This window comes from Andrographis paniculata, unplaced genomic scaffold (assembly GCF_009805555.1).
Source record: "Andrographis paniculata isolate CXL003 unplaced genomic scaffold, ASM980555v1 Contig38END, whole genome shotgun sequence".
Taxonomy (NCBI): domain Eukaryota; kingdom Viridiplantae; phylum Streptophyta; class Magnoliopsida; order Lamiales; family Acanthaceae; genus Andrographis; species Andrographis paniculata.
This window is the reverse complement of record NW_026137571.1, coordinates 2,229,137-2,301,225: the sequence shown is the minus strand read 5'-3', so window position 1 is coordinate 2,301,225 and position 72,089 is coordinate 2,229,137. Positions and strand designations below refer to the sequence as shown.

Below are 72,089 nucleotides of genomic sequence, written 5' to 3'. Positions count from 1 at the left end.
AATGCAACAAAATAAAATGTATCATTTAAAATAGGACATAATGACTATTATAATATTCGCGCCGTTCCAATGCAATAAGGACATTTGGGATAGACACGAGAATTAAGAAATACTTAGTATTATATTGAAATTGTATAAAAATATTTCTAAAAAGATAAGACTATTATTTTACGACGGATAAAAATATCAAAATAAAATTATTATTTTAAGAGAAAGAGATTATAACAAATATAACTAAAAATTATAATAATTAAAAAGAAAAGTAAAATAGTTTAGTGCCCACTCATATTGAATTTAATGGGAGACAATAAAAAGTGGTATTATTTATTAATAGTATGACAAAATTAAATATGAGTTATTAAATTAATTAGGGATTTTAAGTTATGGAGACATATGTTAGAAGGCGCCGAGCCCTATATATTTCTGCTGAGGTACTACTACTCAACTTTCCAGCTCCCTGACTCCCAACTCCCAAGCGAATTGTGGCTAACATTATTAAGGGTACAAATCGAATCGGGATCTGTGATCCCGGGAACTCCCAATAACGACCTACTATTGAAAAATACTTCTATTTAGCTGTAATTCCAATACTCCCTCTCTCCATTTCAAATTAGACATTTAAAATATTGTAATATATTAAAAATAATAATATTTTATCAATTAATATAAATATATAAAAGATTTTGATATTTTTATCTTTTGTTTTTTATATATAAAATAATTGTATGTGTAATAGTATATTTGTAATTTAAGTAAAAATTAATGATATTTTAGTATTAATGTATTACTCCTTCCGTCCCATAACAAAGTATCCATTTTTCTATTTTAGTCCGTCCCATAACAAAGTATCCATTTCATTTTTTAATAACTGTACTATCTACATAACATTACAAATACCATTACAACTTACAATATATTACACAAATGTCATTACATTTATATCACACATACTAATAAGGTTATTTTAGTCATTTCTACTTTATTCCTACTATATTCCAATATAATACTAATATTTCTAAAACTACTTGCAAAAAGTAAATGAATATTTAGTTTCGGGACGAAGAAAGTATTACTTTTGCTAAAATGATATTTTGAATTAAGACGAATAAAATATTATTTATAGATATCTTTTTAAGTTGAAGTTATGGTGCCATTTGTTTTGTGAATTGGCTTGAAAAAATATTTTTTAGTAAAATATATGGCAATATGTATAGGATGTGTTTGTTCTGTGAGATAATTTGAAAGAATATTTTTTTAATGTGAAGCACGGGGAACTATGTAAAGAATATAAAAATAATAAATGTGTATGATATATTAATTTTTTTAAAAAAAAATATGTAAGAAAAAAATCAAAGCGAACAAACCTATAATATAAAAATAATGAATATATGTAATATATCAATATTTTTTAAAAACAATATGTATTTTTTCATAAAAAGAACACACTGGTAGTTTTATTATACAATTTTATCATTTTTTCTTAAAATAAAATACATATTTTTTTTATCAAATAAGTACTATATTTAATTTAAAACATAAAATCAAACTTCAAGTAAATAGATAATACTTCTTCCGACCTCAAACTAACGTTCTAGTTTCTTATTTGAAACGTTCAATAATTATTTTTTTTTATTTTTATATACATAACTTTATTAAAAATAAATTCGTTAAAAATAGTAATTTTATTTTAAGAAAAAATAAATCTATTATTTTTATAACAGACAATAAGAAAATTAAACTATTTTATTTCTATAATTGAGAGAGCTTAATTTATTAAAAACCATTCATAAAGATTTTACTGTTAAAAATAAGGGTTAGAATTGTAGAAATACCGACCCTAATACGTGTGTTTGTATGGGGTGCTTTAGAAGTTTTTATTATTTTTCTTTAAAAGAAACAATTTTTATAAAAATATCAAATCAAAATATTAAAAATTCGCTTACAAATATAAACGAACAATATTTGTTATTATTAAAAATAATATATAATGTGTTAAATTAAACTATCTTATTCGCTAATTTAGAGGGTGTACTCAATTTAAACTCTGTATGATTTTGTTCTATTTTTAAAATTTAGGTGTATTCAATTAAAAATTTTAAAAGTCTTTTAAAATTTTGAAATATTTAACCCTTCATAGACTTTGAAAGTTTATGAATTTTAATGAAAATTTGTGAAAATTTTGTATAAAATAAAATATCTTTTGATCATCAGATATTTTGATGAATTCTTAAAATTATTATTATTATTATTATTATTGTTGTTAGTTGTTGTATATGTGATTAATAATATTATAATATTTATTAATATTATTATAATTTTCAATTAAAATAATAATTTAAAACTAAAATATATTAGTAAATTATTATGAATTTTTTTTAAACATATGTTTTTATATTATAAATATAATTTTAAAAAATATTATTATCACAATAAATATGTATTACTGTCGTCTTTTCTTTTTAATTATTGAATATTATATATTGTCATTCCGGTGTAATTCTCATTTTTCAATTATCGAATACACTATATTATCATTCCGAAGACGATGAAATAGATATTTAAATATATTTTTTTTAACCATTAATTTATATTTATTCATTTATTTATGTTTAATATTTTTTTCGAAAATTGTAAATTATATTTTTTATTTTATTTATATACGTATTTATTTTTTATGTAAAAAAAAAGGTTATATAAAAAATAATATAATAACTAATAAAGAAATATAAAACTAATTTGATATATTGAATGATAATATAATATTAAATTTATAAAATTAAAATTAATAATTTACAATATAATAGTGTTACAGGTGTTACAATACTTCTACGTTATTAGTAATTATATATTATTTATTAATATTAAAATATTATTTTATTAATAATTATATATTGTATTTATAAATACTACAAAAAAATAGTATATTTGTAACGGAATTCCGTCCCTAAAGTTCATGTAGTTTACTTAATTTCATTCTTAATTTCGTCTCTAATATCATTAGTAACGGGAAAAGTAGATTTAGAGACAAATATTTTGTTACAAAAATTATTTTTTCTTGAAGTGAAAGTTTGTGTTTGATATAAATTTATATAATTGATATATATCCATAAAAAAATTATTTTAGAATCCTACAAAATCTATATAAATTTATAAAAGAATTCAATCAAATCTATAAAAATCCATCTAAATCAATTACTAAATTCATCAAAAATCCATGAACTTTTTAAAATTTTAAAAAAATCCATGGACTTTTTAAAATTCAAAAAAATCCATTAAAATCCTAATTGAATATCCATTAATTGAATCAAATCCGTTCAGTTCTAAGGGTTCTTTTTTTTTTTTGGCGTGTTAATATTTGAATATTAATTATTACATAAAAACCTAATATAAATTAAGAAAAAATTACAAATATACTTATATTAGTGTCTTATAATACTAATAGAAAAATATTGATACAAAAAAAAAATTATACAAATATAAAAATATTTTTAATGTTAATTCAATGATGCAAAAGATAAAGTGATCCTTGCATACGGACGAATAGACTGTTAAATAATTAAAAAGTACACAAACATGATTAATCTCGCAGCGAGCATCTTGACAAGACATATATTGATTTAAATACAAATCATATATATTGAATTTTTTAAAAGAATTGTAAAAAAATAAAAATAAAAAAAATAAAAAATAAAAAAAAAGTAATATTCCTAACTTAGTGAGTTTTTTCATGACAAGGTATCTGAAATTTCCATCTCGAGGAAGAGTTGAGCTCTAAATTAAAGTGCAGTTCAGTAATGATTCGGGGGAAATAATAACAATAATAATAATAATAATAATAATAATAATAATACTCCCTCCGTTCCAAAAAAAAAATATTCATTTACTTTTTGCAAGTAGTTTTAAAATATTAGTATTATATTGAGGTATAGTATGAATAAATTAGAAATAATTAAAATAACCTTATTAGTAAGTGTGATACAAAGGTAATGACATTTGTGTAATATATTGTAAATTGTAAGAGTATTTGTAATGTTAGGTAGATAGTACAATTATTAAAAAAGAAATGAATATTTTGTTATGGGACAGACTAAAATGGAAAAATTGATATTCTGTTATGGGACGGAGGGAGTAATAATAATAATAATAGTAAACAAAGCAATTCCATTATGCAATAACTATCGATCATATCTTCCAACTTATAAATTTTAATTTAAAAAATATAATTATTACAATATTTTTATTATAATCATAATTTTATGTTTTATTAATATTCTTTAAATATTCTATTTTAATATTATTTTAAATATATTTTTTTATATTTATAATTTATATTAATATTTAAAAAAAAAATTAAAAAAATAAAAGAATACGCCAATTTTTTGTGGTGCTATGCACTGTAGCACTATAGCAACGCCAAAATTAACATGTGATTTAAGGAGAAAACCGATGCCTAAGTATCATTTGTATAAATAAATAGAAAGATAGTAGACACAAATTTTTAATATATATATATATATATATATTTAAATACTCTCTCGGTCCCTTTAATAATTTTTTTATTTTTTTTATTTTTGTCTATCCCATAATAAAGTATTCATTTCATTTTTTAGTAACTGTACTATCTACCTAACATTACAAATATCATTCCAATTTACAATATATTACACAAATGTCATTACCTTTATATCATACACAATACTAATAAAGACAATTTAATCTTTTTATCTTTACTTCTACTACATTCCAATATAATATTAATATTCTTAAAATTTCGTGTAAAAAGTAAATGGATATATAGATACGGGACGGAGGGATTATATATTACAAAATATATAATGTAAAGATACATTTAAATTTCAATAGAACCAAAAAAAAAAAAAAAAAAAAAAAAATTGTATATATATAGGGCTAGAAAGGAAAGCTGTCGAAATCCATATATGGATAAAAATAAAATAAATAACAGTCGAGTCACAAATAAATTTTTCTACACTATTAAATACATGTAATTAAAGGGTGTGTTTGTTTGGGGGATTGGATTTTAAATCCACTATTCATTCCATTTTTTTCTCCAAAAAATATCAAATCAAACATCTATTTTTCATTTTTTATATTATACTAAAAATCAATTTTACATTTAAAATATCACATCAACAACTATTTATATCACATTATACAATTATTCAAATTCAAAATTTTTACTATTCAAATCTCAATTCAAAATTCAAACCCCCGAACAAACACGCAAAGAGTTCTTCACATATGGGCAGCACCCTCAAATTAGGGAAATTAATATAGTTGCTTGTTTTTTCTATCATATTTTCGTATTTTATGATTAAAATAAAAAATATTTCTTATGCATAAATAATATAGTATTTTATTTAAACATTATATATAAATTTTTTTAAAATATTATATTTAATCATTCAAAATGTAAAACTTTAAATTGAAAATATTCAATATATATATATTTAATAAAAATATTTATATAATTTACAAATAATACCACTAAACAGTAAATAAGTTTAAGGGCAAAATTGTCCATTTAATTTTCTATTGACTATTACTTATAAAATACTCTAATATACTATTCCCTCCGTCTCACATATCATATTCACGTTGCCGTTTTTGTCTGTTCCACATACCATGTCACTTTCTTTTTTTTAAAAATGATTGCACATTTTAATCTCATTTTAAATTTTTTAATTTTTTTTAAAAAAAATTAATTAAACTAATTAGTTATCTTAATTTTAATTTATAATGATTTATATTATAGGATAATTATTTTCATTAATACATTCTTAATTATCTACTAATTATATCCCCTAAAATACCGTATTTACGGTGTAGCAGACACTGTACGCGGACGAAGGTAGTATAATTTATGTGTAAAAAACAAATAAATATCTATGACTCAAAGAGATAGTATTAGTTTTTAATAATTTGTGGAGTGTTTTTTTTTCTTTTGTTTGTTGATTATTTTTATAATATTGTGTGAAAAAAATATACTTCCTCCGTCGTAATATATTATTTTTTATTTTTGTCTGTAAAAAGAAAATACTATTTTCTAATTTAGTGATTTATTATCTACCTAACATAATTAATACCTTACAATTTTTAATATATTACACAAATGTCATTACTTTTTAATCACACAATCTAATATGGGTATTTTTGTCTTTTTCACTCTAAATTAATATTAAAAAATTTATATAAAAAAACAAATGTTACTCTTTATATGAAAAGGAGTTAGTATATATTATTCATTTTTTAAAAAAAATTCAATATATTTTAAAGAGAGAGAAACATGTATGTATATATGTGTACGTGTATATAGTTTGGTCGTGATATTAAATATTTTCCTAGACAAATAATAATTATTCCCCAACTCCCAACCAAAACAAATATCAATTAATAGGACACATGCAAATATATATATATATATATATATACACTAGTAGTATTGGTGAGAGGGCGCTACACCGCGCCACTCGTTTATTTGTTTTATTTTTTTGTAAGGAAGAAGTTGTTATGTTATGTATTTTAATCAACGAAAGAAAAATGAGAGAAAGAAATATATATTTTTATATATGTGCAGCCAACCAATTTAAAAAATATATATATTTCTTTGGATAATTTTTTTTCTATTTTATTAAAAAAATTATTTTCTACATGATATATATACTGAATTGATCGGATGACAAAGAGGAGGAGAACCGTCCAGTAGATATTCGGTTGGGATAGAAAGAGGACAGAAAAAAATATAATAAATTATGTAAATATATATTTTTTATATCTATACAACCAACCAATTTAAAAATATATATATTTTTCTTTAAATAATTTTTTTTCTATTTTATTAAAAAATTATTTTCTATAAAATGATATATATATACTGAATTGGTCGGATGACAAATAGGAGGAGAACCGTCCAGTAAGTAGTCAGAAAGAAATATAATAAATTATATAAATATATATTTTTTATATCTGCGCAACCAACTAATTTAAAAATATATATATTTTTCTTTGGATTATTTTTTTTCTATTTTATCAAAAAATTATTCTCTACAAAATGATATATATACTGACTTGGTTGGATGACAAAGAAGAACTGTCCAGTAAGTAGTCGGTTGGGATAGAAATAGGAGAAAAAGAAATATAATAAATTATATAAATATATATTTTTTATATATGTGCAACCAACCAATTAAAAAAATATATATTTTTTTCTTTGGATAAAAAATATTTTAAATTGAGATTGATAGAGTATATTTTTGCTTTATAAATATTAATTAAAAAGTATTGTCTATAATTTTTGTGTGGACGAAGAAACCCAAAAATGCATGTCAGTAGTATTATATTTATACTGAATTGGTCGGATGACAAAGAGGAGGAGAACCATCCAATAAGTAGTCGAGGGGATAAAAAGAGGAGAAAAAGAAATATAATAAATTATATAAATATATATTTTTTATATCTCTGCAACCAACTAATTTAAAAAAATATCTATATTTTTTTGAATAATTTTTTTTCTATTTTATTAAAAAGTAATTTTCTACAAAATGTATATATATATATTTTCCTTCCACAATTCCAATGTCAATGTGAGTGTGACCCACCCCTCAATAATATTCATTCTTCTTGGTGTGTTTGTTTGGGATGAGATTTTCAATTCACTATTTATCTTATTTTTTTTCTCAAAAAATATCAAATCAAATAATTATTTTTCATTTTTTATATTATGTTAAAAATTAATTTTACATTTAAAATATCACATCAACACTTATTTATATCATATCATATAACTATTCAAATTCAAAATTTTTATTATTCAAATCCCAACTCAAAATCCAAACCCCCGTACAAACACACATCTTATAGTATTATTTTTGAAATGTTTTTTTATATATTATGATCTTGATGGTTTTTAAATGATTTGTAGTTATTTTATTGTTTAAATAATATTATAAATTATATTTAGAAATGTAAAATAGAAAGAAAAAAAATGTATGTAAAAAAAATTGAATCATTCTAAAATAAAAATAATAGTTAAAAAAATTGAGACTGAATTAGTATATTATATTTAGGGTTTGGTTGCGACTGAATTAGTATATTATATTTAGGGTTTGGTTGCTTTGTGTTTTTAGATGTATGTATTTTTAGTATTAGATATGGAGAATTATATTAATAATATAAAAAATAATATTTTAGAATTATTGATTTTTTTTTTTTTTTTAAGTGAGCAAAAAATATATATTTTAAATAGGGCATTAATATAGATATAGATTAAATGAAATGTTATATGACAGTTCCATTCTGTCAACATTATTTTTTAATTGCGATTTTTAAAAATAATAATATAAAATATAAAATATTTTTTTATAAAAGTAAAAATAAACTTTAAATATTTATTACAAAAAAATAAAAAAAATCAAATATTAATTAAAAAAGTCAAATATTCAATTTAAAATAATATATTTTATATTGTGCGAACGAGCCGAGTTTGTTTACTTGGGATTTGGTTTTGTATATTTATTTATTTATTTTTATTTTTGTAAATAGTATTTGGAAATAATAATGTTAGATAAGATTAAATAATACTATATTTTTATAAAGATCACAAGAATTGTATACTAAATAAACATTGATTATATTTGGCTTTGGTTAGTTAATCAATTCATAATTTTATTTTATACGCATTAATGTTACAGTTTTATTTATTTGAAGTTTAATTTGATTTTCAATTTCTTTATTATACAATACAATATTCATTAAAATAACATTAATTATTCTTCCGTTACAAAATTATATTCAGCTATTATTCAAACTAAAATTCAAAGAGGAAATACAAACTTAAAGTCCAAGTATTGTTTTAGAAAACTGAATTAGTTATACTAACACAACGTCAATTCAAAAATAAATATTTAATATAATAATTATAGGAAAAAAATTACCATAACTTATTTTTTTTTTGGAGTTTGTTTGAATTTTCTAGATTCGAAATTTTAAATTGATCAATCCCCACATGTTACAAGATTGTTATGGTCGAGTTTTCTTTTGTCTCATCAAATTTTTCAACTAGTTTTTTTTTTTTTTATTATTGAATTTTTCTACTTTTTCTGATGACATTCCACAAGATTATTTCTACACTTTAAACTTCAATCGTGATCACTTTTGAACGATGCAGTGTAATAGAATGCAAACACAGAAGGTTTGTTGTGTTCAGAGTGATGTTGTCTACTTGAGATTCGAATAACAAAAAAATCACAGAAAAGTCTGTATAGAATAAAATAAACAAACAACACACCAAAGTTTGTTTACCTAGTTTGGCCCTCAATCAGGTTACGTCTGGGGGTACCAATCCAAGGTAATTCCATTATGAGTAAGGTAGGAACAAGATATAAAAACTCCTCACACAAACTTCACAAATCTATATCCAAAAACAATCAACTAAAATGATTGATTTTCCTACCACATGAAAGTGCACATATTTTCACAAAGGCAAACATGCAAGGGCCTTGCATGTTTGTCAACGTATCAGATTGATAGAACACTTTCAGAATGTCATCTCCAACTCTAAAAACTAGCAACTTTGAGCAGGTTTTTCACCCAAAAATATGCAAGAAATCTTTCCAGATTTTTGTCTCTCAACACAAGGGAAGTAAAACTCATCATTTAAAGTAACAGAGTACACTCCCTCTCAACAAGAAGTAAAACTCAACTACTACACTATGGGATTTCGGTTTTCCTTTCGATATGAAAAAGAGTAGAACTCTTCAAGCTTTCACTCTACACTAAGCACTCGAAAGATCTCAAATTTTTTCTCTCAAAAAAATTATGAAAGTTCCCCTTTCACAATTACATGGGTAGTGTATATATGCATACACATACACAAATCCACTTATTCCAATCAAAATTCGACAATATATGGAGATACCAAATGGTCAAGTAAGCCAAGATACATCTCATGTCAAATATCAGTGCATATAGGATGAAATTGATACGTAAAACTCCACATAAATGTCCTGGAAAGAAGGATAGTCAAATATTACCTCTTTTGATAATGGGCGTTTGAAACTTTTTCTACCTTTCATGTTTGAACCTCCTATTTGCATGTAATATCGTTGAACAAAATCATTTTGTCTTTTTATGCGGTAGGACAGTGAGATATATATTTTGTCTCATCTTGAAGCTTTTTCTATGAGCAGAATATCAGACCTCGAACTATGAACTCGAGCAGGTTGCAGTTCTGTAGACAACTTATTGGCCGTTTGATCTGTCTGTAGATCCAAAATGAGTGGAGTGTCCCTTCATTTTTCTTCATCTCTTTTTTACTTTTCAAATCAATGCTAACACATTTTTTTGTGTGCTTTTTTACTCTAAAAAATACAGGATTTGAATTGTCTTTTTATCTCCCAAAAAGATTTTTTTCAACTCAGAAAATAAGTGGCAAAACACTTCACATCAGCAGCCAACGTGGACCATCTAGCAATCACACATGCACTAGTTAGTTGTCTGAACATTCTGCGGATCCTCAATATATCTAACAAAATTTCATACCAACACCTATGATTTATTTTCTTTTAGAATTTCCGAGTAAATCTTAGAGTTTCTTGTATTTGATCTTTTATTTTCTAATCGGGTTTTTTTTTTTTTTTCAGTTCAGTTGCTTGCTTGCTTCATTCTTTTTCGTTTTTTTTTCTTGAATTGTTCGTAGTCTATGACAAGAATTGATAATCAAAAAATTGTTGGCACATTTCCTTTACAATTCGGAGAATTGGAACATTCTTATTTTTTCTTAGGGATGACTCAAAAACGTTGAAGACCAATCAATCATATATATATATATATATATATATACTTGAAGATGATGGTACAAATTTTGACAAAAATACTCTAATCATTATCTGATCGAGGTTATTAAAAGGTGTTGCAAGAAGTAGCAAAAGAGGCTACTCCTTCTACTCTATAGAATCACTTAGAAAATGTATACGTAACGAAAATATTTGGTTAATAAGCTAAGGTTTGATCGCAATAAAATTGACATTATTCTCTTGCTTGGGGCCTCTTTTTTTTTTTTTTTTTTTTAACTTTTTCTTGATTATTTCTGAGTTTTTGTAAATGTTTTTTTATTTTTCGATAAGATAATGTCCATTTTAGAAACAAATTCGTCAATTGGATGAGAATCAAAATTTTTATTAAGATAATGAACTTGTGAAAGATGTTGTAAAATATTTTCGAATATGATATATGACAAAAAAGAAATAAAAAAAAAATCACAAATCCGATAACACGAATCCGAATCCGATCCTCGCATCGAACGCGATTTCTTTGAAGTAAATTCGACCCACCACCGAGCAAGCTCCCAGAACAAAACAAATCAAAAGGAATTACAGATTCCGCAAACTGACATCTTTGAATAAAAAAATTGACAATTAATATTGCCCAAGCCCAACCAAATCAAAGCACATTCTAGCTTTAGTCCAATTAAAATTTGTTACTTACAACATATATAAGTACAAATCTTATATATTGGATGAATACTAATTTTCCAATATGGGATGAATATTCCTTTTAATCTTCCTCTTTCAAACACCAACAAAAGATTTATAAACCATTGTCCATGGTTTGAAATTATAGTTAAATTGAGATCAACAATAGAAGCCCACAATATATTTCGGCCATTAGCCCAAGACTGTCAAATAAATTTCACGTGGCTCAATGTGGGACCTATATAAGGATGTATATTTAATTCTTAAGTAGTATTTTTTTCGTCGGCTTCTGACGATTATATTTACCCTTTGCGTCATTGTGGTTAACATTAAAATATTTTTATATTTGTATATTTTTTTGTACAAATGTCCTTCTATTAATATTATAATAAATTAATATAAATTTTTTTGAAATTTTTTTTTAAAATTTGTACTACGTTTTGATATAATAATTAGTATTCAAATATCAACACGCAAAAAGTAAATGAGACCTTTAGAGCCGGACGAATGTAGTATTTTTTTTAAAATATAAAGGGTAAATTATATAACACATCCTAGGGGGAAATTGCAAAAAATATCCCACACTAATACCTCATTATCACTTTTGTCCTGTATTTATCTCTCTGGCAAAATATATCCCATATGTTTTCAAAAGTCGCTATTTCTATCATTTGACCATGCGTGGCCGCGCGTGATTGTGCGTAAGGGCGCGTGGTGTGAATTTCACGCGCGAGAAAAGGACATAACTAACGACTTTTGTAAACATGTGAGATATATTTTGTCGGGGAGATAAATACAGGACAAAAGTGATAATAGGGTATAAATGTGGGATATTTTTTGCAATTTACTCCACATCCTAGTGTTTTACTAAAAATGCACAAAACTCCTTGTGTTTTATTTATTGCGTGAAATCCCCTGGTGTTAATGAAAAATTTGCATGAAACACCCTCCTTATCCAAAACTGATGTTTGGCTCGAAATAAAGATCTAAATTACGTAAATTTTATACAAATAAAAAACGTAAAATATCTTAAATAATTTTTTTGAATAAAATAAATAATTGATCAATTATTTATTTTTATAATTTTTATAAAAATCAAACAACAATTTATCTCAAAAAACTATGAAATGAAGGATTAATAAATTATTTATTTATTTATTTAATGGAAAAAAATTATTTAAGATATTTGGCACTTTTTATTTGTATAAACCCTGCGTAATTTAGGTCTTTATTTAGAACTAAATATTCCGTGCAAACTTTACATTAACACAAGGGAGTTTCACGCAATAAATAAAACATAGGATGTTTTGAACATTTTTACTAAAAACACAAGAGAATGTTATATAATTTAGCCAAATGTAAATAAATACTTGTTCCATCTCATTTTCTCCACATTGTCATTTTTGTTTTTTTCACATCTAATATTATTTTTTTTTAAGAATTAATTATCATAATTTTAACACATAATTATTTATATGATAAGATAATTATTTTTATTAATATATTTTTTTATTATTTACTAATTATATTTTTCTCAATTATTATATTTATAGATTATAGTAACCAGAACATGGTAGTTGACATGGAAGAAGTTTTTATGTGGGTAATGTAATTTTAAAAGTGAATAAAAAATAAAATATAGAAATGCGTATATGAAACTTTTAATTTCATCCCTTCAAGTTTATCCTCCTCTCTCCTATCGATTATATAATTGTTAAAATTGAAATACCACAAAGAATAATTTATTTTATTAAAAATAATGTTGGATTTTTTGTCCTTATGGTCCACCCCAAAATAGATACACAAATACACACTCGTTTTGCAGCCCGAGCACATTCGGGCCTGGCCCACGTCCCGACTTAGCATCCTGTCCCGACTTCACCGACCGCTCGAGTACATCCCGACTTAGTCCGACTTCGACCGTCCGCCCGACTTCGTCTGAATTCGACCGACCGTCTCGACTTCGTCCTGGCTTGGACCGTCCCGACTTCGTCCTGGCTTGGACCGTCCCGACTTCGTCCTGGCTTGGACCGTCCCGACTTCGACCGTCCGCCCGACTTCGTCCCGACTTGGACCATCCGCATACATACCGACTGTCTGACCTTATTCCTCCCGACCTTGACCCACGTCCTGATCCGACCCGACTAGGATCCGCGTTTTTTTTTTAGCCACGCCCCTGGCCGTCCGATCTAGGGTTTTGATCCTATCCGTCCATCCGATCTTACCTGTATATATATACCTGGGGTGAGAGAGGCGCCGTTATTCGATACATTACTCACTCTCTCTCTAAAAGCTCACCCTCTCTAGCCTTTCTCTCTCTCGACTTTTCTTTCGCTCTCCTGTCCGACGGTGGTTCACGGCGGTTGTTGTGTAGTGCCTTTCCTCCTGTTTTGTGGAGATCCTTTGGCACTGGTTTCCCCCTGTTTGTGTTGTTCGTAGCCGAAAGGGGCTCGTTCAACTGTAGGCTTGTGGTTTCTGTTTCCTGTATGCCTTTTACTTTTCTGTGGGGGTTTTTGTGGTTGTGAGTCGTGGTGTTGTGGCCGGTGTGCTTGTGTTAGTCGCGATTCGAGTGTGTATGTGTATATGTTGTGTTTCGAGTGGTTAGGGGCTGAGCCTGGCCAAATCGAGTTAAAGTTTTGTTCGATTTTCTTAATAAAAGTTTAGATCCGTTCCACATTTTTTAAATAACAAGTGGTATCAGAGCATTGTGTGCCTTTTTCGTTTTTTTTTTTTTAGAAAATCGTTTGTCCTTCTCGGTTCTAGTTAGTTTTGGTGTAAATAGTGTAGATCTGAAAGGATCTGGTTGAATCGGACTTATTTTTCCAGTGTTCGGTTCTTTTCCTTTTAGATCTGTTTTGAAACCGGCCAAGATAACAGTCGATCTGTGCTTTTTTAGCCTCGGTCGAGTGAGATCTGTGAATAGAGAGTCTTAATCGCTTCAGATCTGTATAGTCTGTGTTAGTTGGGCTAAGTTTCAGTTAGTTTGTTACTAAACCGTTGTATTTTTTAAAAAACGGTTTTGTTTTTTCAAACTTTCTTTGTTAAACAAAGTATAAGTCAGGTTAGTTGCCTCTGTGTGGTTTTAGATCTGTTAAAATTCGTTTGGATCTCTTTACTGTGGAGTCTAACTCAAAAGTTTTTTTTGAAAATATTAAAAGTTTTTGAAAGAAAAAAGTTCTTTAATATTCAAACTTTTCTCGTTTGAAAATTAGTAATAAAATCAGTAAACCAGTCTGTTTTTTTTTTTTTTGCATTGTAGTGTCGGATCTGTGGAGAACACTGTTTCGGTGTTAGTTTTTCAGTGATTCTAACTTTTAGTTAGAAGAGAAACAAATTTTTAGTATTTTTGTTTCTTAAGATTAACCATTGCTAACCCTTATTCTCCAAAAAGGATAATAGGCCGTTTTGTGTTGTTCTCTGTTCCTATTTTTTGTAGGAATATTAATTTTTTTTGTTGCTGTGCTTCAAGGGTAATCTCTAAAACCCATCTTTTACAATTACTGCTTTGTGTATGGTTTACTGCTTTGTGTATGGTTTATTTCTTTGGTGAATGGTTAATTGCTGCATTTAATTTCTCGCCGAAATCATCTGTAAAGGCTATTGTGAAACCAGGTTACTAAACTCTGATCCTCACATCAGTGAGTGATTCTCGAGTACCTCGGTTGAATAGTCACGAGTGTATGTTGTAATAGTTAGGTTATATCTTGTGATTAATTTTTTTGCCTGCTGTGATTATCTGTTGTGTGTGATAATCTGTATTTCCTGCTCGTCTGTGTGATCTGTTGCCAATTTTTTTTGTTTCTGTTTTGTGTGAAAATTAGAAAATAATTTTCTGATCACTTAAGTAATATTTGTTTGAAATTAAAAATCTGTTTTTTCAATATAAATAAAATGGCGAGTCACTCTGGTTTTAGTATTCAACCTTTTGATGGAAAAATGGATTTTGCAATTTGGAAACAAAAAATGAGAAGTATTTTAGTAACTCAAAGGTTGATTAAAGCAGTGGAGCCTGATCATTCGATTCAAGTTCCTCTTGAGAGGAGGGTTGAATTGGATGAAATTGCTTCATCTACTATAATCTTACATTTGGCAGATCATGTAATTAGAAAAGTAGGCAAACAAGAATCTGCTTTGGCATTATGGAATAAATTGGATGAACTATACACTCAAACATCATTACCAAGTAGAATGTATTTGTTAGAAAAATTTTTCAGTTTTAAACTTGATTTATCAAAATCAATTGAAGAAAATCTGGATGTTTTTTCTAAACTAATACAAGATATTAAACTTACTGGTGACAAAAACATTGATGATTATAGTGCTATAGTTTTATTGAATGCCATACCTAACACATACTCTGATGTAAAATCAGCTATTAAATATGGGCGAGATTTTATTTCATTAGATGTAGTTATTAATGGTTTAAAATCTAAAGAATTAGATTTACAAACTCACAAGTCAAGTAAGGGTGAAGTTATGTATGCTAGGGGTAGGTCACCTTTTAGATCAAATAAGAAAAATAATTTTGGTAGTAACAAAAACCAAAATAATAATAATAAAAATAGATCTAAAAGTAGAAATAAAAACAGATCTAAAACTCCTAATAAAGGGGGTAGAAGATGTTTTAATTGTGGTGACCCAAATCATTTTATACGTGAATGCCCTAGAAGAAATAAAAATAACAGTAATAATAGCAGTAACAATAGTCAAAAGCAGCAAACTAGTGAAGTAGCCAATATGACATTGCTTGATAAAATGTGTGATGATGTTTTTGCTGTTAAAACTGACTGTTCAAATGTGAATATTTGTGCAAATGAATGGCTTATAGATTCTGGTTGTACTTATCATATGACTCCTTTAAAATCAATTTTTAGTGAATACAAAACCTTAGAAAACTGCACTGTTTCCATGGCTGACAACAGTATATCCAATGTTCTTGGAATAGGAAGTGTAAATTTAAAATTTAACACTGGTTTTGTATTGAAACTAAATAATGTGAGGCATGTTCCTGGTTTATCAAATAACTTGTTATCTTGTGCTGCTTTGTCCGATTTAGAATTAGAGGGTAAATGGGGGAGTAATTGCATGAAAATTACTAAGGGGTCTTTAGTCGTGTTTAAAGCTGAAAAACGTAATAATCTGTATGTTACTTGCGCTGAACCAATAAATGTGCCTGTAAATTCTGTAAATTCTGTTTTAGAGAATAGTGAATTGTGGCATAAACGACTAGGACACTTAAGTAATAGAGGTCTAGAAATTTTACATAAAACTGGCTGTTTTGGAAATGTAAAATTTGAACCTGTTGCTTTCTGTGATAACTGTGTTTATGGTAAACACCACAAAGTGCAATTTCCCCAACCCCCTAATAATAATAACCGAAATTTTTCAAAACAAATTTTAGACTATTTACATACTGACGTGTGGGGCCCAGCTAGTGAGCCCACACAAGGAGGGTCTAGGTATTTTTTGTCCATTATAGACGATTTTTCAAGAAAAGTATGGGTTTTTCTGTTAAAAAACAAATCTGATGTGTTTGAAACTTTCAAAAATTGGAAAGTTAAAATTGAAAATCAAACTGAAAAGAAAATAAAATGTCTTAGGACTGATAATGGCTTAGAATTCTGTAATTCTTGGTTTGATATATTTTGTCAAGAAAATGGTATTAAAAGGCATAAAACTGTCCCCTACACACCCCAACAAAATGGGGTGGCTGAGAGGATGAACCGGACTCTCTTAGAGAGAGTTCGAAGCCTTTTGGCTTCTTCCGGTTTATCCAAGAAATTTTGGGGTGAAGCTGTTATTACGGCAGCTTACATAATAAATAGATCACCTTCGATTCCATTAAATGGTTTGTGTCCTGAATTTAAGTGGACCGGTAAAAATGTTGATTTTTCGAACATTAGGGTTTTTGGGTGTTCTGCCTTTATACGTACTAATAATGACAAATTAGACCCTAGAGCTGAAAAGTGTGTTTTTCTAGGGTACCCGGAGGGAGTTAAGGGGTATAGACTTTGGTTAAGATCTAGGCCCGGTTTTAAGGCCATTATTAGTAGAGATGTTGTGTTTAATGAAAATGAAATGCCATGCTTAAATGTTGAAAAATCTGTGAGGGATAAATCTGAATCAAATGTTGAAAATGTAGATTCAATTAGTACACCAAACGAGGTGGAGCATAATTCTGTTGATATTAGAAATGATGAAAATAATGATAGTCTCTCTGATATTCATAATGAAATTACTCCTGAAAATAATTCTGAAATGAATTCCAATGTGCCTGAGATTGATAATTTTGTTGAGAATAATAATAATTCTGATTTTGATAGAAATGATCAAAATGAACTAGAAAATTATCAATTAACTAGAGATAGGGATAGGAGAGTCCCTAGATTACCTAGTAGGTTTGGTGATTTTGATTTAACTTCATTAGCTTTTAGTGTGTTTGAGAATTTAGATGGTAGTGAACCTAAGACCTTTAGGGAGGCCATAAATTCTGAAAATAAAATAGATTGGTTAAAAGCTATGAAATAAGAAATGGATTCTTTATATAATAATAAAACTTGGAGTCTAGTCCCTAAGCCACCTAATTGTTCTCTTGTTGATTGTAAATGGATTTATAAGGTTAAACAAGAAGATAGTGGAATTAGGTTTAAAGCAAGATTAGTAGCCAAAGGTTTTACTCAAAAGGAGGGAATAGATTATAATGAAATTTTTGTCCCTGTTGTCAAATTTACCACTGTTAGAATCATGTTAGCTTTAGTTGCCTTTTATGATTGGGAATTAAAGCAATTAGATGTTAAAACTGCTTTTTTACATGGTGAATTAGATGAGAAGATTTATATGAAACAACCTGAAGGTTTTATTGATAAAAATAAAACTAATCATGTTTGTTTGTTAAACAAGTCATTGTATGGTTTAAAACAGTCACCTAGACAATGGAATATCAAATTTGATAATTGTATGAAAAATCTTGAGTTTACTAAAAGCAAATTTGATTATTGTTTATATTTTAAAACTGTTAAAAACCAACCTATTTTTCTTCTCATTTATGTGGATGATATGTTGATTATAAGTCCATGTATAAAGTTGATTGATAATGTGATTAAGTGTTTGTGTGATAATTTTGACATGAAATTGTTGGGGGATGCCAAGGTGATATTAGGCATGACAATTATTAGAGATAGAAAAAATTTCAAACTGTTTTTAAATCAATCCTCCTATATTTCGAAAATTATTAAAAAATTTTCCATGTGTGATGCAAAATCAGTATCTGTTCCAATGGCTTCTAATTTTGTGTTAAGTAGGGACCAATGTCCAAAATCTGAATCTGATTGTGAATATATGAAGCATGTGCCATACTCTAATGCAATAGGTTCCATAATGTACTTAATGGTTAGCACTAGGCCTGATTTAGCCTATGTAATTAGTTGTTTAAGTAGGTATATGTCGAATCCTGGTTTAGAACATTGGCATGCTTTAAAGGGGGTGTTTAGATACTTATCTGGTACAATCAATGTTGGTTTAGTGTTTGGTAAATATACTAAAAATATACAGTTAGAGGGTTTTGTAGATTCAAATTATGCTAATGATAGAGACACTAGGAAAAGTACTACTTCATATATTTTTACCTTGTGTGGAACTAGTGTTAGCTGGAAATCACAATTGCAACATATTGTTGCTTTATCTACAACTGAATCTGAGTATGTAGCAATAACTGAAGCTTTAAAGGAAGCTTTGTGGTTAAAGGGTTTAACTACTGAAATTGGTTATTTGCAACATACTGTTACTGTTTTTTCGGATAGCCAGTCCGGAATTCAATTGTGTAAAAATCCTGTGTTTCATGATAGAACTAAACACATTGATGTACGTTTTCATTTCATTCGTGATATAGTATCTAAAGATATAGTTAAATTAGAGAAGATCCCATCTGAATATAACCCAGCTGATATGGGTACTAAGGTTTTGCCTGCAAGTAAATTCGTATCTTGTATGAGATATATACATTGTGATACTTTTGATTAGCCTTATACTACTTAGTGTAGTTGGTAGGCTAATTTAATGTTCTTTCACTAACATTATGTATCTTTGTTGCAGGTATAAGGTAATATATAATGAAATAAAATAAAATGGGCGATGATGTTCCCCGACCATTCGGACCAAAAGTCAGGTGGAGGATTTGTTGGATTTTTTGTCCTTATGGTCCACCCCAAAATAGATACACAAATACACACTCGTTTTGCAGCCCGAGCACATTCGGGCCTGGCCCACGTCCCGACTTAGCATCCTGTCCCGACTTCACCGACCGCTCGAGTACATCCCGACTTAGTCCGACTTCGACCGTCCGCCCGACTTCGTCTGAATTCGACCGACCGTCCCGACTTCGTCCTGGCTTGGACCGTCCCGACTTGGACCGTCCCGACTTCGTCCTGGCTTGGACCGTCCCGACTTTGACCGTCCGCCCGACTTCGTCCCGACTTGGACCATCCGCATACATACCGACTGTCTGACCTTATTCCTCCCGACCTTGACCCACGTCCTGATCCGACCCGACTAGGATCCGCGTTTTTTTTTTAGCCACGCCCCTGGCCGTCCGATCTAGGGTTTTGATCCTATCCGTCCATCCGATCTTACCTGTATATATATACCTGGGGTGAGAGAGGCGCCGTTATTCGATACATTACTCACTCTCTCTCTAAAAGCTCACCCTCTCTAGCCTTTCTCTCTCTCGACTTTTCTTCGCTCTCCTGTCCGACGGTGGTTCACGGCGGTTGTTGTGTAGTGCCTTTCCTCCTGTTTTGTGGAGTTCCTTTGGCACTGGTTTCCCCCTGTTTGTGTTGTTCGTAGCCGAAAGGGGCTCGTTCAACTGTAGGCTTGTGGTTTCTGTTTCCTGTATGCCTTTTACTTTTCTGTGGGGGTTTTTGTGGTTGTGAGTCGTGGTGTTGTGGCCGGTGTGCTTGTGTTAGTCGCGATTCGAGTGTGTATGTGTATATGTTGTGTTTCGAGTGGTTAGGGGCTGAGCCTGGCCAAATCGAGTTAAAGGTTTGTTCGATTTTCTTAATAAAAGTTTAGATCCGTTCCGCATTTTTTAAATAACAAATAATAATAATAATAATAATTATATGGTTACAAACCAACAATTTTACAATGAATAAAAATGAATGAATATTATTGGTTCCGTTTATATTTAGGGATTTTCGTAGTTTTGAAAATAGCAGAAAGTTGTGTATTTAATTTAATATTTATTGGATAAAAAAGTTATTTAATATAATAATTTTGAAAAATATTAATGTTAGATGAATATTATTGAAATTTTAAAAATTGTGTTTGTAAATAGATTTATTCATTATATCAAAATATTAAAAGTAATTGTGATTAAAACTATAAACCTAAGTGTGTGTTTCTGACAGGTGCTGAAATTATAATTCACCAACATGCTGAATTAATTGTAACAATTAGATTACAAAATAGATTAAAGGTTTAGATTAATTTAATGAGTAAGATGATAAATTATGACAAATAATAATTTTGGCATTGATTTCATTATTTATGAAAAATAAAATGAAATTACAATTATGGAAGAAAATATAATTAGATAATTTAACATCTATTTTGGAGAGATCATCTACACCAAACGAAATATTAATCTTTCTTATTGTCCTACCGGATCACGGTAGAACATTATACCAGAAAAAATATATGATCAACGACATGGATGGTGTGGAAGAAGCAACCGACGTAGTTCAAGGTGTTGAGGAAGAGGATAACGATCAACAAATTTTGAATCCCGGTGACTTTTTTTATTGAAAGCAATCATTTAGATGGATTCCAAACATTCAAAGTAACGGTGGCTAATTCGGTCATTTGGAATTAGAGCAAGAAAAGCAAAAATACTATACAATACATAAACCCTCTATAAATCAATTTTCCTAACCAGCTTCTCACTATCCAATATATCTTTCAACTTATCAGGAATTATATACTTCACCGCTTTCTCCCCTGTTAAGTCGTATTCACTTGCATATTCATTGGAAAACCCATATAAGTCAACTCATTTTTTTCAAATAAATAGGAGTCTTATCATACTAGAATTGAAGACCGTAAATCCTACCGAAATTCTCGTCCGTACGAATTCATTTCTCCCCATTAGAAAATACAAAGCACTCACGATCAAGATTCCAAAAACTTAATAACTTCAATGTTGAGATATTTTAGATATTCGGTTTTAGATTTAGTAGATTTATATTAAGATTTGATATTATCCACATATTAGTTACTTAGATTTAAGCTATCGAGTCCGTTTTGTATTTTCTATATATAAGCCCCTTTATTTTGATGATCAATAAGACAATTTTATTATTTTTCCCCAAAATTTCTAACATAGTATCAAATCCTATTTTTCTCTTGGCGAAGATATAATCTACCAACCCGTGTTTCTCCGGGTACATTCAACCTGAATTGTACCCGGAGGTCTTGTAATTTTGAGATCACGTCATTGCAAATCTGCCTCTAAGATCCTTTATCAAAGACTTTTCTTCTTTAACCCAAACATTTTGGCGGATGGTGAATTTTTTTCCCGCGCAGTGGCCAAAAGTTTCAGGCTAAAAAATTGATTTACTTGAAAGATAGTAGGTGCAGTCCAAGCCTTCTTCATGCAATTTCTCTCTTCACTTTCTTCTTCTTTCTCTGGTACCCGTATTTCTCAAACACACGACACCAATCAAAAGTTTTGTGGCAACCGGAAGCTCACCAGATTTCTTGCATCCGGTGAGGGCTATTTTTCCCACTTTTGTGTTATTTTTTCTCTTCTTCTTCAACGTCGCCCTACCATTGTATTTCTGTATGCGTTTTCCCCTAAACCCTAAATCAATTTCTATGTTGATTTTCATTGTTTGTTTATAATATTGCAAAAGGATTAAAATATCTATTATGAAACCTAATTAATTTAACATATTTTGGCTCAATTTTGCTTTAGGGTTTTAAAATCGTCATTAAATGTGAAATATTTAAGTTAATGTCTACTGCCCATTTCGTAATCATAAAGATAATTTGAGTTTAAATCTTGCTTAAACACCAATTTATTTATATCTTACTTGTCAATTTTTTCTTTCGATTTTGTCATGATTTTACTCTGTTGGGAGAGATGATCAGTTACGTTGTAGAGATTAATTCAAGGGCAAGATGAGTTTTAACTATGTTGTGTGTATTACTCAGTTTGATTTGTTGTTGTATGTATTTGAAAATTATTGAGGTAATCAGTTGTTAGTTTCTAATTTTTGGTGTGCAGAATCATGTCAGAGGGAGTCCATGACAATGCAGTGGCATAGTTGATCTTTTTCAAGCAGGTAATATGTCCTAATCATATCCATCATACTTAGCTGTACCCAAAGCATTCCAAACTTATCTAGTCAAGAGCACTTATTCCCAAATCAGTTTAGTATCTAGTCAAGAGCACTTAGTATGACTCTCGATAGTCTCTTTTCACCTATGCAGTACTACCCGCAACTAAATGAACGTTTTCTCCACCCCAATATGTGGAATTTCTCAGCACCCATGCCATTATCTCACTTACCATATCATGAGACCCAATCATCCCAAGCTATTACACCTTTCTTCCATGCCCAACGTCCGTTTTCTCAACCTTAAGCTCTTTCACTTGATAATCCCTTAACAAGGCCAACATAGTCTAACCAACGAGCAAACAAAAACTGGACGATTGATGAGGATGTGGAGTTGACTATAGCTTGGTGCAATGTGACAACAGATGCATGCATTGGTGTTGGTCAGAAGAAACAAACATTATGGGAGCATTTATGTGAGAAATTTATTAATTTATGGAAGACAATGACAGGATAAGTAAAATTGAAAATAAGTGAACTCGTGAGAATCGATGGATAGAAATTAGATCCCAATGCAGTAAATGGTCTGCCATAAGATTTTAAGTAGAATCTCAATATCGTAGCGATTGGAGTCTGGCGGATTTTGTAAGTCAAAACTTCTTTTAAAAAATTCAACAAGCATTCATTTGTTTGATTAAATTGTATTATGGTTGCTAACACAAATATATATTTTAGGAAAAATATTGTCAACATATATATTTTGAGAAACCCAAATCTTCTTTGAAGTGTGAGTCATGTTGGCATATTCTTAAATATCAACCCAAGTGGATGGAATTTATCGGAGGCAAGAAAAGAAATAATGATGGCTGGTCCGGTAACACTGATAAAGAATTTGAGGAGGTTCTAACACCAAGCACTAATTTGGAACCTCTTTCTCCAATGACTGTTGTCGATTCGAGTACGGGGCCTTTCCAAACAACTATGAATCCTAATGCCAAAGCAACTACGGCGTCTAGCTTAGGGGGTCCTGCTGCAATAGATTTAGAACGTTCAATGGGAGTTACAAAGGCTAAGGGCCCGTTTGGATTGGCTTAAAAAATAAGCAGAAGCCAAATGCAGAACCAGAACGAGAAGTCAAACTCAGAAGCAGTTCGATCTTGTATTTCGATGAATCATTTTAAAGGCAGTTTTTCATAAAAAACTGTTTGGATGTAATAGAGTTGAAAATACTTTTAAACTGTTAAAATTACTAAAAAAGATATTTTTTTAATATAATTGTATTTTTTTATAAAAATTATATATTTTTTATTAATTTTTTTAATTATATTTAAATATTTTAAATAAAAGTAGAGAAAATATATTTTTAGAATTTAATTATTTATATTTTAAAATTTTAATTTAAAGAAAATATATAAATTAACAATAAAATTACAATATAATAGGAGTATTAAATTATTTGTATTTTCCAATTTATTTTAAAATTTATAACTTATATTTAATAATTTAAGTATAATTAAAAAATATATATACTACTATTTAAATTTAGTATCTCAATTATAATTTTAAATTTTAATTCAAGTATAATATATAAATTAAAAATAATAATATAATTTTATTTTTTTATTTTTTCAAAAAATTTAATATATAAATTAAATATTTTTATAATATATTATTATTATTATTATTATTATTATTATTATTATTATTATTATTATTATTATTATTAAGGATAAAACAATCATTTTAGCTAAAAAGTGCTTCTGCTTATTTAAGAAGTTACCTTCAATGTGCTTTTGAAAAAAATATTTTTCAGCCTCAAAAGTTGCTTCTGCTTTTGAGCAGAAGCTAATACAAACAAGTACAAAATGATTTTTTTAGAAATATAAGCCAAAAATAGCTGCCAGAAGCCAATCCAAACAGGGTCTAAGTCTGTGAGCAAACGAGTAATCAAAGACAACGAAAGATAAAAAAAAAAAAAAACACATGAAGAGTCTCAAGCTTTGGTAAGTAGGACTATAACTGTTGATTTTATAACTATAGATTCGGCTTAGAATGAGAGGTGGACAAGAATGGAAGATGATGACCGGATGAGGGAGGCAAAGCAAGATGAAAGGTTTGAATTCCTATCCCAGAAGGCTGAGAAGTAGGTGATATTCTTATTATACTATTGTCGTTGACTGTTTAGGTATTTGAAATATATATTTTAACTAATTCTTTGTCTTGATCAAATCTTGTCCTAGCATCAACTGAGAATAGTGGAAAAGGTTGGCGTTCTTGTGCAAGAGTTTGAAAAGGTTGGTGAGAAGTTGATTATGGCATTACGTAAGTTCGAGGAGTTAAATGCAGACAATCAGGTGACGGAGGTAGACAAGAAATGTTACGCAATTAGGAAAGAACAAGTGGAATATTACACTACAATTCACCACATGCAGTGGCTTGGCTTCCTTCCATATGCAACTAATTAATTAACTGACCTTGTGCTTGCTTGTTTTCTTGCAGTGTTCTTGTTTTCATGTTGTGTGCTTGCTTTCTTCTTAACCTAGCACACACCATATCAACCAAGTAAAATTCTATTTAAAAGAACACGAGGAGCAGGAGAAATCAGTATGTATCTCTCGATTGCTCAGTCAGACAAGATTCATACATGTACAAACATCACAACACCAACACCAAAAGAACAACACTACTAATCATAATCAAACATTCTATTATTCCTACTTACTTGTGTTACAACACCATCTAAGGCGAATCAAATATAATTACAATTTTTAGCTCGAAGTTAACAAAATTAGAAAATACTAATATTTGTTGAATAAGGAAAAACAAGTTTAAAAACATACACACATGCATTTGTGTAAGAGATCAATACACACAAACATTTATTTAAAGTGCCTAATTTTTAACAACCAAGCATACAACTGCTACACATAATCACCCCCAGAAGCCATCCAATGGTGATTTATGAGATATTCGCATAATATCTCATTAGTTTCTGTATTACGAATTCTTCCCATTCTCACTCGATAGAGGAGACGAACTTCATCAATTAATTGATTGCGTCCCGGGAGACTTTGATCTTCCTCACTAGTAGGTATCCACTCAACTAAATCTTAGCCATGTTCATCTTCAACTATCATGTTGTGTAAGATAATACACGTAGAAATAAGGTTTAGGAGATCACTTGTTTTGCGCAACCGTGCAGGTAATTGCAATATTCGTCACTTTTGTTGAAGAGCACTAGAAGCTCTTTCTATATCCAAACAACAAGCCTTCTGTAGTGTTTGAAAAGCTTTTTCCTTTGCAGTGACAGGATTCTGTACTGCTTGTATGAATATTGCATGCTTTGGATATATTCTATCTGTCAAGTAGTAAAGTAAGTTATAAAACTTTCCATTCACCTCATACTCAATAGGTGGTGCAATTCCATCCATATATTTATCAGAGCGGAGAATGATCCAAAACTGTGACGTCATTGTTAGTTCCAAGCATTGTGACATGTCACATGGTCAATCAAATATTTCACCTATTCCGTGATTCACTCTTTCGTGTTCTAATGTAGTAAATAAAGGAAAAATTTTCTTTTATTATCTAATGAAAATAAAATAATAAAGCAATTAAATTGAGGGGGAACTGGCTATTAAGGGGATGTCTGGTTCAAAGGGTGATGCAGTTATGGCACTTGTGTTTTATCATTAATTCAATAAAGTTAATTCTTATTAAAATATCAATAAATTGGTTATAGTTATCAACAAGCTCTGACAACCTATTTTTCTTTACTAGGTAATTAAGGTACGACCGTTAACTACCTCTAATTAAACAAATAAACCTCGGTGCGCCCATAAGAAATATTGCCTAATCGCATTCTAATCTAGAAAAACTCAATTCAAAATAATTACTACCTAAGATGAGCAATTAGATTTGATTGTCTAACTCCCGGGAAAGAACTATTCAACCCGGTTGTCACCTAGTCAAGTTCGAATACAATTACGAATATCCTACCTGAATTGACTTTAGATTATCAGACTAATTCAAATATCAGTACCAAAATATTCAATCAATCTAACAATCACAAATGTTATCCTCATAATTAGACAAATATTGATAATAAAAAAAAACTTTTATAAAGAAAATTAAGAATCTCCAAAACAAAAGAACCAAAACATTATCACCCCTCAAACCAAAAAAATATCTACTTCATAATCAAATAACAAAGAACAATAGAGAAATATGAAGTCATAGCGGGAGGGAAAATCTTCTATGTCAATTGGCTTCTGCGGGATCTATGAGTCTGTCAGTCTCATGCTCTTGTGTGTATCTGTTGTGGCCGTTCTCCCCTCCTCTTCTGCGTGTCTCCACCTCTTTTTATTTAATTTTTGCCCTAATCATTTTGTAGTTGGGCTTTTGGGCCTTTAATTAAATTTCTATGTCAAGATGGTGTAGTTAGTCATGGCCATGACTAACTAGGTTGTGCAAATCTGAATTTTTTTTTACTTTTTCTACCAATTACGCCAAATTTGATATTTGCCATGTGCATACAACAAATAAACAATACACATATAAATTAGGTAGAATCCAATCAAAATCAATCAAATATCGCATATAATATGAACATTTAACACATGCGATTTCTAACTATCACATTCCAAAGACAGCATGTCAAATCCATAAGTCCTGAGAAGCCGCCGCCTCTAATATAAGCGTTGGGTATCCATAACGACCATTATATTGTCCTCTCCAAGATATTGTACATGCATCACAGCGCCAATGCATACAATCTAGTGATTCATACCTGGAAAACCGCATTCCATTATTTCAGCCAATAAACGTGCAATATCGTCAGAGGTGGGATCACATAAATATTGTGATTTATAAATGGATATTAGCGTTTCACAAAACTCCATTGTTGACTTTTTTGTCATAGATTCCCTCATTTTTTAGAATCTCATCCACGCTATTGAAACAATATCCATACGCAAGGATACGAACTGCCGCCATGACTTTCTGCAATCGTGAAAGACCCTTCCTATTTGTACAATCTGTCTGTTGTGTGAAATATGTATTATTGTTGCAAATATCGACCATTATTCTAGTGAATAGTTCACGATGCACCCGAAATCTACGCTTGATGTCCTCTTTCTCTGTTGTGAAAAATATAATTTCTTCGCACATGAGCATTTGTCTCTTCGACGTTAGACACAACCATTAGTGATGATCGCAACCATTGATTGGAGTCTTCTTGAAGCTTAGACAAATGTTACCGTCTTCTCCGCCTTGGAATATCAATAGCTTGTTCGTCTTCCCAAAATTGGGCAACTGCATCAGAGTTCCAAATATTATCATCATCACTTTCCATCTTACCTCTTTACAAAAGGTTATCGATGAACAATCCAACCCTAATAAACACTAAATTAAAGCAATCAAGCAATCACCTACATTAAAATAGAGAGAAATTGGGAACTCAAATACGACACTCAACCATATCCACAAATAACACATAATTTCGAATGTATAATAACACAGTGAAAAAAAAAAAAAAAACAGCCGGTAAAAGAATAGAAAAATCTGGTAGTGCTCATATCACTGAAGAATTGATGAATCCACCATCCATAACCAACCATAGAGTTGAAAGTTTGATTAAAATATTTTTCATTGATTGTAATAAAAAAAAATAATAATTTATAGAAACTATTTCAACCCTAGGTTGAACTATAAAATAATTTAGGACTAAATTTATAAAATCAATAAACTTACCCGAACCGTAGAAGCAAATGGAAGAAGAAGACGAACAACAATCCGAGAAATGTTATAAAAAAATGTTGATTTCGATGTGAATCGAAAGAAATTCACAACAACATACAGAGACGGGAGGAAGAAAGAGATTTTTTTGATAAATTAAAAATTTATTTTAAAATAAGTTATTAAAAACGGTCACTGTGTTGACCCATAAATTAAGAAGTGAGTTTAAGTGGACACGTACCCAGTTTGCTTGGACACGTACCCTAAAGAGGCCCTTTTGCCCAAATACTACTACAGTTGCTCTAAAATTTGCCTGAAATATATTTGCGATCTGTTTGTCCTTTTCTTGTTTGTTGTCTGTGTGCGATCTGTTTGGTATTTGCGATCTATTTTTTTTCAGCTCCGGTGAAGAGCTATGTCATTTTTTGCTCCGGTAGAGAGTTATGTCATTTTCGCCTCCGGTGTAGAGTCAATTTTTTTCGGCTCCGGTAGAGAGTCAACTCTTATTTTTATTTGCGTTGTTTTTGCGTCTATATTCAACTGTCTTATCAAACTCAAGTTGGTTTCTATTATACCACTTGAGTTTGAGGGAGATGTTGAGATATTTTAGATATTCGATTTTAGATTTAGTAAATCTATATTTAGATTTGGTCTTATCCATATATTATATTACTTAGATTTGAGTCCATCGAGTTCATTTTCTATTGCCTATATATAGGCCTATTTATTTTAATGATCAATAAGACAATTTCATTATTTTATCCCAATCGAATCCACACCCATTGCCATGGGTTTTACATAAATAAGGTCTTTAAAACAAGATTGACTTATAAATTAAGTACCTCAAAGCATCACCGTTGCGGCGAAGAAACTTCTCGTTGTTGATGTCAACAACCTTCATCGGCACACATAAAAATAGAATATGGTTGCACTTCGTGGCCTTGGGCTTATCCGAAACCTCAGGATTTGCCATCTTTTCCGCCATTGATGGTCTCCTGTGGAGATTAGCAACAATGACAAAAACGGAAGAAGTGCAACGAGAATCGGGTCGAAAATGAAATTAGTCACGGTGGTGGTATTCGACTCACCGACGATGGCGTGGGGAGGGTTGAACTCCGGAGACTTTTTTCCGACGACTCTGCTGGCCCGACACTGACACTGAGAGACGAAAGCTAGGGGAGCGAAAGGGATTAGATACCCCAGTAGTCCTAGCCGTAAACAATGGATACTAGGCGATGTGCGTATCGACCCGCGGTGGAACCGGTGAACCACGCGAGCTGGTTAGATGCATGGGTTCTATAAAAAGGAGTCAAATCTTAGCAGCAGAGAGTCTCAGAGGGAGTCTTCCTCTACTCGGGCGACCGGGCCAGGCCGAGTCAGAAAGGCTTTTATGACTCAAGGTGAATATTAGGGAAAGGGGAGTGCTTCCTCTTCTTCCTTGAGTCGACGGTTCAACCTAGCTATTACCTTGACACCAATGAAGAGTTCGACATAATGGAGATTGATGTCATTTTCTATGAGTAAATGCGTCGGCACATCCTTTGCCACTCCCGTCAAAGGCATTCATGCACTATTTACTCACTTGAATTGGCCTCTCGACGGCACCCAACGGAAGGATTTTCGAGCGCAAGACATGAGAGAGGATTTGGGGTTGTGTGTCAGTGGCAAAGAAGTGAATTAAATTACGTTAATTATTGTTTGATTTTTTTTTAGTTTTGATTTAGTTTTAAATTTTTAATTGTTGAAGGTACCTAAAATTTGTAAATTAATTGTGTTATATGAAAAGAATATAAATTAATAAAAATATAATATAGAATATTGTAACAAAGTATTATAAGAAATATTATTTTTGATGTGTTAAATAACAAATATTTGTGTAAATAATTGTGATTTATTTTTCTAAAAATAGGTCCTCAATTTCAAGTTGAATTTTTGTAATCAATCTTATTAATTTAAGAAATGACAAACTGCAAATTATTCCAAAAAATATAGCATTGTAATATCTTTATAATTTTTTGATACACTTACATCATATCATTCATGTATAATTTTAAAATATGCATCATGTTGTTGGCTTATCGGGAACATATGTTCTTAATGTCAATATCATATTACTTTGGTTGTAAATTGTTATTAAAAATAAAGAAATAAATCGAGATTTATTACGGAATCGACAAAACTTTTAATTACATTTGGTTTAGGCTCAGCCCCAAACTAACTCAAAAATACAAAATTAACACAAAACACATAACTAGCGACCACACAAAATAACTGGCCCAAAACCCATGATACACAAAAAAATAACCCCACAGAAAAATAAACAAGGCAAACGGATGCCTACAGCGTTGAACGAGCCTCTTGCGGCTACGAACAACAACAAACAGGGGAAAAACATGCCAAATGAACTCCACAAAATTACAGAAGGAAAGGTACCGTTGTGAATTGCCGCGAAACGCCGCTGGAAGGTGAGACAAAGAGACAGTTTGAGAGAGGCTAAAGAGGGCGAGAGATTTAGAGTGAGAGCGGGAGTGTAAGTAAGTGACGGCGCCCTTCTCTCTGTCTATATATACATAGGGCAAAAGGGAACCAACGGCCAAGATGAATGATATAGATCGGATGGTCAGGATTGAGTCTCATTAAAAAGACGCGGATCCAGCATCGAATACAGGTCAAGAAACCGGGTCAGGCTAAGGAAGGTAAGGAATGTGGGTTTTGGTTTAAGCACAGGTCGCGGGCACATTTAAAAAGAAAATACATAATGTTAATTTAAGACATTAACTTAGACTACCAACTACAATATATAATTGTCATACAAGATACAAATTTTTTTACAGACAAAACTTTAGTACCCATATCATATGGATTATATTCAAAAGGAATCTTTTCTAATCTTAATATATCTCTAGATACAATATCACGTATGAAATAGAAACGCATGTCAATATGTTTAGTTCTATTATGGAATCCAGAGTTTTTTACATAATTGGATTCCAGACTGGCTATTTGAAAAAATAGTAACAACATACTGCAAATAACTTAATTAACTTATTAAACCTTTTAACCACAATGCTTCTTTTAAAGTTTTAATTATTGCTACATATTTATATTCTTTTGTAGATAGTGCTACAATGTGTTGCAATTGAGATTTCCAACTTATACAAGTTCCACACAAAGTAAAAATATAAGAAGTTGTACTTTTTTTACTATCTCAATCATGTGCATAATTTGAAACCACAGTATGTTTACCAAAGACAATACCAACATTTATTTTGCCAACTAAGTATATAAAGACTCATTTAAATGCATATCAATATTTTAAACCAAGATTCGACGTATACCTACATAAACAACTAATTTCATAGGCTAAATCTGACCTAGTACTAACCATTAAGTACATTATGGAACGTATTGCATTAAAATATGACACATGTTTCATATATTCGCAATCAGATTCCGACTTTGGACATTGGTCTCTACTTAACACAAACTTAGAAGTCATAGGAACATAAACATATTTAACATCACTCAGAGAAAATTTTTTAACAATTTTCGAAATATAGGCTGATTGGTTCAAACACAGTCTTAAATTTTTCTTATCTCTAGTGATACTCATGTCTAAAATCACTTTGGCATCACCCAACAAATTTCATGTCAAAATTATCACACAAACATTTGATCACTTGATCAATCAGCTTTAAATATAGACTAATAATTAACATATTATCAAAATAAATTAGAAGAAAAATATGTTAGCTTTTAACGATCTTAAAATACAAACAATAATCAAATTTGATTTTAGTAAATTCAAGATTTTGCATACAATTATCAAATTTAATATTACACTGTCCAAGTGATTGTTATAAACCATACAACAATTTACTTAACAAACAAACATGATTCATTTGGTTTTTATCAATAAAGCTTTCAAATTGTTTCATATAAATTTTCTTATTCAACTCACAATATAAAAAAAAAATAAAAAATAAAAAAAAAACTATTTTAACATCTAATTATGTTGACTCTCAATCATAAAATGCAACTAGAGTTAACATAACTTTAACAGGGATAAATTTGACAACAGAGACAAAAATTTTATTATAATATATTGGTTTTTTTTTTTTAGTAAAAGCTTTTAACTATTAATCTTGCCTTAAACCTAATTCTATTATAAACCTATTTTAAATAATTTTAAATAAAAAACGTAAAATATTCTAAATAATTTTTTAAACAAAATAAATAAATAAATAATTGATCAATAATTTATTTTTATAGTTGTATAAAAACAATTTTGAACGAAAATGATATTTTGTGCAAATTTTATATCAACATACCCAATAAATAAAATACAAAGTGTTGTATACCTTTTTATTTAAAAGAAAGTAAATGTTAAATAATTTACCGGATTTTTTATGTTTTTTAACTTATAATTAAAAATAAAAAGCATGCATATTAGGGATAATTTGGGAATAATGAAACCAAGTCAGGACTAGTCCAGCCGACCGACCCTACCATTCAATGTCGAGAAACCAACGGCTGAGATTAATTCATCAATGAAGCTCCAGATTTGTTTAGGTTGGGAAGGAAGTGTAATAAATACACTGTTTTGCAAAACCTGTGGACTCTCTCTTTCTCTCTCTACATATGTATATATATTTGATGTGTTATTTCCGTTTGTGGCGCAGAACAGAAACCACAAAACCATGGGCAATAGCAATAGGCAGTTTTGGTGCGCTGCCCAACTGATCCAAAACCAGCTGCTCCTTCCCCCTCCTTCGCCCACCTTATACTCTCATGCCTTTCTTCAAATCAAATCCCCATTTCATTACTTACACATATATATATAAATCTATATTCACACCATTCATTTTGATTGATTCATTCATTGTTGGAATGGAAGCTACTAACGGTATCCATGGCGGAATGTATAATTCTTCCAATGCGCAACCGCCGCCGGGGTTGATCGGACTGGAAATGTCGCTCCACCACAACCGACCGCCGCCGCCGCAAAATCCCCAATCGAGGTATCCGTACGGCGGCGGCGGAGGAGGAGCCAATTCGAAGACGAAAACCCAGCCGCAGGCCCTGACGCTGAGCGACGACGACGAGCCTGGCGGCGGCGGCGGATTCACGGCGGAGAACAGCGCCGACGACGGCGCCGGCGCCAGAAAAAACAACAACAATGCCTCCCCCTGGCAGAGGATGAAGTGGACGGACAACATGGTCCGCCTCCTCATCATGGTCGTCTTCTACATCGGCGACGAAGTCGCCGTCGCCGACCCCCCCGCCGCCGACAAGAAAAAAGGCGGCGGCGCCGCCCTGCAGAAAAAAGGAAAATGGAAATCGGTGTCGAGGGCGATGATGGAGAGAGGATTCTACGTGTCCCCGCAGCAGTGCGAGGACAAATTCAACGACCTCAACAAACGCTACAAACGCGTCAACGACATCCTCGGAAAAGGCACGGCCTGCCGCGTCGTCGAGGATCAGTCATTACTCCACGCCATGGACCATCTCTCCCCCAAGCTCAAGGAAGAAGTCAAAAAGCTCTTAAACTCCAAACACCTCTTCTTCCGGGAAATGTGCGCCTACCACAACAGCTGCGCCCACGCCGCCCCACCGGAGGCGGCCGCGGCACCGGCCCCTCCCGCCGCCTGCCTACATTCATCCGAAACCACTAAAGAAGACGACGACGACAATGACAACGAAGAAGATAGCGACGAAAATGACGATAACGAGGACGAAGATGATGAAGAAGAGGTGCCGAGGAAGAGGGCCAGGAAGGGAACGGCGGCGGTGGAGCGGCTGAGGGGGGAGGTGGCGGCGGTGTGGGAGGACGGCGGGAGAACGGCGGCGGAGAAGATGCAGTGGATGAGGGGGAAGCAGATGCAGGTGGAGGAGCAGAGAATCGGGCTGCAGTCGAGGTCGATGGAGCTCGAAAAGCAGCGGCTGAAATGGCTGAGGTTTAGCAGCAAGAAGGAGAGGGAGATGGAGAAGGAGAAGCTGGGGAATGAGAGGCTGAAGCTGGAGAATGAGAGGATGGCGTTGATGCTGAGGCAGAAAGAGCTCGACATTGTCAACGTCGTGGATCTTCATCGCCATTACCATAGCAGCAGCAGCAGCAGGAGGGCTGTTGATCATCATCCATCTTCCATTACAGGATAATTAGTAGTAGTAATGTTAGAGCAGAATTTAAGAATGTAGCAAGGAACGAAATAACCAACGCAACGCTTACTTACGAGGAGATGCGTCTTTATTACAGCCAAGATTTGATTTGATAGATCCATCATCACGGACAAAAGGCAAAACAGGATTGGTCGATTCGGATAAATCGTCGAATAAGTAGCAGTAATAAACACATCGAATTCGGGTAAGAAACTAACTGCAGACAACAGATGGATGGATGGATGGAGGTTTTAATCCTCGAGCTCGATGATCTTCACGACGGAGGCGTCTCCGACTTTCTGGCACACGACGACGCGGTCGTGTGGCTTGATGACTCCCGAGGCTTTTCCGTGGTCGAGCGCGACTTTGAGGACCGACTCATTGGATGCATTCTTGGACTCGGCCTGTAAGATAGAGCCGGTGAGGAATCGACCATTAGTGAACGGAACAAAGCTAATCCGGCGAAAGGAATTGCGTACTTACAGGATGTCGGGGATCGGCGAGCAACGGGAAAAGGCCACGTACGACGAGTGATTGTCTAGCCTGATATGCGGAGAAGTTCCATTAGATCATCAAAGCTTATGTAATAATATGTATTCAACATTGAATATCTTTACAGACTCAGATTCACGACTTTTTCATACCTCGAATGCGCCGCTAAAACTCCATCTCAACTGATTCGTCTTGAGCCGAGGTATGACAACAGACAAAATGGGCATTGTTGGTCGATACTTCGCAATCAATCTGTATTTAACCCAACGGGCAATTAAAAACAGTTCTAAGATTGGCAAGAACCGACTGCAGAAAGATTCAAAACTACAAAATTACCTAGCGGCCCGTCCTGATGAGGTAAAACATATGATAACTGAAGCCTTCACTTTAAGAGCTGCTCGAACCTGAAATGTGACATACAAAATATTTGACTTCGGCAAAGTATCAGAAACTCAAGAACCGACTTCAAGAAGTCAGATTTCTTCTTTCGATTTTTTCCCTGAAGTGTTACTCTTTATTTGAATCATACCGCAGAAGATGCAATTGATTCCAAATGGGTCATCGGTTCGCCGACAAATTTCACCGTCCTCTTGAAGTACTGGTCTTGATTGAAAACCTTCTCAGCCTACACAACAATGCCAACGATAAAGACTATGTCGGCCTAATAAACAGAAATCGTTTAACAGACATGTTAAAACCAGAATACAGCAACACATAAGCATAGATATAATTAAGAATGCAGACTACATCGGGCTAGTAACAGTATTTTGGCAAGGCATCGAAGTGGAAAGATATTAGGCAAACAAAAACAAGCAATATATTTCCAAATTTCTCAATTCAAGGTGAACGAAGAAATTTACCATTTTCATATTTAGATTTACCAAAGATTTTTACCATTCAAATTTTTTTTTTTCTACAAAACTATCAAATCAAACAATTACTTTTTTTTTTTTTTTCTATTATACTAAAAAATTATTTTATATTCAAAACATTAAATCAATATCTATTTATATCTCGCATGAAACAACTATTCACCTTCAAACTTTTACTATTCAAAAATCCAAATCCAAAAATCCAAACCCACAAACAAACACACGTGGGTCTTTATCCATCTGCTTCTTTTTAGGCAACAAAGTTCGTTCAATTTTGAGAAACATATCAGGCTACTCAGGCTATCATGAACACAAAATTCAATAAACAGAAACGCAACAGAATACTAAACTTCTAATAAACCATAAACCACCAGGAAACACTCCACAAGTGAGGCCCCTAGGGTGCAAAAACCTGAAAAGAGTGCAAGGTGATTAGGCAACATTGCAATGAGTTTATATTAAGAAATTCAGGACCAAACCAACCCAATCCAAATAAGTACAATGAGATTACGGTAATAGATAGTCACAATGTACAAAATGCCTATAAATATCTTGGATAAATGTAATAGCCACGAGTTCGTACCTCAGCACAAATTTTGCCCACAGTTGAAATAGTTTCAACAGGGTATAATCCACGTAGTGTCTCAGCTCCAAGAAGAATCGCATCACATCCTGAAACATATTTGTTAACGATAATTCTCATGGAACATAAGACAGAAATTTAGAAGTGACCTTTTGTGCACTAGTGAAAATATTTAGTTGTAACTTGTAAGTTTGAGTTGTGGTTGGAAGTTGGGTTTTAATGAAATATTGTATGACTGTAAATTAGATGATGGTTAATATATATTTGATTAAAAATAAATGTAAAATGTGTTTTCGAAGGTTTTACTAACTGTACTTCAATAAAATATATACAATAATATAGATATTATTTTGTTAAAATTAAATTTTAAAAACCGGAGAGTATATCACTAACTAATTTTAAAAAACAGAAAATTTTAAATATATATACACAAATATATTTGTGTATTCGGAAAGAAATAGAAATAGGAAATTATAAGTGGGTCCCACTTGTTAGACAATTTGAAAAAATAATTGAGATGAAAAAAGTTTGGAGTACAGTGACAACCCGTGTTCCAACCAGTAACCAAATAGACTAATAAACACTTAGGCTTAAAAAAAGCAGGAATAAAAAGTAAATTTTGCTCCAAGATTTCATGGCAGTAACTCACCATCCAAAACAGCATTTGCAACATCTGTTGCCTCTGCACGAGTAGGCCGAAGATTGTCTGTCATACTATCAACAACACGCGTTACTACCGCAGGCTTTCCGGCCATATTACATTTGTAAATAGCAGATTTCTGAAACAAAAAAACCTGCCAATACAGACGAAAGTTTTAAATCATGAAAAGAATATATCAACAATCAAATGACTAAACAAAAAAATATATATTTTCACAAAGTACATGTACGGCCACATGGCTGGAAGAACTTCAGAAATGTCTTCCCCCTAGTAATTAAACATTTGATAACAAAAAAAATTGCCACAGTTGAGAAGGCAAAGCATTTACATAAAATGGGCTAATTTGAGATGCAGGCGTGTGGGGAACAAATTGAATAATTTGAGATGCAGGCGTGTGGGGAACAAATTGAAAAATGTACAGGCACACACAAATATCGACAATAAAATGTTTAATATTCAAGTCTGATATATGTAAAGAGTTGTAACCAGGTGATTCACATTGCACGTTGTATGCAGAAGCAGCTATAGATAAAACAATCTTTCATCCACTTGTGTTGTAAAAAAGTTAATAATGAAGCAGCAAGAAACCTATGCCGCAACATCAAACTTCAAAGTAGAACAGAAGATAAAAGAACTTAAGAGAACTCAACAGTAAAAAAGCATCAGAGTATAGCTGCAAAACTCAAACTTTAGAATTTTTTTCATGCACTTTGGTACATGAAAGTATAATCAGGATAAAGAATGGAAGAAACAATTAAGAGGCAGGTCAAAGTTTAGAACAAACTGCTATCCCTTATTAATCAAGCATCACAGCGGCTAACCTTCTCAGGTGGTAGATCTATGCCAAGATTCCCACGAGAAAGGATGATGCCATCCGCCTCTTCGAGAATCTCATCAAAATGGTTTAAACCCTGAAAAATGGTACTCCATGGATTTAGTTGCATCACATGTCATCCTATGAATTATGGAGAGATGATGTAAATATGGTGCATCAAACTCACCTCTACATTTTCGATTTTAGCAAAAATTTGAGTCTGACTGATATCTCCAAGCTTGGAGAGGTATTCACGGGCCTGCAGTCAATAAGGAATAAGTAAGGTTCTGAAGAAGTAAACGATGCATCAAATATATATGATGAAGGTAAAGGAATTACCTCACGGACATCTTTTGCATGACGTGTATAAGACAAAGATAGAAAGTCAATTTTGTTCTGAGCACCCCATGAGCTGATAACCTAGAGTGAAAAGTACATATTACTCTTAAGTAAATGTTGAAAGATATGCATAAACAAACAAGAACAGAAAAAGCTTTTCTTTCAAGTAAAACTAAAAAACATAACAGATATAGCTACCATGACTTTCAACAATGTCAAAACATTTTAAGAAACCACACGACCACAGCAATCACAGAGTGAAAAATAAAACTTCGATGGTTCATCATCACACTAAGTATGAATGATTGAAAACTCAAGGCCGATGAATGTAGTTTTCCTCAAAATCAAGTTTCTTTTCTCAATATTCTCCATCTTTCCACTATTACAACAAAACATCAAAGTGGAAGAACTAGATGCAATACTACCATATCCACAAGTCAGCCCATCGAAAACCTATCTCATAGAGGCACATTACACCTAAAGCATATGTATCTGAATCTCATAAACTCACCTCCTTATCTTTATCGGATAAAGTGGGCAGATCAATACGAATTTGAGAAGCATGCATTGTAAACAATGACCCAGCCAATGTTGCAGCATTCTTGATATCACAAACAACATCTTCGCCTTTTACTTGATCTACCTGTCCAACAAAATTATCAGTTTCAGGAAGGGCAATAATTGTAACAAATGGGTAATGGATTATTCATAATCAATGGCAAACCTCAAAGTTTAGTCTACATGTACCATTATGGCACAATATGAAAATAAAACTAGCATGAAAACTATGAAGATACTGAGGTATAAGTTCAAGAGATGCAAAAACAACATAAGTGTGTGTCAAGAGCCTGTCCAATTTTATCAGAAAATGTTCAAGAATGCAAAAATGTGCTTGTGAACCCCAAAGAAAAAGGTAAACAGAAAATAAAATAAAATAAAATATAATAAAATTGATGGTGAACATAAGTAATTTAATGGACGCGGTAATAAATAATTTAGAGATGATGAATGCATATAACTCAAAATAGCCTCATACACCATACCTCAAGCCAAACAGAAGTGGTTTCACTTCCTGTGAATAGATATTGGCCAATAAAAATGGTGTCTCCTGCCTTCACAGCCTGCAAATATTAGACAAATTAATTAGGCAAAGCATACTATTATACTTACCGAGCACTTTGGCAGAAAAAATGTGATAATAACACCAATGTAAATTATGCATCCCAACTCCTGAGGTTCAAAAGATTTTCTATCATACTTTGAATTGCATTTTTATATGAGACTTACAAATTTTCCTGATATCTACCCGAATATGTTGATTTCGAAAAATGCCAACTTCCATTCCTTGATGGTATTTTGAAATATATATATATATGTGTGTGTGGATTTCATAGCTCATTAAACAGCATTACTAATAAGACCAACTACTAGCTCGTTAACACAAACAATCGCAATAACTCTTGGTTCAAGGATTTAAATGGATGTGCTATATTGAAACATATTAAGCAGCAAAAAACATACTTATAACACAAGTTAGATTTTAAGGTAATTCTAGAGATGGTTGAAGCATTTAACCTTGGCCAAACCAGCAAAGTTGATTGGCAAAACCTCAGATGTGGCTTCTTGACCTTGATCAGGTGTCAGAGTAACTTTCTCATCAAGCTTAAGTGTGATTGCCTTCTCACTTTTATTGACAACCTGCAACTCAGGGCCCACAGTATCCAACATAACCTGAAAGGCAGTTAAAAAAACACATTTCCTTAACAACTGTCTTCTCCTGTCTGTGGACAGAAGTTAAATTCCACAACCACTTTGGAAGAATAATGAGAACACCACAAGATGACAAAGAAAGGAACAAACAGCTGCAGCATAAACTCAACAGCTTAATTTACCTTCAACAAGTTAACCAGCTTTTACAAAAAAATAGAATTGGTAAAGCAGAAGAAGAACGAAGAATATGCTAACAGCAAATTGAATGCATCAATATACATACAGCACAGAGTTTCTTGGTGCTTTTAATCGAAGCCTTCAAATTATCCAAAGTTTCGCGATGATACTCAGCATCTCCCCATGAAAAATCAAATCTCGCCACTGCTCGCGCACAAGAACACAAAAAAACGACAAAACAATGGAGAAATTAAGAATTTCAATCCAAAAAAAAATTCAAACCAGAAATTGAGAAATTCCATTCCATTACCGGACATCCCCGCCTTCAGGCAATCGGAAATAACCTCTACAGACCGCGAACGCGGCCCCAGCGTTCCCACGATCTTCGTCATCGCAGGAAAGTAACTCTACAGTAGTTAGGTCAGACCAGATTAATTACCCAAAAAAATCACAAATCACTTGCGCAGAACACAAATTTTATCCAAAAATAACAGATCCTCAACCCCTAGAAATCACACATACAGATCAAAAGCAAACGAGGAGCTGATAGGGAATAATGAACTCACCGCTCTGGATGGCTCCAGAATGGAAGCCATCCGGATTGGCTCTTCGAGCAGGAGATGACTGGAATGCATCTTTGACAAAATTCTTCCGGCAATTCTCTGCTCACATACGAAGAGAAATCGACCAGTGGGCGGCCCCTTGGTTTGGGACTTGAGGAACAAGAAACAGACACAGACGCCCGAAGAACAATCAATAGCCGTACATATACGCAGGGGCGGAAGGGCATTTATGTCATTACACTTTGCGTCTTCACCTTGTGCATCGTGATTCAGGTTTGATGTCCGCTGACGAACGGACACGACACAGCAACTTTCAAAAACACGACTTCTCTATCTCGTTTGTAAAAAGCGACTTTGTCGCTATTTTTAATAATAATAATAATATTATTATTAGTACTATTATCTCCACCCCGGATGAAGAGGCAAAAATTAATCACGTCATGCATCACGGTTCGTACAAAAAGTAATCACGTGGTGAGCACGTGTATGTGCCAGAGGTCAACATTAATAAACATTGTGCTTAATTATTTCCATAGGAAGTACAGTATGGTAGAAGGTATTTGTTGTGTTTTTTTTTTAGGGTTTTATTCAAGTTTTATTATTCATTGAATTAAATTTGTTCTCTTAAGAATATTAAATTAAATTTTTATTTTTATATTATATTAAAAATTAATATTATATTTCAAATATTGCATCAATCATTTATTTATATCATATTCCGTCCGTCACACTGGAATTGAACTCTTTGATTAGGAACACGGATGAGGATGTTTAATTAGTTAATAATAATTAGTTATGATATTATTATATTATTTTTTGTATAATTAATTATACTTATAGGTTCGAAGTAAATTTAATATATATGATAAAAAAATTAAAATATATGTTTAAATATTTAAAAATTATATAGAAATTAAAAAATATATGCAATATGAATATTAGATAATAAAATCTTCTATGATACCAGTAAATAAAAAAATGTTTATTTATAATTAACATAAATCAATTTTATAAAAATATATGTAGTTTTAAATATATATATACAAATATTATTTTTTTTTAAGAGAGACGTAGAAATAAAGAGGTTTTTGAATGGGTCCTACGTCGTCATCTATGATGTTGTATGTTAGGTAGTTATTTAAGTTGATTTATTTTAATAATTTTTACAAAAAATAAAAAGATCTCAATTATTACGGGACAAACAAAAATGAAAATAGTGTCACAGAGGGAGTATTATATAATTATTTCAATTACAATTTTTTATTAATCAAATTCTAAACACAAAATTCAAACACTCAAAATAAAACATCCATTGTGTTATTTCTTAAATTTACACCATTTTAGATAGTATTTTCATAAGGAATGAGATTCTGATTTGGTCACCGGCTCAAATCTTGTTTATTAAATTGATCCAATTCGATAGTACCCTTTCAATTTTCGGGAAGTATCATGATCATCCAATAAGAAAAGTTTTCATGATATTTTGTTAAAAAGATACTCATTCCGTTTTTAATAAGTTTATATTTACTTTTTGAGTAATTGTACTTATAATTAAAAATATTATTATATTTATATAATTTTTTTTATACAAATATTATTATATCTATATTATACTACATTTTGATATAATAATTAATATTTATTCCATCTCACTCAAAGTATCATTTTTATCATTTTCGTACATCCCAGTCCAGAGTATCACTTTCTTGTATTAGTAAAAGTAATCATATACCAATATTAAAATACCCTTAACTTTTATCTAAATTACAAACATATCATTATACATACAATTACTTTTTATATAAATTATACACTTCTACTAACTAATAACATTATATTATTTTTTAATCTACTACAAAATTCCAAATAACCCATTTGGACCGGGACGGAAGGAGTATTTAAATATCAATATAAAAAAACAAATATCAAAGAGACGGAGATAGTAATACTATATTTTTATAGAAAATTATGCCAAATAAATGATGTTATCTTTTATTTAAAAAAACAAAAATTTAAATTTAAATTTAAATTTTGAGCTTGAATTTTAAATAATAAAATTTAAAATTTAAAAAAATTATTTGATATTATATAAATATATACTTATGTAATTTTAATGTGAAGTTAATTTTTAATGTGATATAAGAAAATAGAAAATAAATATTTAATTTAATTTTATGCTTTTGAAGAAAAAAAAAATGTGAATGATAAAATATTCCAAAAAAACACATCTTTCTTCTTCTTCTTCTTCTTCTTATTATTATTATTGAGTATAACTTTCAAAACATCTTCACACATTTAATTTATTTCAGTTACATCATCAGTTATTTTAATTTAACTTTAAGCATATTTTATTCTTAATGTAGCATAAATAATCATGCAACTACATACAATCACTACCTAATCATTACACTAGCAAACGTCATCAAATCACATTTTCAAATCTCAAGTCATTTTCCTACAGATATTTTTTTTATATATCTTTCCTTTCAAACATATGTTACCAAAAACACAAAATCGTCAAAGACCAAACACACCTTCAAAATCTTCTCTATCATTACTCTCTCTCCCTCGTCTCATTTAAATTATCCACTCTAGATTAGACATAAAATTTTAACTATAAAATAATTAGTAAATAATTAAAAAATATATTAGTAAAAATAATTATGATATAATAAACATAATTATTAATTTAAAATAAAAAATGCTAAATAATGAAACATACGAAAGTAAAAAGAGTATTCTATTCATATTCAAGCAACTTTTGTTTATATTTCTAACAACACAACAATCATAAAAGACAAAAAATGATTTCAATTTCATTTTGTTGATTGATATGCGATTTCGTTAAGGATTAATGGATTATTACCATTTCACTGTAAGAAAAACAAATAAAAAATAACAATAACAATTCAGCATATGATCTTTACCTTAGTTAGTATTCATCTGGGAAGCAAACTATAGTCTAAGCTATTCATATTACCTGCAACTGATGCTGCGAGCCATTTGATCGAGACCCGACAATGAAACATCCTCTGGCAAGACATATTGTCCTTGTACATGATTCTTCAAAACACCAGAAAATCAACAGAACATCGATCACCGTCTGTAGGGAGCACCAAAAACCAAAAACATGAGAATGTTCGTCGTGAATGTCTACATGTATGTGTGAATTGCATTAACCTTAAGAACAAGACCACATTACCTACATGTATATATATGATTTGGAACCAAACATTATTGATTCGGTTCTTCAGTCATAAAAATTGTAAGTATTTAAATTAAGGCATCGTCTTCAAGAGTTCCTAAGGTCTTCCTGACATGAAAAAAAAAACATATCTAGATTGATTGGCTAGTTAACAGAGTTCCTATGTCGACAATTTTAAACTAAAAAATAGTCTCCTTGCAAAGTTAATAAAAACTGAAAGGAACTATTCCATTAAGATGAGAATTGAAAGGATCCCACACCAAACAGGTATGGAGAACGGTGGGGTATGCGGCTTCTCAAGCAGGTAGTCGGAGAAGACAATAAAGAAGCACAAGATGGCAAATAGAGTTAAGAAGAATTAAGATCATGATTTGCACATTGTGTTTATATAAAGGGGTAGGAGAATAGATAGACTATCAATGGCATTGAAAGTCATTGTAACGAATATATTCCAATTCACAACTAGAATGTAGAGCAGATTAATTAGTTGCCTCAAAAGTAAGCCCGGAAAAACCAGAAAAAGAACCCAATGCATTATTGGCTACTACTCATGACAACATAATGTAGGAAATTTCATATAAAAAGGGGGTCGGAAGAACCATCAATATGTCCTCTCCTATGCACAAATAACATATTAATTCACTTACAATTCTTAGAGTAGCCTCTAAGTATCATCATAATGATTTCCTGAGTATGTGGATGTCTAGCATCTGCCAAATATTTTCAACAATTCCGTTTGATAAAGTACGGTATGCTTGTTTAGCAGCCATTCGACGAGATTCCAGAACTTTGGCATTACTAAGGAGCTCACCAACAGCATCTGCAAGCATTTCTCCAGAAACCTGATATATGCACACGGTATTGACGTTTTACCAAGATATACTTAAATACTGCTGCTTTAGATTTACAACTCATTCTGCCATAGTTAATGTACATGCTTCTCCAATCTTTTAATAAACATAGATAAATTCATGCCTCAGGTAACCATTGCATTTGGTGACATTTGAAGTGCATTTGATACGGCAGAAGGATTAATGAAATGAACGATAAAGAGATAAGAACGTTGTTGGAAAAACCCAAGTTTTGCTTTGTATGCAGTAAAATATATCTTTTCATCTTATTAACTTTTCAGTTTCCATCATTAGATATGTAATACAAGGATGAACAGAATATTAACCAATTTAACAAATTTTTCAGTGTTAAACATTAACATTATAACATATTTGATATTAACTAAACAAAAACAAAAAAACGATGTATGATATATTATGAAATCTTCAAAAGGAAATATCAAATTATTGCACTCCTTTTATATACTGCATTTCCCAAATGATATTATTATATACTCCTTCCGTCTCAAATGTTTTGTTATTATTTCTAATTTGTAATGTCCTAAAACTATTGCAATTTTAATTTATTTATAGACTGCATTTCCCATTATACCCTTCTAAATACAAATTTGTAAAATATTTTCTACACAAAAGATAAAATCAAAATAATTATAAAAAATAATAAAATAATAAAAAAAATATCAGAATTATACCATCTAAAGAACTATACCGAACACAATATATACTATTTTCTTTCACAAAGTATTTTCTACGGTAGGACCATGAATAGCCCATAGTAAGGCAGCCCTGAATTGAGAGAGGTTAAGAATTCTCACTATTTCTTAGATTTATGGACCGTATTTAATTCAGTGGAGTCTTCATTACATCAAACCAGTGTTTAAACACAAGCAGTATCCAGACAAATCCTTAAATTTCCAATTACAATTTCTTTCATTTTTTGTGATGGAATAATTGAAACAATATAAAAAAATCCTTGGCTAAGGAGGAGTTGTTATTCTTGCTTTGTTTACATATGTTTTCAAATAATTTTTTGCACAATTCAACAACAATATATTTTTTCAAAAAACATCCCATCAAAAAATTATTTTTCATTTAAAATATTACATAAAAAAAACCTATTTTCTTTACAAAATATAAAATCCAACTCCTATTTACATCACATCACATACCTATTTTTTTTTTCATTTTTATTATTCCCAAAACTCTAAAACACTTCCAAAACCTATCTAAACACATCATTTATATTTCTATTATAAGTGAGCTTCATTTAGCCCAGTTCCATCTCCTTTAAAAACCATGCTCCTAATGTGTTCTTATAGAATTACCTTCCAATTTTCTCCTTCAACCCCCATACCAAGTCAAGTGTACCCTTAATTTCAGAGCAAGCCATCACCATAAAGAGGATAATCCGTGTATTGGTTTTTAAAGGCTAGAAAAGGTTCATAAAAGGTAGTAAGGCTTTTGCGTTAGCAAATTACTGACCTCCAACACTGTATGAAAATAGGATTCTTTTCTTTTCATCTGTTGTCCTCCTGACTCAGTTCTCATATTGTAAGAAATTTCTAAACTCTCAGTAAAAGCTTTCTATAAAGTCCTCTGTAGGCCATAAAGACAAAGCCAAGAGGGAAAAACACCTTCCATTGATTAATGATGAACTACAGTGCCTAATTGACTAATTATGATGCTCTTTCCATGAAAAACATAGCAAGCTTAGTTACGAGGAAAACAATCAATTTGTATCTATTATGAGTATATGTTGGCAGTCTCAGTGTATGCAAGAGAATGCAATTGGGCAAGAGAGTCGTATTACCTGCAGAACAGAAAGGGGGTTCACCCCTTGCATTTCTGACACCATGTGGGAAAAGTGGCCAGAATGGTGACCTAATAACAAAGAAGCCCACTTAAAAAGCTAAAACTCTTGATTCAGCCCATGAAATAAAGCATGGAAGATAGAGTTGAAAGATAAATAACCAGTCAAAACAGCACATCCAGCTTCAGCAGCTTCCAATATATTATGGCCGGTGCATCCTTGTAAGAATGAACCTCCTATTACAGCTATCGGAGTTAATCTATAGAAGAGCCTCAATTCACCTATCAAAGAAAAAACAGGATAATTAAATATACATATAGATAATCTATACTTTGTGAAGGATCACACCTGCCATACATCATCATCTTTCTACATATCATTAACATCCAAGCAAGCAAGAAATTTGTTATCCAGTTGTATGTGTAGATTCGGTCAACCCAAGAGGTTTTATAAAGAAACTTCCTGAGATGCTCCGTCCAAGTACCCATATAAATGTTTTCCAAAATTAAAAAATTCTGAAAATTGTCTAACATCCTAAGGCCATGGAAATGAAATAATCCAAAATAGTAAACACAACCTTAACATAAATAGATATACTGGCTAAATATATAGAGGGTCAACACAAGCACACTGATTGATACAAGAGGTGTTTAAACCTAAAATTTAGAATGAAAACCTCTAAGAGAAAGCACAAGGATGCAAGAGATTGAATCTATGAAAATTTCATTTTGACCATCAAAGATTGAAAATCGAAAATCAGAAAAGGTAAGAAATTCTGTGAGCAATAGGCGTGAGACAGCAAAGATGTTATGACTTAGGGTTATCGAAGAGAATTTATTCGAATCAAAAGAAATAGAGTATCACAGAGGAAAACCAATCCGCTCTGTAACCAAAACCAAAATAATGACCGCCTAATCTAACATGACCTAGATGCGCCATATATATAGGCGGACTTATGGCCAAGCCCAAGACTTATAATTCAAGAGTTAAATAGGAAATAAAATAATAAAGGAATAATAAAAGATAGAATAATAATTAATAATTAAGTATTCACTCCTGCGCCACGATTAGCCCGAGATGAGTACGGTCCTTCTTCCCCCTTCTAGTGTAAACCTTGATCTTACCCGGCTCCATAACAAGTTTAAGGCTCCATTATATAAGTTATTAAAAATTTCGCACTAAATTACCCGCCACTGGCTGAGAGTTAAAGCTTCATTTTAGCTATAAATCACAAATGAGGAATGCACAAAGTTCTGGTAAATGGATAAAGTTAATAATAGAAAAAGAGGTAGGGAGGGGTAGAGAGGAAAATAAAGTGCTTTTTCATTCAGTGTTCACAGGAATAACCCTCGACTATAGAGTGCCTTAGTTGATATTAGGAGCAAAAGATATAAACCTAATGAGTCAACCACAAAAACATTAGTGTCAAGAGTAATTTTTTCGCCTTGAGACCGCAATGCTACACATACTCCACTCCTTCGCAATTTCTGTATTATTAGATAAAACCCACAATAAGTTCACTGCTTGTGCAACCAACAAAAATTACTCAACAAAAAATTGCTAAAACTCTAACAAGAGAAATCACCAACATGCTATAAGATACACAAATACATTGTGAGAAGCATAATTATGAAGTAGTTAATCAGAACTCTGCATCCATGACTTCATGATGTGTTGATTTGGCATTCTTTTGTCTACTCTACAATTGACAAATCACATGGAGGGGTTTAAGTATATTGCTTTAACTATATGCTAACAGACGTACAAAACCAGATCCAAAATCTAAGAAGCAGCAAAAGAGTTAATTGGGATAACCAAAGAAGCTAATACATCTCGGGGGCAGCAGATTATAGTATGAGTTCATACATTACAGAAATGTAAATCTTAAATGATGTTCTCAACATATTTGGAAGAGAGAAGGTATGAAGTCCTACACAGGTATTCAAGTAGATGATATGCGTATATCTATACATCAAAAAAGTAACTAGCTCAAACAATATGACAATACCAGTGCAATGTCTTGCCCAAGATGCGGCTTTCGTGGCACAATAATAGTTAATATATCTGGATGGAACTGTTTCAGTGAGTTGTGGACGGATAGAATAACTGCAAAGTTAAAGAAGATATCAACTCTAATATAGAAATTGATTGTGAATACTTAGATAATGGCAAGGAAATAATCTCATGAATACTAAAAACATCCCAGATTGCTTCAATGACATTCTACAGCACTGATAATTCTTCCTTTAAATCCTTCCTCCCAAACTACATTGGAATCACACATCCAAAAAGAATGGATGAAGATATAGCGGGAGAGCCACCCTGCAATTCTCTAGCTTCTAACAACATAGGGTGCAGCTTCTTTTTTTCTTTCTTTCTTTTTTTAAAAAAAAATTGGAAGATCATATAACCAGCACACCCAAGGCTGTTTCCAATAGAATGAGTGAATAGTTTACCTTCATCTTCGCCGTTGTGAATCGAAGAAGCCATCCATGTTTTTCTATCCAAAAGCTGAGATTGAAAATCTTCCATACTTTTCTTGCCCTCTTCAGAAATGTCAAATTTTTCAATTGCTGAAAGTGGTCAACCGAAAATGCATCTCCATGTTAATCAGCTAGTCTTCATTAATTGACTAATGGAGTAATATTAAAACAAATAAATAAATAAATATCAATATAAAATAAACATGGAAAACTGATTAAAAAAGTAGGAAGAAGCTAGGATGCAAAAACTTAACAAATCTGTCCATCTGCTGTAGTAACTATGCGAAAAAATAAATGTGCTGTTATTACAAGATTTTGGACAGGTCATGGAATGATGGATCAGCAGAGATGAGGAAAAAAGAAATGTCTTGCCTATAATGTAGCTAATTAGACTTCCCATTTCACTTTTTGTACAAAAAGACAACTATCGGTCTCACCACATTTAAGGTCTCCGCAATAGTGCACGATAAAAGGTGGGGCTTGCAATAGCTGAAATTGAATTCCTTCAGTTGGACTCTTAAGATAATGGAGAGAAGATAAGTTAAAAAAAGAGATGGAAACAAAAACTTCAGAGTTTTCAAGACAAAATAAGAGCACATACCAGTGGGAGAATCAATGAAAATTTTGACAGCATCAATGTGATCAATGGACAAATGAGTGGGTGAGACCAATTTTGAAATGATTTTGCAGACATTCGAGCATTAAGCAATATCAATGCAATCTGGATAGAGAACAAAAGTCAGCACAAAATTTCCTAGAAAATAGAAAATACAATAATCCAGGTATAAAATCATAGAGAAATGAAATGCCCAGAATACTAGGTCAACACAACAAAGACATACAGAAAATAGATAATAAAGTTTGGATGAACTTAAACATAAGGATCAAAACACAACTGTTGATTTTAAGCTTTCAGGATTATATACAGTTAAGCCTGCTATATTTTAATAGATAATTATAATTATATGTAAGTTTACACGGTATCAAAGTAAAGGGGAGGTCCAGTTTTTGAATTGATGGGGAAAAAAAGTTCACTGGATAAAATTTTGTGAAGGAATCACCTGCACCTGAAGGAGCACACTGAGTAAAAAGGTATGATGAATGGCAAATGTCCTACATTGAATAAATAATAACATGTGGCTAAGCTTAAGTAGTAGTACAAATACAAATTTTTTAATCTAATTCTGTAGGTTTGGACTGGTCTCTCACTATCCATTACTTCTTTTTCCCACAAAACTATCAAATCAAACAACTAATTTTCAATTAGAATGTTACATCAAAAGTCAATTTACCATTCAAAACATTGAATCAAACACCTATTATATCACATCAAAATTCTATTTCAATTAAAAATTTTACTATTACAAACTCCCAAGTGCAAACCCTCAAGGTCTTCAGAATTATTTGAGGCTAGACCGAATATTCATAGTCGACCAATTAAACATAACCATATAAAAACTCTACACATAGCTAAAGTGTCTAAAAGATTTCACAGAACCTACCTTTTTTCTACATAGCATTTTCATGATCAAGAACTTGGAATTTGAAAGAAAATTCTCTGCTGTAAATATGTTGGAGAAAAGAATGGGTTAACATATGCAGGAAATGATGTAGGAAAGCTTACACCCTTTTTTGCAGCACCAATAATGATATTTGGCCACAATTCACTCTCCATTAGAATGAGTGCATTTGGCCTCCAATATTGCAAGAAAGCGTCCATAGCAGATGGCATATCAAGTGGAGCAAACTGGTTCATAAATATAACTAATGTCAGAAGAAACAGCCTTCTTTGTCATGTTTCTAAGGATCAACAAGTCAGAGTAATTCAGCAAAATCCATCCATCCCTTGAATTATTTCCATGTGTGTGTTTAATGTGAGATGTTTTAGACAAAATAAAAATCAAATCTCTTTCCTTGAGTAAGGAAACTACGAAGATGGAAAGTGAAATTTAGGAGTGTTCAGTAAAGTGGTAATGCATTGAATATAGGGGGGAAACACACATCCACGGGAACTTATGGGAAAACTATAAATCTAGAGTTCTACTTATTCAATAATCAACAAATCTTTATACCTATTTACATTAATCACGGATAACCATAAGTAACTAATAACAATAACAAAATTGAGCACCTGATATATTACATTGCTTGGAAGTCTGTTCTTTATCACTTCACTGCATAACAAGCATACAGAAGAAACCGAAATGGAAATCATGCTTCACATAGGTAACTTTCAGGATATAAATGAGGAACAGAAAATAAGATAACTAGTTTTAACCACTAAAAAGCTAACAGAGTGCTATTACATAGCCCCAAAATGGTTGACTTAACAAATTTGCTGCAGCAGTCAGATTCCACAAGTAATAACAATGCCGATTAAGGGTAGCCAATGAAAAGAGTAAAAAGAATGAAGCTGCCGATGTAGGGACAGTTTCTTAGGACTTGTGTTACTAGTTACAACTGTCCAAATATAACCATACTTTCTTGCCCAAACATAATCATACTTTTGTATCAAGTTCTACATAGCATTCAGTGCAATATGCAGATTCCCATTGTATTTACAACAAATTCAGTATCCCTTTTTATCCAATTTTCCTAACATCCTCATTCTAATTTGAAATATTTGGGATTAATATTTACCAGTCTAGTAATTAGACTTGAAACTAAGTAAATTGTCCTACTAAAAGTTCTTACAATGCCGAACTTGTTGTAGTAGTCATCAAGACTGTCAAATCCGGGCTCCTCTCCAAGCAACACTTTATCACAGGAATCACCGCCAGTCCCTCCCCTATCGACGCAACCAGAGCAGTCGTGCAAACAGAAAAACAACAATAAAATCATAATAGAAACACTATTCAGGAATGTTCAATTGAAATTTTTGCCATTAATCTTCAACTAAAAACTAAAAAAGGGAGAGGAAAAAAATCGCAGTTACCTAATGAGACGGCGTGGAACCAAATAAGGCGACCGGCGGGGCGCGCTGCCGAGGGGCATCCGAGGCGTTCGCGCCACCGGGTTTGGTGCTCACGACCTCGCAATTTGCGCCACCGGAGATGAATGCGAAGCAACGGCGATACGCCATAAGTCAGAGCTCTGTAAATTAAGTAGAGAGCTTCGCCGCTTAGACTTGCCATTAACGCCACACTTCTCCCTCCTCAAATTAGTAACCAAGAAAAGATTTTAAAAAATTAATAACGAAGAACGTAGCCCGGATTTCAATTTAAGCCATAATTAATTAAGCCCGGCCCATTTACGACAAGAGATTCGACCGTTAAATTAGAAATAAAATAGATATGGATGGCATTTGGGTGGGTTATAGATTTTTTTTATTATTATTTTTTTTTTAGTATTTTCAAATTTTATTATTTGAAGTCTATGTTATTTGATTATTTTTATTTTTTATTTTTGTTATAAATTGATAAATTTGTCCTGTATGGTAGAAATTAAAAGTAATAAATAAATAAAAGATAAAAATGTAAAATTTGTGTTTAAAAAATAAAATAATACAATAGTTATTGGACGTCCCAAATAGAAAAATTGGATATTAGTAAAGTTGAACATTAGTTGGTGAATGAAAGTACTATGTCTTTTGTTCGTTTTAACATAAAGGAGTAATATATATTTACAAATAATAAAATTTTAAAAAAAATTAAAAAAAATTATTTATAAATTGAGTGGACAGTAAAAATAAATATTACCGTCATTTTAAGCGACGGAGTAACATATTTTGGCACATCATTGTTGAATTATTTTCTTAATTGTATTTCGAAAGCATCCTCGATTGAATCCCAACAAATTAAGACAACCAATCCAATCCATCGTGTACAAATACAACACTTCTTTTTTTCAATCGATGACATCGCACAACATGTTACTATACCTGGGAAAGAAACCGCCGCCGCACCACGGCTGCCGGAGCCGCCTCTCGCCGATCTCCGGCCCGATTCCGAATCGGGCGAGGTAATTCAGCCCCATGAGGAGTTCGACGATGGCCGCCTCCGTCGTCGCTCGATCGGCGAAATACAGCGTATGAACCAACAGCACATTCGACCCGAAACCCAGCCTCCGCCTCTCGAAATTCCGGTCCGATTGCCACCTCGCCATGTTGTGTGCGAGCGGCGACAGCCATTCGAGTATCCTCCCGATCGCCGTCCCCCACTCGGCGGCAAACGCCGCATCGTAGTCGGTCGTTTTCGAGAACGTCTTCAGTTTCGACCTCAGGCAGCTTCGGATAGACGAAGGCAGCATGCTGTAGAGGTCGTCCCTCGCGTCGAGGCTGATTAGGTGAGGCGCCGATGCAAACTTCTCGACCAATATGATCACGTTCGCATAGTGAAGAGCCAACGCCGCGTGCCCGAGCGTCGACTCGTTGGCGTCCAGCAGACATCGTTTCGAAGTAAAGAAGGATACGGATACGTCGTTTTTCGGAGAAATACCGTTCGATCGGAACGAGCTGCCAACGAACGGGGATTCGATATCGATTCCACCCGTCACACATCCCGTCATCCCAATAGCGGCGAATCGTCTCGCTTTCGTATGAGGCTTCCGGGAAAGGATCGATGACGGCGATCGATCGAGAGACGTCCGGTTCTTCGATTTACTTCTATCCATCAAGCCCAAATTCGAAAACGACCTCCGAACAGGGGCTCTCTCCGTTTCCAAGCGATCGAAGGTATCGCTTAGTAAATGACTGCAATCGATACTCGTCGATCGATTATGACCTTCGACTGGATCCATCTGGTTAACCCCATGAACATACTTTATCCTTTCGACAATCGTGAACAGAGACCGGAGAAGAAGACGAACGATGTAATCGTAACTTCTCGCCCACGGAGACAGTTCTTGAAGATTTTTGACTTGTTGCCGCTGCCATACAACCTTCTCTTGAAACTCAAGCAATCTCACCTTCCCTAAGTTCGATCCAGCTCGCATTCGCCTTAGAGTCTGTTCGTGGTCAGCCAAAATTTCGATCTCGGAAAAGAGCTGCTCAGTCGCAGCCACAAACTTCTCCATTTTCTTCACTTTTCGATCCATCTTCTTCAGCCGGTATTGCCAGCCATACCATTTGGGATCGATCAAGCCCGGATCATCAAACATGCCCCGGAGATTATGGTACATTGGATCCGCGCATTTCTTCCCTAGCACGGCTACTAATTTCGCGGCAGATCCCAAATTGTCAATGATTTCAGCGAGTGCAAGATCCATGAGATAGTCTTCATCTTCTGAAACTAGTCTCCGAATCCCCACTGAACTTGCAATCTCTTGTCTTAATCTAACAATCTGTCTATCAGTGAGACAATGCCATATGTTAACAACCTTCGACATCAATCTTGAGATCTCAAACGCCACGATCCCGACCACAGGTCTCTCGGGTTCCCACGATATACTCTTGCGCGAATTCTTCCATATATTACCGAACCACGTCTCGGTTAGAGTCTCCCCCAACATCCTCCAAATGAACAACAAAAACTTATCTACTCAAGCAATAACCTCAATTCCTCAACCTCCAGACCTTCTAAAAATCAAACAAACGAAAGATATTCATCACATAACCTAACAGCATTATCACAGGCAAAAACTCAATGTATAGATGTTCTTCATTCAGCATTTCTTTTCAAAGCCACATGAATTGCTAATGAATCGAAACTGCTACATTTAGGTTAGCAGAGTGATCATCCGCTTCAAATTTTAGTGAAAATCAACTAAGAAATGCAAAGGATCCAAAAACAGAGAAACAAAAACGAAAATCGTAATACGTTTCCCGATGTTTGGATCCAAATTCCAAACCTAGAATTGCAGAAGTAGTTAAAATGCATCAAGCAATTCCCAAAATATTAACTATAAATCCAATCTTATGCATGACAGCACGATATTTCAATAAAAATCGAAGGAGAATCTAACCGAATCATCATTTAGGGCTTCGGATTCAACCCTGCTACCACAAACCAGTATCAGCCACCGTTGAGACCAACAATTATCGCCGAACTTCCTGAATCACAACCGAGCAACATCAATGCAAGCAAATAAAAATTCCATAAACACGTAGCAACCGAGACGCGTCAGGCTCACCATCGGAAGCCGCATTCCGCCACATAAGATCTACATACATCCGCATATTTGTATCAGTAAAAAAAAAAAAAAAAAAAGAAGGAAGAATCAAAAGATCATCTCCATAAATTCACCCCAAGCCGAGGAGGATAAAAGGAGCAGGAAGAAAGACTGATGCAGCGAACGTGCGTATTTCAAGAAACCGGAGGCGCACGCAAGTTAAAATACGCACCGCCGGCGCATAATAGAGAGGGCCCCTTCGGGGACAAACGCGTGGAGACCACGCGCGGCGTGACCGAGGCGGGAACGTGGAAGTATGCTTTTATGCTCGCTAAAATTGCGACACGTGTGGACCACAATTTTGGTTTTTGGCGCGTCCCTCGACGGCGTCGTTTTTGGTATAATCAGGGTTGTGTGTTTTTTTTTTTTCTTTTGTGTAGATTGATGTATGGGAATAATTAATGAGCATATGCTTTATTACATCGTAGGGTATTAATATTATTCTATTAATTAAATAATTTAATTAATCAAATTATGACCTCTTGTGATGCCTCGAAGGGCACACCCAAACAGCATATTTCATTGTAATTTGGGAATTCCAAACTCGTCTTAACCATGCAAAAATAATAAATAAATAAAACTAGGAAAACGACAAATTAGAGTTCGAGGAGAAGTATGAAAGTTAAAAATATTACATAGAATACGACAATCATGAGTATATATATATATATATGGACATTCCAATTACAAGAGTAAAAACGTGGTCTTTAGGCTGATTTTTTTGGTGTCGGTTGACGTTATTAGAAAAGACAAAAACTAAGTCGATACGATAATTCGATGAATTTGGCATAAGATAATTAGGTTTTGAGCAAAAAAAAAAAAAAAAAGATTTAATTATGTATACTAGCAGCAATGGAATTAGCCTCTAAATTTGCAAAATATGAATTCATTTTAATCAATTCGGTATATATATATATATATTTAAATTCTCTTTGGTACACCGAAGGAGTAACAAAGAAGAAGAAAAAAGATTGAACGAAAATAATACTCTCTTCGTCCCGGAACTATAGTCTTGGTTGTGTTGAGCACGAGATTTAAGAAATATTGATATTATATTAATAGTAGGTAAAAAATATAGATAAAAGACATTTTTGCCCTTGTGAGTGTATTAGTGTAAAAAGTAGTGGCAATTGTGTAATAATAATGAAAGAGTAAGGGTAATTTTATAGTGATGTGGTTATTTATGGAAATAAGACTATTGTTTTGGAACGAATAAAAATAGTTAACAAGACTATTGTATTGGGACAGAGAGAATATGTTTGAAACTAAAAAGTTTAACATAGCTATATAAAAAAATATATTTTTTATTAAAAATAATAAATATTGAAGAACAAATTAAAACAATAAAATTATATAAAATCTATTATTTTTTACACAAAAATAAAAATAAAAACTAAAAATGTCAAAACTTCTTCCATACTTCTACTAACCAATAAAATATTACTATTTCCATCTATTTTAGAAAAATAATTTTTAACTAAATACTAAAATACTCATATTCTCTACTTTTTCACATTATCTTTCAATGGTAAAATAGATATTAAATTATTTTATTACACTACGTATCTATAAAATACTATTTTACCTTAATCTTCATGCAAAAATCAAATGAAAAAAAGTATACTTCCTCTGTCCCTTAACAATCTATCTATTTTTTCATTTGGTCCGTCCCATGACAAAGTATCAATTTTATTTTTTTTTAGTAATTGTACTATCTACCTAACATTACAAATACCCTTCAAATTTACAATATATTACACAAATGTCATTACTTTTATATCATACAATACTAACATGGTTAATTTAGTTTTATTATCTTTATTTCTACTTTATCCCAATATAATACTAATATTTTTAAAATTTCGTATAAAAACAAATGAATATATATAGATATGGAAATAATATTTCTTCATTTATTAAGAAACTCCAAAAGACTCTTTTATAATGGAACGAAAGGAGTAAAATGTATAATATCACAACATATTTTAGTTTGAAATCATATTGAACTGGCCCACTTGGGTAATTTTTATTTATTTTTTATTTTAATTTTTTTTTTTCATATGTTACTTTTTTAATCTAATAAAAATTAAAACAAATTTAAATTTATGGAAGAGATCGAGGATGATGAAATTAGTGAGTGTCGAACAAAGATGATATGTCACTGAATTAGATACTTAAATTTTGAAATTAGAGATTGAGTTTATTAATTGTGTTATATATTAATTAATACATTTTTATATTGTTTAATTTTTTATTTTTTTATATTTTTACTTTTAAAAAAAAAATTCAAATCGGATATGGCACCATCCAATTTTTACAAGCTCGATTCGACAAGATTTTTATTCGATTAAAAATATTTTCGAGGCTATTTTTAAGGCTCAAGTTGTCGTTTTTTTTTTTTTTTTTTTTTTTTTTTTGTGGTGTGTGCGCACACCAAATAACATTTTTGAACTGTGTTCATTTTTTTCTTGATGTAATCTTGAGAGGAAATCAATACAGGCATGTGTGTAGGGGTGGTTTTTTTTTTTTTTTTTTTTTGTGATAATGTAAGAAAATAGAAAAAAAATAATAATAAAAGGGGAAATAAGAAAAAATTTAGCAGAAAATGATTGTGGTAAGAATAAAATTTTGATGGAAGATGTTGTTGGATTATTATTTTTTTCTTTTTTATGATATGGGAATTCGCAGTCGATATTTATCGAACGTGTCCTGGATAAATTTTCAGTCAAAACTAATACCTGCAAACTAGACTTGACAAGTCAAATCCTTATAGATCAAGCGGTGAGAAATCTCTCGATTGAGGGTTGGGTTTCAGTTCGATCCTGGATGGGTGTGTGTGCATGTGTTGGGTGAAATTCCCGTCGGGGGTGTAAGTGTGTGCTAGACTCGACAAAATAAGTTTTTTCGGAGGTTTTTGGGAAATTTCGGTTTGAGAATGGTTTTTATTTGAATTTTGAAGTGTGTTTTTTTTTTTTAGTTTGGGTTGGTTTTGGAGAATTTTGATGTGTATTAATTTGATGGAAATGAATATAATAATATAAATGTGTATTAATTTGTATAATTTAATATAAATTTATTTTATATCTACATATATGTTTATAAATTTTTATTTATTTAAATTATAAAAAAAATTATTCTCTAGAAAATGATATACATATTGTATATATTTTATTCAATTATAATTATTATATTATATTTATAATTTAAAAAACTATAAAAAAAAATTATATAAAAAAAAAAGAAAAGAAAAAAGAACAAACCCTTTTCAGACTATGTCTGCCCAAAACAGCTGAAGTTTTGACTGAAGAAACAGACATTAATTATTCTCTGTGTCAACAATTCCTGCTATAGACTTTTGTTTTTATTTCACTTCAAAATTATGGGTGGGTTCATATATATATATATATATACACTAGAATCCGCTTTTGCGCGGTATACCGCACGACTATTCTATAATGCAATCTGTTACGCACAAAAAATAATAATAAAAGTAAGGGTAGCAGTATCTTAAAGGAAGTTATGCACGAAGTTAGGTGGAAAAGAAGAAAAATTTGCGTTCAGGTCTGTTGGTCCGTTCGGTTGTTCCTGGGTCGGTTGGCCGTCAATCGGATCGGCACGTCGGAAGATCTGCGGTCAGATAGGCAGGTCGGTTGCTCCTCTTTCGGTAGGTCAGGTCGGTTGGTCTGCTGTGGGATAGTCAAGTTGGTTGGTCCTCGGTCGGTTCGGCAGGTGGGAAGGTCTACGGTCGGATAGTCATGTTGGTTAGTTAGTGGGTCGGATGCTCCATAGGTCGGAAAGTTTGTAGGTCGGACAGTCGGTGGTTGTATAGTCAGGTCAGTTGGTTGGCGGGTCGGATGGTCTATATGTAAGAAAGTCTGCAGGTCGGTTGGTGAGCAGGTCGGATGGACAGGTCGGTTATTCAGCAATCGGGTAAGCGTGTCGGATGGGATGCGATCGGATAAGCAAGTCGGTTGGTACGTAGTCGGACGAAGAAAAGTCGGGTGCCTACTAAGTGAACAGTAGTTTGGTCAGTCGGTGGGGGCGGCGAAGGAGTGTTTTTTTGTCTTTTGGTCCTATTTTTGGATTTTACCTTTTCTTTGTTGAAAAAATACATCAACACTTATGTACCTTACAATGTTTAGAGAGCCACAAGGACCATGCATCATATGTTTCAAGACCAATTGAAATAAGTAGGGGTTTAAGTTACTATCAGGAAGTTCTGCAGATATAAATTTGTCGTAAGTTGTCGGGTTGTGTAATTTAAATTGTGGAAACATGATAAGTAGCATATGGGCATGTGGCAATCCTCTTTTTTTAAACTCAATGACGTATGAATACGCCTGCACTTTACCTAGCAAGTCTTGTTTGAAGAGTTCGTTTTTCAGTTCTTCAAGTTTCATTCTAAACACACGAGCAACAATGTCAGTTCTATCAGTTGATAATTCAAATGGTTTTAAGACTTCTTGAATCTCAGGCCATTTTGGATTACAAGTGATTGTAAGGAAAAAATCAGGCTTACCAAATTCTTGTACAAGAGCCATAGCATTCATAAATCTTTGTTGCATATCACGGGGACCACCAATGAAAGAAGATGGAAGGACAACTGGTTGTCCAATCATAGATAACGGTTCATGTTGGGATTGGTTAAAAACGTCTAGAATACCTTGCATGGTGTCATGACGATGTTGTTTTTGCACTTGTTCAGATCGAAAAAAATCTAGCCTTTGAGTTTCTATTTTTATGTACTGGTCGGTTATATATTGTTGTAACAAACGGCCAGTATGTAATAGTAAAGTAGGAGTTGCAGGGCGTATTTGGAGGCGATATGCATAGTACTCTCTAATAGAGACATGACTCTTGTCCATCCGGCGTTTATTAAGTCCTAATTGCATACTGTAATGTGAGCAGCCATTTATTGATAGGTCAACTTGTTCAATATAAAACGACTCTGCTGATAAATTAGGTGTTGACTGTGTAGAGGAAGACGAAGATGTAGCAGAATTTTTCACAATACCCGGATACCAACCTGGCTTGCCAAAAGGATAGATCAATGGATATTGAACAGGATCGTAGGCATAAGAATAATAATCAACCTTTTTCACAGAACCATCAACCGGATATACTTGTATGTCTCTAGATAATTGGGGACAATCTGAAGACCCATCCTGCCATATAATTGATATATCATCAACCCGTGGAAGATTGTACACTCTTCGATCTAATCGATTTGATGTTTTTAGAAATATTTTATAGTTATCAAGACAAGGCATTGTATACAATTGACGGAATAAACTTGCATAAGGGTTGAGATGAGACATCTCAATCAAGATTGTAACAATAGATGGATGTAAAGTAGGGTAATTAGTCAAACGTGTGGCAAGCTCTTGTGTAGGATCATAGTAATAAAGTTGCAGGTTTCTCCGTACATTTGTTGAGGGGAGCAACGAGTTAATGAAATGGTGAATTGTATTGTTAACACGGAATATGTATAAGTTGTGATCATTATTACATAAAGATACATCATAGTGAACTCCTAATGTAGAGAAAGCAAAAGACTTATTATAAGTCCTAACATAGGTACGAAAATGAGATGATAGTTCATGGCGATTAAGGAAAAGGTCTTGCAAGGCAGGTGGCATGTCCATTAGTGGTAGGGAAAACTTTCCACCAGCACAACATAGCGTTTTATGCTCACGGTGGAATAATAATGCACCACAGAAACGGCATTTAGTCGGTTGGGGTGCAACCCAAGGCGACACATAAATGGCAGACAACCGTAGTAGTGAAGAGTATGCTGGTAAAATGAGTAAAGTTTCAATAGATACAAAGATACATAATAAATTAAGTAAAGAAACAACATTTAAAAATTTAATAAACTAAAAAACGAAAGTAAAAGACAGAATATGCATACATGTTTGGTTAACCGACCGACTATTACTTGTTTGGTTAGCTGATCGGCGATCACTTGTTTGTTGCCGACGTCTAATACATTGCAATAACTGAGATTGTGTCATGGGCTGTAAAAAGTAGTAGTTATAGGTAGAAAATAAATAAATAATAAGAATTTGAGAAAACAAAAAAAAACACAATACAAAAAAAAAGAGTAAATAAGAAGATTACTTATGCCCCACAAAGTAAATATAAATTTATAACATACAAGTTTTAATACCCAAATCAACTAATACATAAGGTCTACTTTTAAAGTCAACTATAGAAAATTAGTAAACATGTTAAATCCATTTTGTTCGTGGTAAAAACAAAAGTTTCTCAAATAATTCAATAACAATGAGATTTAAAGATAATTACTTTTCACTTTAAAATTTAACCGGGCAAAAACAAGCATGTTTAAACAAAAAATATATATATATTTTTGAACATATACTTTATTTTTGCACAAGATTATTCTGTGTTTTGACCATTTATTCCACAATCAAGGGCCCTCAATATGAAAATCAGAAATAACAAAGAGCAATTTATTAACACTATTGGCGAAAAAGTCGTAAAAATAAATATGCTACTCTAAGTCAAACAGTTTACATAGAATGCTATTTATAAGGTCAGAGAGCAATTCTTAGAGCCATTGGCATCATAATATATAGAAATATGACAACATAGTCCACCAAAAATAGAACCAATTCTACCGTAAACCTCGTATTTCAGCTGCCCGAAAGATAATGCAATAACTTGTGGCTCTTTTTCTTCCAAAATTCAGTGGATAAGAATTAATAGGGTACACCATGACAAAATAGAATAAAAATAGCAATTTTTTAAAAAGACGCCAACAATATCAATAACTAAATTCGACCGAAGCAAAAATGAGACAAAACTTAAACTAAAATTGATCGAGGCAGAGATCTGTACTTTCGATGGTCGAATCAAAATCGCGCTTTCGGTTCACAACAACGAAGACCAAACCCGGGAAAGCACAACTGTTTAGGGAAAGTGCATTGTGATGAAGATGATGATAGACAAATGCGTGGCTGGACAGCAATAGCGGCGGCTTGAGCTGCGATTTCGGCGAGGAAGCGGACGAGCAGAGCAAGTGGCTGTGTGAAAAAACAGTGGTGAAGGGGTCGTCGATCAGCAAGCCAGTACAAAGGTAGGTTAAAGGGCTAAATTGTTATTTTCGAAATGAGGGGCAGGATAGAGTTTTCAAGTGGTAGATCCGTACAAGCTCGTCTTTTCAAGCCAGTAAAAAGGTAGGTTAAGGGCTAAATTGTTATTTTGGAAATGAGGGACAGGATAAACTTTTCAAGTGGCAGTTACGTACAATCTGGTGTTTGCCCTCAGTTCTCTTGGTCTAGTCGGTTGGTCTAGTGGGTTGGTTTTCGGTCGGATGGTCAGGTGAGTTGGTTAGCAGTCGGATAGGAAGGCCGGAAGGTCCTCGGTCGGTTTCTCCTTCGTTTAGGGTTCAGCGCCGGTTGGTTACCGGTCGGATAGGCAGGTCGGAAGGTTCACGGTCGGTTAATCTGGTCGGTTAGACCTCGTTCGGATGGTTAGCGGTCGGGCAGACTGGTCTGATGGTCAGCAGGTCGGACAGACAGGTGTGATAGTCTGCGGTCGGATAAAGTAGCTCGGCTGGTCTGCGGTCGGATATGCAAGTCAGTTGGTCGGAAGGCAGATAGACAGGTCGCTTGGTGGGTGCGGCGAAGGAGTCTTTGTCCACCGATTTGTCTCTGGATTGGTCGGTTGGGCTATTTGAGTTCTGGAACTGGTTTTAGGGTTTACGGTTCAGAAGGTCCTCGGTTGGTTGGTCTAGTCGGTTGGTCTCTGGTCGGATGATTAGGTCGGTTGCTTAGCGATCGGCTAGGCAGGTCGGAAGGTGCAAGATCGGTTGCTCTAGTCGGTCTGGCATCGGTCGAATGGTTAGCGGTCGGACAAACAGGTCTGATGGTCAACAGGTCCGACAGACAAGTCTAATGGTCAGTAGGTCGGACAGACAAGTCTGATGGTCTGCAGTCGGATAAAGTAAGTCCGCTGGTCTGCGGCCAGATAGCCAAGTCAGTTGGTCCGCAGGTACATAAAGAGCTCGGTTGGTGGGTGCGGCCAAGGAGCCTTTTGGTCTAGCGATTGGTCTATGGATTGGTCGGTTGGGCTATTTGAGTTCTGGAATTGGTGATGGGGTTTGGCGAGGCGGTTGATGTAATCGACCAGACGACGTTTCAAAACGTTTCGTCTTGGGCGGTCGACGGCGGTTGCTGGCGACGGTTCCAAAACGTGTTTTCAAGCCAGTACAAAGGTAGGTTAAGGGCAAAATTGTCATTTTCGAAATGAGAGACATGATAGACTTTTCAAATGGCAGATCCGTACAATCTCGTGTTTATATGTTAACGGTTCCAAAACGTGTTTTCAAGCCAGTACAAAGGTAGGTTAAGGGCAAAATTGTCATTTTCGAAATGAGGGACATGATAGACTTTTCAAGTGACAGATCCGTACAATCTCGTGTTTATATGTTATAATATATATTTTTTGTAGATTTTTAAAGAAATACAAAAAAATAAAAAATATAAATATAAATATAAATTGGACAAGGGTTCATATGTATTTTTTACTTATCCGAAATATGTATAATAAGATAAATAAAGTAGAAGAGAAAGTAGGGATGTCAACGGGACGGGTTCTGCAAGCCCCGAGATCCGCCCCATTAGAAAATATTAGGCTCCGAGACCTGCCCCGAACCCTCCGGGTTCGGGGCCAACCCGGCAAATCCATTTTTTTAAAAAAATATATAATAATAAATATTTTTTTAACAATCGAATACTAAAACAAATAGCATTAAAAGCAAAAAAAATAAATTTAAAAACAATAAAATATTGATCCATAAAAATAAGATAAACAAATAAATAAAATATATTTTTATTATATAAATATACATATATTAGGTATAATAATTTTAAAAAATTATTTGGAGTAGGCGACTAATTGAATTTTATATTTAAAATTATTTAAGTAAATAAATAATATATTTATATTATATAAATGTACATATATATTAGTTATAATAATTTTAAAAAATATCCGGGTTTGAGTCCGGGTCCGAATTGGAACGGATTTTTAGTAAAATTCGTAAACCCGCCCCGAATCGGCCGAATTTAAAATTTTAAATTCACAACCTGCCCCAAAACATATCATTTAGATCCGAATCCGCCCCATTAAAAATGGATCCGGGGCGGATCGGGACTAATCCGCCTCATTTGACATTCGTAAGAGAAAGTTGATCCAATGGAAAATTAGGGACAAACCATATCCACGTTGATTGGAAAAATAAAATATTAGAAATAAGTTGAATTTTAAGCTAGGAGTTGAGTTTGAAATAATATATTTATTTAATATTTGATTTGTATATAATGTACTCTCTTCGTGCCAAACACTTTGCAAGATTTTTTTTTTTTTTTTTTATGTCTCGTACACCCTGCAATATTTCTAAAATAGAAAATAATTAATTATACTTAATATCTATTCCGCACTTTATCCCCTCACATCATCCAAGTAAAAAAATAAAATATACATTTCTTTCTCCATCATATCACATTATTTCTAAATTATTCTACTTAATACTACTCACCTAAAACTCATACCAAAAACAAATGTTGCATCTTGTTTGAAACGGAGGGAATAATATTTATGATTTAAAAATTTTAAATATATGTTTAAAAAGAGTTTTGGTTGTAATTTAAAATTAATTTGAAATGAGATTTGAATTTTGTTTAAATAATATTTTGTAAGATGAAATAATATATTTTTATTTAAAATTGTGTAGAATAAATAAAGTTGATTTCAGTTTAAAATAACAAAAGAACAAACTCATATTTCAATCAAATATACACAATATAAACATTATTTTGTAGAGAATAAAATTTTATATTATACAAATCAATAAAAAAAATATAAGTATTTATTTATATTTAATATAAATTAATTTTTATAAAAAATAGAAAATTTTAAATGTATAAAACATGTTTATTTATTAAAGAGAAATATAAATAGAAAATTTTAAATGAGACTCATGTGATCTAACATTTGAATAACAAAAGTTGAAATTATAATGCCAATCCAAGTTAGCTTTAGATATTGTTTCTAACTCTATTTAAATGCTTGACTTTGAATAATCCAGAAAAAATATACTCCCTTCGTCATCCAATCCAATCCAATTCAATTGTGTGCTCATTTGACGGGCCAAGAGTTTTAAGAAAAATATGTAAAATATAGATTTTTTTTTTTGGTAAAAAAAAAAAAAATGATATTTTTTTACTAAAAAGAAAAATGGGAATAAATTTGGATGATAACCCAAAAAAAAAATAACAAAATATATTTGAATGACGGAGGAAGTATTAAAGGTTAGCTTCATATATTAAAAAACAAAATAAAATAAAATAAAATTGAAGCTTGAAGAGTGATCCAATTTGATCACTTAGGGCGTTTGGTTAAAAAAGATGAAATCGCAGAGAAAATGTAACTAGAGAATGAAATTGCAGACAAAAAGAATTAGGTAGAGAATGAGAATTAATTATATTGTTTGGTAAAATAAAAAATTTAATTTAAAAATATAAAAAAAGAATGCATCTATCTGAATGAATTGAGAATAAATGATTAATCCGGAGAATTTTAATGAGTGAGCGTTCATAAAAAATATTTTTGTCGACTTTTTCTTAACAAAAATTATAAACTATATAAGATATTTTGTAAAATTATATTTTAGTACAATTTTCTTTTCAAATCTTATAAATTAAATACTTGATAATAAATTTAATGTGATTTTTATAAAGTTGAAATAATATAATTTTAAAATATTATATAAATTAAATAGTAAAAAAATACAAAAATATTAAAACAAAAATAATACTCAACTTTCGGTTCTCTCTGTTTCTTTGAATATTGGAGAGGAGGGAAATAAGATAAATAGAAATAATTTATTTCTCAACTTTCATTTATTTGATTCAAACATTTCATTGAGCATAAGTAGAATATTGAAAATATTACTCCCTCCGTCTTACATACCATGTCCATGTTGTCGTTTCTGTTCGTCCTATATGTCACTTTTTTTTTTGGAAAATGATTACACACTTTAATCTCATTTTAAAATTTTTAATTTTTTTTTAAATTTTAATTAAACTAATTAGTTATCTTAATCTTAATTTATAATTATTTATATTATCGAATAATTATTTTAACTAATACATTCTTAATTATCTACTAATGTTTCTTTTAATAAGTTTAGAAAAAATTTAGTTTGAATTTGATATGAAAATAATATTTGATGGAATGTTTTGCGAGAGAAAAAATATATATTTTCTTAAATCGCAAAGTTTAAATAGTAAAATTTGATGAAACTATGTTTAAGAAACAAACCCTAAAGTCATTGTAAATAGTCACTATTGTTGTTGCGTAACTAGTCATTCTCTATAGCTATGGTGTGTTACTTTGGAAGATTTTTTAAAATTTGTACTATTTTATTCAATTTTTTTAAAATATTAAACTATATTAAAAATTAATTTTATATTCAAATCTTAATCTTAAAATCCAAACTCCCAAACAACACACCCCTGTTTTGATAATGTAGCAATGATCCTGAATAATAGTAGCATAATAAAGAAGTATGTTTGTTTGGTTTTAGTTTCAAAACTAAATTCATCTACTCATACGACTATTTAAACTAAAATTCAAATAAGAAATTCAATTTCAAACCTAAACCAAACACACCCTAACAGCCACGACGAACATATTGTTGAATTGTTAATTTGTTACTCCTAAGTCCTAACTACATTGGGAAAACAGCAAAGAACATTCATTATTACAATATGTTCGAAATCAGTTCAATATCATTCATTCAATCAAAATGTTCAAATAACAATGAGGAGCATTTTCTTTCTTCATCACGAATACACCTCAACTTAATGAAATCAACTCACAAATACTACGGATTCAGCTGAAATGTTCGCAAGATTTATTTTAGATATATCATCTAGGAGATACGGCAAAAAGTGAAAATCAAAGAAACTATCAATGCATCAGCAACCAAATCACTCACTAACCCCTTTCACCTGCAGAAAGAATACAGTGCCATAGAATCATCATATCGAACAATCCAAAATAAAATAGGAGGTGATACACGCAAGAAAACTGTTGGCTGACTCCCGTAATATATAAATAAATAGATGATGCGTATCCCTTTAAATTTAATCTTTTAGGTGAGACGGTTAATTAAATTAACTAAAAGGGAAATGACATACAGAAATCTGGCAACTTGAAAATATAATATTCGTTAAGAGTCCAGAAGAAGAATTGCTTTCAAATGCTCTCAGGTAGGGCCTTATACACTACAATGCAAATTATAATTAAATGCAAGGTCGATATTAAAAATAAAAAATAAGGGTGTGTTTACTTGTGCGATTTCGGTTTTGAGTTTACTATTCCAATTTTCTTTCATTCTCCTCAAAACATAAAATCAAACATTTTTTTTTCATTTATTATATCACACCAAACAACTATTTCAATTCAAAATTTTACTATTCAAAACCAAAATCCCACAAATTAACACACTAATGATATTACCAACAGAACAGAACAGACAAACCCCCTGCACTTCACCTCCCTTCCCTTCCATTCCCATCTCCGATGTTAGTTAACTTATACCCATTATTGTTTTGATTTGATGCTATTGTAACTTAACTTTCTGTAACTAGGGTAGGGTTATGCATAATTAATTCTTGATGAATCTCAATCTCAAAAACCATGCACTAATTTTAAAAATGAATTGAGTCAATGGAGATTACAGATTTCACTGTTGATCAACCATCAAACAACAAACATATTGGAGATCTTGATAACTGTGTGATTGATCATAAGGGAAGTAGGATAATAAGCAGCAGATTCTTTCATTCATGTTAATACAGTGTCTATGATAAACTATTGATTTTACAGAATCATGGCAAAATGCAACACTTAAAATGGGAAATACACACACTAGCAAGTGTTTCATTTCATAGATTGATTTCATCCAAATAATTGTTTGTGCTTGATAGATGGTATCATGCTCAAAACAAAACAATGGCTATCAAAATATTATTGTTCGTATCAAAACCAATTACTTGTCTTCCAACACACAATAAAATGTAAATCAGAGGCAAATCAGTCATTCTAAAACGCTGTTAATTATCTCATATCAATCAAATAATCAAACCAAAGAATAGATGTAAATTTACATTTTATCAGTAAAATAATCAAAAGCCTTACTTGTGCCGCTGCGCAAATTTGGAGTTCTTCACGTCCTCCTCTGCGAAGATACAAAAAAATCAAAATCAAACCAAACCAAAAGAGATAACCACAAAACACAAAAACAAGGATCAATCGATCAATCAATCAATCGCAACTCCAAATACAAAAGCAGCTCACCAGTTAGGCCAAGGGAGAACTTGGTGATAATAGTTCCCGTAATAGCGAATCCAACAAGGAAAGGCCAGTTGCGATTCCACTCCCGCTTGAAGAACACCGGCCATGGATCGAATTTCCTCATACCTCCTCCGCAAAATCGCTCTTTGTGTGGTGTCGATTGGGGAGACAAATGAAGACGGCGATAGATAGGTTTGTGCAAAATAAATAAAAAGGGTAAAATATATATATATATATATATATATATTTATAACTCAGATCTGTGTTAGGCTTTGCACTTTTCTACGTTTGGATTAACTTACTAAGCCAAAAGTTGAAAAAGATTTATTTTTTTTTATTATTTTTATTTTATTATATATATATATATGGTATAGGAAATATAAAAATAGCTAATGTATATGTGTGTAATGTATTATTGATTCTGTCATTCAAATCTATTATTTTCAGTTTTCTTTTTTTTTTTTTTGTTGCTATTTAAATTTATTTTGTTTTTTTAGTATAAAAATATCATTTTTTTATTTTTTATTTTATCAAAAAATTAAAAAGTTTTATTTTTATTTCTTTTTTTTTTTAAATTTGTGTCCGATCAAATAGACACACAATTGGATGACAAATGAGTAATTATTTTGAAAAGATGTATGAAGAAAATTAGAGAAAACAGATTTTACATTTAAATAAATTTTTATAAAAACAGCTATTTAAAAAACAAAAATAAAAACAAAAGAAGAAACAAACTTGTTTTTAAATTGTAAAGTTTATTCATAATGATATATTATTAATAATTGTATTTTTTATAGAATTTTTATAATTTATTTTAAATTTTATTAATGATATTTTAAAAAATTTAATTATATAATAAAATATATATAATTAAATTTGATAGATTATCTTTAAAAATTTTAATTTATGAATGATATATTAATTAAAAAATAAAATTACAATTCAATGTTAAATTATTTGTATTTTTCATCATTTATTATAAAAAATTTAAATTATATTTAATAATTTTAAGTTTGTAATATAATTCAATTTTTATATTTTAAATTTTTGTATTTAAATTATAGTTTTAAATTATAATTTAAATATTCTTTCCATCGGGCCTGGTAATTAGCTGATAGTTGTTAAGGAGTTGTTTAGCAAATAATTTTTTGAAAAGTTTTTAGCTTATTGAACAGCTTTTAGCTGTTTGACCAGTCAAAAAGCTAATTTAGGTGTTTGGTAAATTAGCTTTTTGGAATAGCTTTTTGGACCCAAAAAACTAATTTCTGAAAAGCTAACTTACCCAACATTTTGAAATAGCTTTTACTTTATAAAAATTCTTTTATTCCTTATATGCCCTTAAAAATTTATTATGCATTTTACACAAATAAATATATTTTGATTATTTATTAATTATATTAGAATACTTTATTATAATATAGTTTTATTTTTATAAATTTCAAATAATTAATTTTTATATAAAAATTATTTTAATTGTAAAATATATAAATTTATTAAAATAAGCATAAAATAGAAAATATAAATATTAATAATTTATTTTTATATTAAAATTACATTATATAAATTTTATACTAAATATAATGAACTAATCGATAACTAACATAATAAATATATACACGAAAAATTTATTATTTTATATTTTACATCATTTTCAATAGAAAAAACTATTTATATATTTTAATAAAAATATATTATTTTTTTAAATCTAACTGTAATAAAAACACTTTTACAATTTTCAATAACTAATAACAAAAAATTTTAAACATTCTAAATTCAAAATAACATAATTGAATATACTAGAAACAAAAATAAAATAAAAATGTCCTCAATTGTCATTTTACGTATAAACAACTAATATCAAACAGTTGTTTTACCAAACATTTTAATACAAACAGCTAATCGAATAAGCTAGTCAAACCAGCTAATTGAATCAGCTAACAACTATCAGCTAATTGAATCAGCTAACAACTATCATCTAATTGTCAAACACGCCATAAGTTCTAATCTTAGATAGATGATACGTTCTAATCCCTAAACCCCTTCTTCCTTGGAGTTCTTTTTCTTCAAAATTCTTCCTTCTGGTCTTTTCTCTTAAGGTAAGTGGGATTAATCTTAGATAGATGATACGTTATAATCCCTAAACCCTTTCTATTGATATTTTTTTCAAAATTGTTGTCAAATGAATTTGCCCTAAAAGTGTTAGATTTTGCTAATTTTTTCTAGAAAGTTAGATTATAATGTCATCTAAGCTTATGTGAAGATTATTATTGTATTTTAAATTGAAAATCGTAAAATTTATGGGATGAGTTTGAAACCCTAGTTTTTCCCTAACCTAGTTATGATTTTTGGAAAAAGATTTACGATTATATTTGTTGATACAATTTTTCAACAATAAAAAGGAAAATCCGAAAATAAGAAATTATCTCCGAATTTGATATAATTAGTGCCTGAAATTAGGAATCTCTAAACACTGTACGGTACATAAGTAAACTGGAAAATAAATGCTACAAACTGAAAATTAAAGGATGATCCTCGAATCACTGACTTTGTTGTCGTTTGAAGATGATTGAAGATACCCTGCCAATTGCTGACCTCAATCCTTAAATATTTCTCAGAAACGATACCTGGAACCGTTGCCTGAACGGTTACAATACCTACTCTCAACCGTCTACTAATTCCTCTTTTGTTGACACGTGTTTTCAACCGTCCTACCAGCCGCGTAACCCAACCGACCAAGCTACTGTTCTCTCGCTCGATCTCCGCAGCAGCCGACCTCCACAGCAGCCGACTAGCTCATCCAACTGCGGACCAATCGACCTGTCTGTCCGACCGCGGACCAACCGACATGCCTGTCCGACCGTGGACCTTTCGACCTTCTTATCCGACTGCGGACCAACCGACCTGCCTGTCCGACCGCGGACCTTCCGACTTGCTTATCCGACTGTGGACCAACCGACCTGCCTGTCCGACCGCGGACCTTCCGACTTGCTTATCGGACCACGGACCAACCGACCCGCTTATTCGCTCAGAAGGACAACCGGTCTAGCCAATCACTCCGAAAATTCCTTAACCACCAAACGTACTCGATTACAGGCCCAAATTTTCCTATATCTTGGGCCTTTAACCTAATTATAAAATTCGTACGTAACAATATTTAAATATTATGATTTTTTTTTAGTTAGACCATGTCTATTGTGATTGACATATTTTTCGAATATTTATTTGGCGAAATAAAGAGATTATAACAAACTTGTTGAGTCTAATATCCTACTTTTGCATGGTTAAATGCTGATAATTGGAATATTTTGAGTTTAA

General features: G+C 31.8%; 5 protein-coding genes across 12 annotated transcripts; 1 reads left to right on the top strand and 4 right to left on the bottom strand.

Moving 5' to 3' along the window:
• Positions 1–33,237: 33,237 nt before the first annotated feature.
• LOC127250861 (trihelix transcription factor GTL1) lies at positions 33,238–35,360 on the top strand. Its single transcript, XM_051274294.1, has one exon. It carries the CDS (start codon positions 33,350–33,352, stop codon positions 34,715–34,717), a length of 1,368 nt encoding a protein of 455 aa, XP_051130251.1. The 5' UTR covers positions 33,238–33,349; the 3' UTR covers positions 34,718–35,360.
• LOC127250860 (pyruvate kinase 1, cytosolic-like) lies at positions 34,769–41,117 on the bottom strand. Its single transcript, XM_051274293.1, has 16 exons — positions 40,932–41,117; positions 40,676–40,772; positions 40,472–40,569; positions 40,054–40,209; positions 39,522–39,599; positions 38,990–39,121; positions 38,479–38,559; positions 38,327–38,398; positions 38,147–38,236; positions 37,314–37,458; positions 36,665–36,753; positions 35,739–35,834; positions 35,546–35,613; positions 35,362–35,461; positions 35,201–35,260; positions 34,769–35,121 (listed from the first exon to the last, which is right to left on the bottom strand). The coding sequence occupies exons 1-16, from the start codon at positions 40,998–41,000 to the stop codon at positions 34,969–34,971; spliced, it is 1,584 nt and encodes a 527-aa protein (XP_051130250.1). The 5' UTR covers positions 41,001–41,117; the 3' UTR covers positions 34,769–34,968.
• Positions 41,118–43,767: 2,650 nt separating this feature from the next.
• LOC127250862 (probable 3-deoxy-D-manno-octulosonic acid transferase, mitochondrial) lies at positions 43,768–52,443 on the bottom strand. 6 transcript variants are annotated; one of them, XR_007838792.1, is made up of 14 exons: positions 52,213–52,443; positions 51,972–52,065; positions 51,409–51,451; positions 50,902–51,024; positions 49,879–49,998; positions 49,715–49,793; positions 49,251–49,367; positions 48,803–48,900; positions 48,191–48,281; positions 46,956–47,075; positions 46,795–46,865; positions 44,781–44,975; positions 44,131–44,241; positions 43,768–44,031 (listed from the first exon to the last, which is right to left on the bottom strand). XR_007838792.1 is itself a non-coding variant. In XM_051274295.1 (13 exons), exons 1-12 carry the CDS (start codon positions 52,409–52,411, stop codon positions 44,808–44,810), a joined length of 1,323 nt encoding a protein of 440 aa, XP_051130252.1. In that variant the 5' UTR covers positions 52,412–52,443; the 3' UTR covers positions 43,768–44,031; positions 44,781–44,807. The 6 variants fall into 6 exon arrangements, 4 of the variants coding, with proteins under 4 accessions (XP_051130252.1, XP_051130253.1, XP_051130255.1 ...); XR_007838791.1 differs by having other exon boundaries at positions 44,135–44,241; XM_051274295.1 differs by lacking the exon at positions 44,131–44,241.
• Positions 52,444–53,015: 572 nt separating this feature from the next.
• On the bottom strand, positions 53,016–55,453 carry LOC127250859 (protein PSK SIMULATOR 1-like). 2 transcript variants are annotated; one of them, XM_051274291.1, is made up of 3 exons: positions 55,347–55,453; positions 55,179–55,266; positions 53,016–54,792 (listed from the first exon to the last, which is right to left on the bottom strand). In XM_051274291.1, the coding sequence occupies exon 3, from the start codon at positions 54,723–54,725 to the stop codon at positions 53,124–53,126; it is 1,602 nt and encodes a 533-aa protein (XP_051130248.1). In that variant the 5' UTR covers positions 54,726–54,792; positions 55,179–55,266; positions 55,347–55,453; the 3' UTR covers positions 53,016–53,123. The 2 variants fall into 2 exon arrangements, with proteins under 2 accessions (XP_051130248.1, XP_051130249.1); XM_051274292.1 differs by having other exon boundaries at positions 53,016–54,789.
• An 11,731-nt stretch (positions 55,454–67,184) lies between these two features.
• On the bottom strand, positions 67,185–68,986 carry LOC127250863 (ATP synthase small subunit 6, mitochondrial). Of its 2 annotated transcripts, XR_007838793.1 has the most exons (3): positions 68,778–68,886; positions 68,619–68,658; positions 67,185–67,426 (listed from the first exon to the last, which is right to left on the bottom strand). XR_007838793.1 is itself a non-coding variant. In XM_051274300.1 (2 exons), the coding sequence occupies exons 1-2, from the start codon at positions 68,896–68,898 to the stop codon at positions 68,615–68,617; spliced, it is 165 nt and encodes a 54-aa protein (XP_051130257.1). In that variant the 5' UTR covers positions 68,899–68,986. The 2 variants fall into 2 exon arrangements, 1 of the variants encoding a protein (XP_051130257.1); XM_051274300.1 differs by lacking the exon at positions 67,185–67,426 and having other exon boundaries at positions 68,615–68,658; positions 68,778–68,986.
• Between the last annotated feature and the right edge of the window lie 3,103 nt (positions 68,987–72,089).

Coding starts and splice junctions, on each gene's coding strand:
- LOC127250863 (XM_051274300.1), bottom strand. CDS start 68,898: ATGAGGAAATTCGATCCATGGCCGGTGTTCTTCAAGCGGGAGTGGAAT. Junction 68,659..68,777: donor GTTCTCCCTTGGCCTAACTG/GTGAGCTGCTTT, acceptor GTATCTTCGCAG/AGGAGGACGTGAAGAACTCC.
- LOC127250861 (XM_051274294.1), top strand. CDS start 33,350: ATGCCTTTCTTCAAATCAAATCCCCATTTCATTACTTACACATATATA.
- LOC127250859 (XM_051274291.1), bottom strand. CDS start 54,725: ATGTTGGGGGAGACTCTAACCGAGACGTGGTTCGGTAATATATGGAAG.
- LOC127250860 (XM_051274293.1), bottom strand. CDS start 41,000: ATGCATTCCAGTCATCTCCTGCTCGAAGAGCCAATCCGGATGGCTTCC. Junction 40,570..40,675: donor CCTGAAGGCGGGGATGTCCG/GTAATGGAATGG, acceptor GTGCGCGAGCAG/TGGCGAGATTTGATTTTTCA. Junction 37,459..38,146: donor TAGATCTACCACCTGAGAAG/GTTAGCCGCTGT, acceptor CTGTATTGGCAG/GTTTTTTTGTTTCAGAAATC.
- LOC127250862 (XM_051274295.1), bottom strand. CDS start 52,411: ATGGCAAGTCTAAGCGGCGAAGCTCTCTACTTAATTTACAGAGCTCTG. Junction 49,794..49,878: donor TTTCATTGATTCTCCCACTG/GTATGTGCTCTT, acceptor CATTATCTTAAG/AGTCCAACTGAAGGAATTCA. Junction 44,976..46,794: donor ACCCCCTTTCTGTTCTGCAG/GTAATACGACTC, acceptor TGCATATATCAG/GTTTCTGGAGAAATGCTTGC.